Source organism: Talpa occidentalis, unplaced genomic scaffold (genome assembly GCF_014898055.3).
Source record: "Talpa occidentalis isolate TD23 unplaced genomic scaffold, MPIMG_talOcc4v2.1, whole genome shotgun sequence".
In the NCBI taxonomy this organism is placed as follows: domain Eukaryota; kingdom Metazoa; phylum Chordata; class Mammalia; order Eulipotyphla; family Talpidae; genus Talpa; species Talpa occidentalis.
The window spans coordinates 48,149,589-48,221,677 of NW_026555331.1; positions in this window are offsets into that span (position 1 = coordinate 48,149,589).

Here is a 72,089-nt window from a genome sequence, read left to right on the forward strand (position 1 = left end):
TTTCCAGACTCTCTATTTTATAATGAGTAGTAGACAGAGAGAGATGGATTAATAGACACTCTCCATGTTGTGGATTACAGTCAGAAAAGGAAGAGCAGAAAGCTACTTTTAATAGCTCATGAATTCTGAATAATTTATGTTTCTAAAAATATTCCATTACTAGATTATCTTGATTTTAGAAAACTAGAATTCTCAAAAATAACCCCAACAGTAATGCTCTTCTACATGTGATGAAATAACTGCAAGAAGTCAGTGAACATGAACAGCGTTAGCAACATTTTTTCCATGACTTTCCCCATGTTTTTGAAAGTAACTTAAAAATGTGTAAAAGTGAAGATCAATTCTCTTGGACAATGTTTTTCACCTTTGTCAAATAAGTAATAGCACAAGAGGAATTTTTGCTCACAATATTTCAATACTTGTGATCCCGGTAATGCACCAGAGGAAAATATAACTATAAAAATGTCAAAGCAACTTTAACAAAGTACATGAAAAAAATTTTTTTAAAAAAGACTTAGTTTTCGAGTGATTTGTTTTAACTAACTGAGTCTTTACTAAAAATCGATTTAAGAATTCAAAATTAAATCTTGCATCTTATGAACATGGTAGAAACTAAACTAAGAATTAATGAAAAATTAAGCAAATTATAACTTAGAAACCTTGAATAATTTCTTTGTAATGTACTTTTCATTAGATCCTAAATTTTGATAGGGTATAATTTATAATAGCCTTTCAATTAAGCGACATAATGAAATAATGTCTTAATAGTGAGCAACAGAAAAAATAAATTTTTCATAGAGGATGTAATTAAACATTTAAAAAAATCTTGTATTTCAGCTATTTATTTGCTAATAATATCTTGTTCTATTGTTACTCAATTTGTTATTCACAATAAGTTTAATTGACATGAAATTCAAAACATGAAAATGATTTAAATAACCTCTCAAAGAATATAGGCAAGATATAATTGGAAGTGAAGATACCTAGAAAGAAGGATGCATGTTTAGAGGGAAGATAAAAATTAGGTGCAGTGACATAATAACGTTAGCAAGCTGGAGGTATAAGAGGTTGAATCCAGAAATGAGGAATTTGGATGAAAAGTATCAGAGCTATTTTGTGGTCCTAAGGTAACCACAGTATTGAGTAATTGCATCACCCAGGAGATAAGGGTCATGAAATTTGGATGCTAGCATGTTGTACAGTGACTTACAAATATGATGATTTTGCCAACGGGTGGCAACATTGGAATGGACTGGAAAATCTGCTCAATCCCCATAGTCCAGTGAGTGAGATGGATGCCAGAATATGAGAGTTGGTGTAGCCTAATGCCATGGGTAAGTAGAAGAGTAACATAGGTTGTACATTTTCAAGGCCACCCAGCATCTCAATTTGGAGCAGGCAGGCAGGCAGGCAGGAAGGAAGGAAGGGGAGGAAATGATAAGTAAGTAAGCAAGTATTAGCCCAACTAAGACTTTTTCTAAAATGATGTCTCACCTATCCTAAACTTAAGACTGTAAAACATGTGTAAGCAGTATACTACAATCTTTTTACTCAAGGATTCTGCTCCCTGAGCATATCCATTTATTCGTGACTGCTGTTCTTTAAAATGAAGGGAAAATCCTTTTCTGGCTGTTAGACCTGACTCCCAGTGCCCACCCTCTTGTTTGATATGATGGTTTATCCTTCAAGATGCAAATAGAGAGACAGAATTAGAAATGACATGGATTTGTTGGTGGAGATTCTGGTGAAGAATAAAGAAGAGAGGGAACAGAATACAGTAGAAAGAGCTTTCAGACCTCAACATATGTCTGACATCTTTGAGAAGAGGGAGGGGCAAGCAAAAGGATTGGGTAGAATAAACTGCAATTTACATTGAGGCTCAGAAAAATCTTTACCAGGCCTATGGGATGCCTCAGAATTAAGGTTGCTCCTTTGAATCATCCTGTCTCAGGCAATCATGACTCATCCTAGGACTTCCATCTGTTATGCTCCACATGCCTGGGAGCAGATCAAGAGAAGCCATGGTCTATGGAGTGGAGGCAGCTGGCTGGAGATTGTCAGCTGACTCTGCCAGTGTAGTATGCTCCTTCAAAGACAGATCTAAGGCCACCACACTTTTAGTAACATACCTGCCTCCCTTCAAAAACCAATCCCGTCGGAACACTCTAGATGAATGTTGAACAAATTACACGGTGCCCTCAGAATCTGAGGAACAGAGTTGGAGATCATGTCTGGAATTTTGGTTCTGTGACTCATTCAACAAATGTTTATTGAGCATTTACTATATCATGGCATTGAGGATACAGTAGTGAACAATAAATCAGAACAAAAACCACAAGGACTGTAAATTTATCACACATCACTCTCTTTCCCTTCCTTAATGTCATTGTTTTATACTTCTATTTTTAAAATTAAAAATTTTATTTAAACTGTATTTAAAATTTAAACATTTAAAAAACTTGCTGTCATTTTGTATTTATTCAGGGTTACATTTAATATTTCCTCAGCATTGCTTCATGCATCCTACCTCCTTCTGTGTTCATGTTATTCCCTTAAATTAATGATGGACATATTTTAGGCATATTTTCAGTGATTATCTGTGTAGAAAATCATAGCCCTTTGTATGAAAATGTCTTTATTTTTGAATGGTAGTTTATATTAGTACACGTCTCTCATTTGATAGTTACTTGCTCTTGGCAGTTAGAAATTATTATTTCTGATATTGCCTCTGTTATTACAGATGAGAATCTGCTATGTCTATGAAATTGCTGTTCCTTTGTTGCACCTGGATTTTTATTCTCATTAATTTTAATATTTTTTGTCTTTTTTAGTCATCCATTTCACTGGATATACTGAGTGTGGATTATGTTTTTATTTATCCAATGTAGAGATAGGTGTATTTTTTTCTGAGCCTATTTCTTCAATTCTATGAATTTTTAATTTTTATTATTTCAATTTTCTCCATTTTCTATATTCACTCCTTTTCAGCCATCTATTAAGTATATATAGTATCTACATATTCTATCCTTCATATACCTCAGATTCTTTTATATTTTTGTCTCAGTCCACATGAGTATCTGAAACAAAATTTCTGACACTGATTTACTCTGCAGATTATATCATCCATCGAGATTCAAATTTTAGTGATTTTTTCCTAGAAATTCCAGTCTTCCCTGAGTATTCTGAACTTTCATTTAGGTTTCTAATTATCTTTTATATCTTTAATTAATGTTTATTCATTATTATTTTTTGCTATTTTACCTCTAATCCTGAGAGTATTAAACTTGCATATCATAAGCCTATTTTACTTTGTAGTTTGTAATTTTTTCCTGTGAACTCATTTTTTGTTGAAGTTGACTCACTTGTCCTCTCCTGCCCCAGATCCCTTGGGTTGAGACCTGGATGGTTAATACTAATGGCCCAGAGGTTTCACAATTGGAGGTTAGTTCACCTTAATTTCTCATTGGGAAACTTGTATTTTGAACAATATAAATTTAGATTACATATATACTTGTGTGGTATGGGCTTGGCATTTTCATTTATTTGGAGAATTTTTTTTCCCATCCAGAACCTAGGCAGAGATAAAAGTTCTGTTTCTACTTCCCTGAGATATGCATTTTTCTATAGCCTGTTGTGTATTCAGGCCAGGCCTCCAGGATTCTTATTGTGGTCCATGCCTCATTCAGACTGAAGATTTTTTATAATTTCTTGTCCTTAGATGACCATTAAAATACTGACTTCTGTGCTTTGGGCCTGTATCCAGTAGGATCCTTTTCAACCCCTACGATAACAGGTTTGTTATTTATACCCCTGGTTATAAATTCCTTCTTTATATTTCCTAGCATTGATGCTTCCTTTTTAGCTTACCTAATTTTTATTCTCAATATTATGTGTTTATGTTGGAGATGGATCTGTTCAGTCTTTGATGTGGTATTTATATGCTTCTTATTTTTTTTTAACCTTTGTTAATGACTTGGTAACCTTTTAAAATTCTTATTATAAAAGCTTATGGGCTCTAAATTTTAATGTTTTATACTAAGTCTCTAGTTTTTTCCAGACTAGTTGAAATTCTATTTTCATAATCAGAAAATTCCTTAAGTAAGTTTCTTAAAAATCATCATGCATTTCCAGAAGAGAGAATTTTATATAATGTCAAGAGGTAGGCAGCCCCATTAAAGAAATTGGTAGAAATTTGCCATCATTTTGAATTCTATCCTCTGAAAGATTTTAAAATATAAAAAATTATATAAACATTCTTGTATGCCTGTGTGGTAGAATTATAAAACAAACCAAAAATGAACTCTTAACAGCTAACTGCAAAACTGAGGCAACCTGAGGGGAATGTGGTGAGGTGGGAGTAGAGGAAGGAGAGGCCACTGGAGTATGGTGGAAAATTACTGGGCACTGATGGTGGACATAGTGTGGAGATAGGCATTTGGTGGTTTGTCCCTGTAATCCCCAAAGATGCAATCATGTAAGCCAACTTTACCTCAATAATCATAATTTAAAACATAGAGATTAGTAGTTCAGTTTTAATATCAGGACATCAAAATTGGCTTAAAATCTAACACTGGTTTCATTTTAATGCAGTGGTTAGGAACCTGACCTCTGGATGCCCTTCCTTCCCTGGTTTAATTCCAGTTCCCTCATAACGTGATTGCATGACTTTGAACATAGTTTTCAAACTTTTTCTGTTTTAGTTTCTTCATCTCTAGTAATTTCCTTAACTGTTACACAAAGTTATTAAATAGATCTAAAAATCTTAGAATAATCCTATATCTACAAGTAATATTTCAGTATTAGCTAGTACCTTTCTTATTAGTACTTCTACACCATCATTAACTTAGAGTGGTTCTCAACGTTGGTGTTCTGTAGAAAAATTTAAAAAAATAAAAAAAGCAGTTGATATAAAATACCCAACATTATCATGACAGTAGAACAGTAATTACTACCAAGTACTATCGAGTATATAAGATTGTTGTAAGACATTAAAAAGTGAACAAAGATGGTTTTATAAAAAACGTATTACAATGTATTTATTATTCTGTTTTACCATAGAGCAGTGGAGACTTCATTATGAAATAACACCCATCAGCGATTTGAGAATCATTGTTTTAAATGTCATTGACTGAAAGGCAGGGAGAATTGCACACCCAGGGTGTTTTTTACAATAGCATCCACGTAATAGAGAAATCACCCCTTGTATAGCAATCAAAGTATAGCAATCAAAGTGTCCTTGCTAAAAAAAAAAAGAAAGAAAGAAAAAAAAGGACTAAATTATTCTGCAAAGATTATATAAAAGACCACTTAAAAGAGAAGCAAATTGTTCAAGTATAATATGGAAAGTGACTATGGTTAGGTCTAAAGAATAATTAATTTGCTATTCTGTAAATAATTATTCTGAGAAGTATGTATATAGAACACGAAGAAGGAAATCATTCAGCTCTGGTCCGATTCAGTAGAATGTAGTACCCAACTCTGCACTTCACAGCTTAAGGAGAGTTTAAGAATTTGAGGTTTCATATGAGCAATGCAAGATGATTAAGGGTTTAAAAAATGAAATGGAAATCTTAAGTAAAAGACATGGAATGTAACTTATTTTTGACTGAGTATCAAATTAGGAACCATTTTTAACAATAAAGAGGGATTATGAAAAGCTAATTGGTATAGTTTCTTTTATGAGATCACAAATTGATGGAGTTTAATCTTACAAGGGTTGAATCATCTACTGCCATTCACTCCTATTTTACTGGCCTCTTGGATATGTTTTCTGTGTAAGATTCTAGGTCAGGTTGCAAGAACATGTGCAGTGATTAAAGAATGAATATGTGGATGAAGTGATTCTTCTTTCATGGTGCTTCTATTTATTTATCAGGGGCATTGATATGTATACACATTGTAATAATAGAAGATATTGTGAAACAAGCACTATACAAATGAAAGGAACTTTCAATTTAAAGCAGTTAGACCTCATGGGGACATTTCAGATCCATGAACAGTATAAACATGGGCATGAAGTTCTAATTCAAGGTTGAAATGAATGTTCAGGAACAAGGTAAGTTTACTGAACAATGGATAGGATTAATTTGTTTGTAATATAATGGTATTATAAGAAAACATTGAAATGAAAATTTGAAAAGATAGATTGCAGGCAGATTATATGTTGTATGACTTTTGATACCTTAAACTTGAGAGTATTTATTATTTTCTTGTCTTTTCTCAAAACTATTATTTAAAAATTCAATTGTATCAATAAAATAAAATTGAAAATTGAGTTAGAAGAGCAATATATTTAACATAAAGAATAATAGAAAATTGACTACTTAATATCATCAGAATTAAGAAAACTTTTCCCTTTTCAATAATTAGGGTTGCCAAATTTAGCAAACAAAAGTATTTTTATCTAGCCATTTTATCAACAGTATAGGTTCACTCTTTGTGATTGGCTTTAACAATTCCATCTGTACTAGATTAATGCAATCATGAATAGAAATATTTAAAAATAACCTTTGCCTGGTTTTATAGGATGCTACAAAACTAATGATGAAACTGATTCTTTATTGATTTATTCATTTAATTTTTGGGGTGGAGAGTGTATTAAGGACTTCTCTTATAAATAAATCACTTTTATTTTACATAAAAAAACAACTATTGGGCCTCCCCTGGCGGCGCTGCAGTTGAGTGCTGGGTTGCGAAGCTTTCCACAGCCTCTGCAGCACCAGTTCGTTCCCAGGCTGCCAGCAAGGGTCCCACATGGCACGCAGACCTCTCCTGCCGCCCGCTGCTCCCCTCAGCAGTGTATTTCGTCAGTCTGCCTGCTCTGCTCTCCCCTCTGACTCTGGTGAATTCTCTCACCCTCCTGCACTTCTGACTGTACCCAGGCTTATATAAATAAATAAATAAATCTTTAAAAAAAAAAAAAAAAAACTATTGATTTTCTAAAAGCCAAATTCAAATTATTTATTTATTTTTTTGACTTTTTCAAGGAAAACATAAACAGCTGGGATTACATCAAACTGAAAAGCTTCTGCACAGCACAAGAGTCATTAACCAAAACAAAGAAACACCCTGCTGATTGGGAAAAAATCTTTGCACTCCAGTCAACTGATAAGGGCCTGATCACAAAGATATTCAAAGAACTCACAGGGCTCAACAAAAACAAAATAAACAATCCAGTCAAGAAATGGGCAGAAGACTTAAAAGACATTTCTCCAAAGAGGAAATGCAAATGGCCAACAGGCAAATGAAAAAATGTTCAACATCCCTGATAATCAGAGAAATGCAAATTAAAACCACATTGAGATACCACCTTACACCAGTAAAAATGGCACATATCAAAGAAACAAGCAACAACAAATGTTGGCAAAGATGTGGTGAAAAAGGAACTCTCCTACATTGCTGGTGGGACTGCAAACTGGTCCAACCACTATGGAAAGCTATCTGGAGGTTCCTCAGTCTACTAAAAATGGAGCTACCATATGACCCAGCAATTCCACTACTAGGGATATACCCAAAGGACACAAAAATATTGATTCGAAAGAACACCTGTACCCCTATGTTTATTGCAGCACTATTTACAATAGGTAAAACCTGGAAACAACCCAAATGCCCGAAAATAGATGACTGGATCAAGAAGATGTGATATATATACACAATGGAATATTATTCAGCAATCAAAAAAGATAAACTCATGACATTTGCAGCAACGTGGATGGAACTAGAAGGAATTATGTTGAGTGAAATAGGCCAGAAGGAAAAATAAAAATATTGGATGGTGACACTTATAACAGGAATATAGGGGAACCCAATAAGACATCAGTGTAAAAAAAATAATAACAGTACAAAATACAACAAAGCAAAAACAGACAATTATAAATCAAAGCATACTGCAGGGGAGGAGGAGGAGAGGGATCAGAGGGAGGGAGGGAGGAGCACAGGAGACTGAGGTGATGGTGCACGGGTGCACTGGTGAAGGAAACTCTGTAGGGACTACACCTGAGGGGGTGGGGGGAAGCAAATATTGTTTAAAAATGAACAATGATACAAAAAATTAAAAAAAAAATTAAAAAGATGAAAAAATAATTAAATAAAGTCAAGCCAGAAGGGAAAAAAAAAAGAAAAAGAAAAAAATAAAGGTTATGTTTTGATTGTCAACATTGTAATACTGAACTAAGCCGGTGACTTCATAGAAAAAAAACAAATTTTTGACTTTTTTTACAACACTGTATATCATTTATAGCTATAGGTTGTAATTTAGTTTTAGGGTTAGACATAAGACCCTCCTCCTACGAGGAAACCAGAGTACCTTGATTTCCTACTATGTGCCAGTCCTTTTCTTGTGCCAAAATTTTTCATTATTTAGTGGATTAAACAGTGTTGGAGGCACAGTGATGTGGATTGTCCACTGGACTCTCAGCAACCTGAAATCATTGATTTATTTTCTTCAATAGAAATTTAGGAAGAATAAATCAACTTTCCACACTCAGGTGGCTTACAAACTTCAAAGATCAGGATCCAGATTATAGTTGATTGAAAACACACCCTCAGTGATAATAGGGAGTGTCTGAATTCAATATTAGAATGGGCTAAATTTTGCTATAAAGTAAAAAAAATATATATAGCTATGTAAATGAGGCTTCTTTATAAAAGGTCTCCTAATGTTAATAATTTGTTGTTTCTTAGCTGCAGAAACAAATGTTTTTTTTTTTTTATAGCGCTGGTAATTATGATCACAGTACTGTTTCTGCTTCAACACTTTCAATAATTGCAAGCAAAGAGAAAATTTCATTTTCTCCTTACCCAACACAGCTTTGATGTATTTCTTGTTAATATTTCAGAAATATTAACATTGTGTCTCATTGCATTTCCCTGATTATAAATGATGATGAACATTTTATCAAGTACCTGTTGGCACTTGTATGTCTTCTTTGGAGAAATATCTATTGAGTTTTTTTGTCCATTTTTTTTTTCATTAGGTTACTTGTTTTCTTGTTGCTGAGTATTTTTGAGTTCATTGTAAAATTTGGGTATCAGCCTCTTCTGGAATGTATGATGACCCCAAATTTTTCCCATTTGGTACAATGTCTTTTTGAGATTTGTCTACATAAAAAACAGCAGAAAAAAGCAAGTGTTGAAGAGGCTTTGAAGAAAAAAGAATAATTGTACACTGCTGGTGTGAATGAAGAGTAGTCCAAACTCCGTGGAAAACAGTATGAAGACTTCTTTAAATAATACAGATACACATACCATGTGATCCAACAATCCCCCTCCTTGCTATCTACGTGAAGAATTAAAAAAAAAAAAAACAACACTCATTCAAAGGGATATATGCACCCCTATGTTTGTTTCAACACTATTTACAATGATGTTGCTCAAGTTATGCTCAACAACACATGAGTGGATAAAGAAGGTGTGGGGTAGATGCACAATGGGCACTACTCAGCTATAAAAGTGATGAAATCTTGATATTTGCAACAATATGGATAGAACTGGAAGAAACCATGCTAAATTAAATAAGTCATAAGATATAAGACAAACAATGGATGATTTCATTCATATGTGGAATATAAAGCAATGAAGCAAAGGAACAGACAATGCTAAACCAAAACAAACCCTTGAAATCTGACTGCAGGACTGAAGTTTCCAGAAGAGGAAGGTAGAAGAATGGAGTAAAGGGGGTTGGGGGCATAGTGGACTATGGTAAGGGACAACTGGAGCTTTGGTGTTGGTCCTAGTATATCATATATTTGTAGAGGTATGAATATATACCCTATAACGTATATAGTGTTGTAGAACAGCATAGCCTCAATAAACATAATTAAAAATAAAACACTTTAAAAATAAATTTAAATTAAAAAACAGAACTGTCTTCATTCTTAATAAAAGCCTCACCTTTGACAGTAGAAAACTAATTCAGGATGGATTGCAAATTAATATTTAGGGAGGGAAATAAAACTCTACAAACTCCACCCCAAAATTGTAATATAATTTTATAAAACATTAATTTTTTTTTAATGTAAGAAACACAAAATGTTTGAGTAGATTTATAAACATCATACTTGCCAGGATTAAATGGCTATCAAAATAGATAGCTTCTATGAAATTTTCATGTATAAATTTGAGCAAGGAATTAGATTTAGAAGATTTCAGTGTACAGTATAAAGATAGGCCAGCATGAAAAGAGAACTTACAAATGAAGAAAATCCTGAGTGATAAAAGGGAGATACTGTTATTTCTATACCAAAATAATACAATATTAAGATTATATGTCCAACAGGAGACAGCACAGTAACTCCTCATTAAGTGGACAAGGGAACAAACATGTGATGATGTTAGTTTTTGGACTTACATAGCTAATTACTTAGCACCAAAGCTAGGATTCAGGCCTCATTTTTCCTAATGTCCCTGTTTCATATAAGAGCCTTGTTAGGTTTCAGGTATTCCATATTAAATATCTGCTCCCTGTATTCCTGTGCCCCCTCTGATTTTTTTTTTTTTTTTGGTTAATACACTACATATGACTTACTAGATCATAACACTGATTTGATATAATTGTTTTGAAGAATAGAATAACTGATGTGGATTCACCGAAATCTTTAGTCACTCTTTTGGCCAATATACTGACCAATTCAGTGATCAATTATTGTATCAGATAAAGAAAATTAACTAGATATGTTGAGGAGCATCACACCACTATTGTGCAATTATGCATTGTGATGAAACAGGTGTTAAACTGCATGTGTATGCCAGAAAGATTTGAAATGGGTATAAAATTTATAGATATATTTATAGTATTTTATAGGGTTTTAATAGAGAAATGCTAGCAAACTGATGGCACAGGACTTGTTCGCTATTTTTTTTTTAAAGATTTATGTATTTATGCATACAAGAGCTGGGGTACAGGCCAGAGATGCAGGGGTGAGAGGATTCACCAGATACAGAGCAGGAAACGGAACAGGCAGACTAACCAAAAATACACAGCTGAGGGGAGCAGTGGGTGAGACAGGAGAGGTCTGCTGTGCCATGTGGTTGCTCCTTGGCTGGCCAGGGACTGAAGTTGTGCTTCAGAGGCTTCAAATTGCTTCATAGTGCTGTGCTTAACCCCTTGTGCCACCAGGAAGGCCCTTGTTCACTATTCTTTAAACTGCAGAAGGCTTCGAGACAGTGATATTAAATAACTATAGTGAGGGTCTCCGCTGGTGGCACAGGCAGTTGAGCGCAGCGCTGTGAAACTGTCCGCAGCCTCTGCAGCATGGGTTCGATCCCGGCTGGCCAGCAAGGGTCCCACATGGTGAAGCAGACCTCTTCTGTCACGCCCGCTGCTCCCCTCATTGGTGTATTTCGTCAGTCTGCCTGTTCTGTTCCCCTCTCTGTCTCTGGTGAATCCTTTCACCCTCCCACACATCTGACCTGTACCCCAGTTCTTGTATAAAAAATAAATAAATAAATATTTAAATAAATAAATCAATAAATAACTAACTATAGTGAAATGAGAATACTGGACTTCAGAATACCTGGTTATAAATCTGGTTTCTGTCACTTACAGGTTTTGTGATCTTTGAAAATCGTTAAATGCAACTATGATTTTCTCTTTTAAGTATTAGTGATTGTTTAGCAACTATAAACCATAGCCACACTATGGGGGTGGGGAGGGGCAGGGAGAGGAAGGATTAAGGTCAAAATAAGGGGGGGGGTGCAATTGTATGGGGAATATAACCAAAATGAAAATGCATACATTGTGCAAAAAATGAAAAATGATGTAAGAATTATATAAAATAAAATATTAAAAATGTATTAGTGATTGTTTATTGACTTGTTGAAATAAATTAAACTAGACTATATAATTTGTACATTAGTATTTGCAGAGAAATTGAGAAATGGTGTTATTATGGTAGGTAATAATGCATCCTAGTTAATCCTTAGGTGATACTGAATATTAGAGAGTAATTTGTGAATATCTACAACTGTACCTTAGGTTCTTCAAGGTCAATGGGTTTAAGAGCATGCCTCCGTGTTTCTGGGAAATCCTGCAATATTTTCAGTGAGTCCTTGAAGTCCAAACTATTGCCATAATAGTGCTTTCATTATTTGATTATTTTCACTGGGCAGAAATCTACACAAAAAGCTGGAGACTTAACAGTTTTGGCTTCTTAATATGAATCAAGTAGTGCCAACCTGTATTGGAAGTCATCGTACTCTTCAGGGTGATACACTTCAACTAAAAAAAAAAGTCTTTTCTCTTTAATGAACCAGTTAATTTCATTCAATTTCCTCTTTTAGGTACATGTTTTATGAAATATTCTTTGTGACAAAATGGAAGTGTCCAAGAACTTCTGCTGCATACTGAAGTACACATTATAATGGTTATTTCAGGTAAACCACTTGCATAATTGAGTTTGAGTTTGAGTTAAAGTAGTCCACTTTTCATGATGTACAAAGTTTGATTTTTCAGACTTGGATATGTATACAATATCTACTTGAAAATAAACAATGTGTCAGAAACACCAAGAGAAACAAATTATAGTGTTTGTCATTGATAAAATTTTAGTTTTAAAGGAAAGTTAGAATTTTGTAATATTTGTATTTTCCAACATTAGCTTGGATTGACAGATTCCCAATACTTAACGAAATTCCTGATGAGTTCATGATGGTAATATTAATGGTTGTGCTTATTTTTTGACATTGTCAATGAAATGTGTCAACATTTGGAAGATCTGTATAACTCAGTGAACCAATATTTTATATCAGATCAATACATGACATAAAATCATACAAAGTCAAAGACCTATTAAGAATGCACTTTAAGGGCCTCCCTGGTGGTGCAAGGGGTTAAGACTCAACCTATGAAGCTGTCCGCAGCCACTGCAGCATGAGTTCATTCCCCAGCCAGGCAGCTACCCATATGGTGCATTAGACCTCTCCTGTCTCGCCCGCTGCTCCCCTCAGCAGTGTATTTCAGTCAATCTGCCTGTTCTGCTCCCCACTCTGACTCTGGTGAAGCCTCTCACCCCCCAAACCTCTGGCTTCTATCCCAGTTGTAGTAAATAAATAAATCTTTTAAAAAAAAGCACTTTAATAATAAAAAAGACTATAAAGTTCATTGATATGGTTTCAGATTCCACATTACAATGAACTTCTAGAAACTACTACTAGTCAACATTTGGTCTGTATTAAAGAAGGATATTCACACTTAGCTGCAAAGGCTACTAAACTTATTCTCTTTTCCAATTACATGTTTGTGTAAATACCATTGCAAGATTGAATATATAAGCTGATATGCAAATTCAGCATTTCTATTATTATTTTATTTTTTTAATTTATATTTTTGACATCATTGTGTATTCCCCATAAAATTCCCACCACCAGTTCACCCACGCACCATCACCATGGTCCCTTGTGCTCTTCTCTCCTTTTTGTTCCTTTTCCTCCCCATCCCTTGAAGAACGTCTCTTATTTACAGTTGCCTGAGAGCTTCCTATTAAATTATATATTTAAAAGTTTGTGAAAAGATAACACAATGCCACTTTCTCTGCTTTTGTTAGTTTTGGAAAATGATTATATAGTATAATATATTATTTATTTTAACATTTAATGTATTTGTGCTTGTCATTTTAAGGATTTAAATAATTTAGAAATTTGTTTTACATTCTAGTATAGTAAATATCAATAACTATAACATTCATAAGCCAAAGCTGTAGTAACTTTGGTAATTGCTAACAGTCTAATGTGATTCTGAAAATGAAATATTTGAGAACATCTGTTCTAAGCTGTCATTACTTAGGATGGTTGAGCCACCGTAGTATTACAAAGCCAAAATGGAATGGGAAGGTTATGAACTATCTAGGAAAAATTTCAAATTGTAATTTGAATCCCAAGGTCCCTTCATATATACTTAAGGATAGACAAAATGCCTAACTGCAAGTTTTTGTTTACCTTCCTGGACAGATTTGCCCATTGCTTGCTACTTTTAGAATTTGCGGACCTTATTGGTTTAATTTCATCTTTAGAACCATAAAGATTTGACAAAGCGCATGATACAAAACTGGGCTGCTCAATGATCTGTGTTGGTTGGAAGAATAACTGAATGAACATAAACATTCGTACAGAGGGTATTTTGAGAGAGAGAGAGATGTACATGTACATATGCAGATGGATATCACAGCCACCATAATGATATGGAAGATGTCAATGAATATATAACCAAGAACATATAATTCATGATTGCTTTAAATTTTGTTGTTAGAAAATAGAGGATATACTTTTACCTTATATCTACTTTATTACTGAAAGCATGGAAAAGGTGGCATTTTGAAAGTAATGTACTTTTAAATATCAATTGTAGTTAGAAGAACAGAGACTAAAGGATAGTATGAAATGATATTCAAAACAATCAATAGCACAGTGAAGGAAGAAGAAGGTAAATTCATTTGGGAAGAGGTCTAAGAAATAAAGAGCACAGCTATTAGTGAAAGATAATAAAAATTGAGTCAGTTAGAAAATTATTACTTGAACAAACCCTTAAAAAAAGTGTGAGTTGTCTGCATGATATTTTAAAACTTAGGGCATACACCTCTGAAATCATAACTGAATAACCTAGCCTACTATCTTGAAGGTTAATCAGAACAGGAAAATAAAGAAATTAATTTTTCTGAAAGGCAGTCAATCTTAAGTTGGTTCTAAAGTTGAAGTTTGCTTACTGATATCAGACATCAGGAGAGAAGCCAATTCATAATGATTTTTGGAAAGAAAGTTTTAACGGGATTGAGGTGATATTTTGCATGATGAGATGATGGAGAGATATTTAATCTTACACCTGAAATAGTTGTGGAAGAATATCTGTAGCCCAATTTGTAAATGATAATAATTCAGAAGTAAAAATAAAATTTTTAGCTGTTTCCTTATGGCTACCTACATAAATGTTATTCTGCTTAATATTTTTAATATTAATATTTTTAGTATTGTTTAAAAAATAGGGCTGTTATTCAAAAAATATTTGTATTACTGTTTAACATTTTTTACATTAACACTTGGTAACATAAAGCAGAAAATATTTGTGTAAAATCTCACTTCACTTATTGGTAAGTAACCACAGTATTAGATGGAACTTTCAAGGTGAGAAATAATGCATATTAATTCACCTATGCCATATTAATCACAAATAAATGTTTCACGATTACAAAAATATATATTCTTTCACAATCTCCCAAAAAATCTCAAAATTACTGAAATGCTAGTGGTGATTACTTAAAATTCATTCCTGGAATGACCTACTACAAATAATCTATAAAAGGTATAGGCAAAGTATTGAAAAAATAAAAATTAAACCTGAGTCTTTAAGTATAGATATTATCAAGTAATACCAGAAATGAGAATAATTTTTCACCAATCCTGCACATTTGGGTTGTTTTCTGTTTTCTTCTTTCTCTTCATGACATATATATATATATATATATATATATATATATTCATTATCCATTCTATCAAATATTTTTTGATGTGTATGTGTGAACAAATACTTGTTATTTTATGTGCACCAACATTTTTATTCTTAATTGAAAAAAAGTTTGGTTATGAACTGTTAATATTTCCTTAAAGAGCAATGAGCATATACTTTAGAATCAAAGAGAAAAAAAATATATATGATTATATGTCATATATACAGATGTGTATATATTTGGAGATCTTTGTATCCACACCTATACCTACATCTATCTATAATCCACCAACAGCTCTAGAAATTTCCCCTTCATTATTTGGCTAGAAGAAAGTAAGTCAAGACAGTACTGCTGATTTTTATCCCTTTACAGTGGACGGGGAACTTAACTGATTTTTAAAGGTCAAGTTGTGAGTACCCGCATACTCTGTGGTGTCGCCTATGGCGGCGTCTGCATTCCTCATAAATACGGCAAAGTCTTCAGCATCTTACTAAATGAAACCAATGAAATATATTGATTTTTAATTCAGTGAAGCCTAATTTCTCAGGGTAACACAGACAGGGCTTTGCTACTTTAATCCACACAGAACAGGGAGCAGCCTCCTGTAGCAGTTTCAGTCATGTCTTTTGGGCATTGTGCTAACAAACTTGCTAGTTAGTGTAACAGTGGTTATATAAGTTATGGTGGGGAGGAAAACCCGACAGTAATGTGAATTTTTAACAGGTAGTAAAAAAAATCCTCTTGTATAAACAGAAACCAAACATCAGGAAATTGCCCTGAGCACGTCATTTTGCTACTTTTCCATTGTGGGTGAAAAAAAAAAAAGCTTTTACAATCCTGTTTGCTCCCTTCTCAAACTCGAGTAAGGCGCTTCAACTTAAATATGTGTTTTTAGTTTGTTTTTGGCTTTAGTTTTGTTTTTATGGTTTAGAATACACATCGATTGTATTCCTACTGCAGAAGGAAGAGATTACAGCTAACAAATGTGACCCTTGTCTAAGAAACACCGAGGGGCCTGGCAAGAAATAGTACACGCTTTTCTGTGTGGTTGTGAAAAAATATAACTAATATAATTTTAGATAGAATTCTTATTCCTGCTGTTTAGAAAGCAAATGAGCTAATGCTATAATTTCTCTTCTTGATAAGATTCATCAGCAGTTGATTCCCAAAACTGCTTGGTAAGTACATGCACAAATGTAATCAACCAAATCATTAGCATTTATTTAAGAAGACAGTTTCAAATTGATGGGCAGTGTTGAGGAAAGGTATAAATATAAATTTCCTCCTTTCTAAATCCTATTTGAATATACAACCTAAGTGTCTTTTTTGAGTACAACAAAACATATTCTTACTTTTTCTCTGAAAAAGGGGTCAGGATAGAATACCCCCAGTCAGCATATTAAATAGAAGCCTGCTAAAATAAATTTCAAGTTCATTTAAAATGGCAAATGTTTTTTAAAAATGCATTGATGTCTGCATGACACGTATACACATTATTTCAAAATTATGTACCAGTGTCTAACTTTTGTTTGCATTTTGCAATAAACTTTACGATCGTATTTCATCATAAGATAGTATCATTAAGGACCTATAGGAAAAGAATAATATTTAAATGTTGTTTATCTCTGCATGCTGTAGATCAAGGCAACTTTATGAGTTACCATCCTCCATCTTTTCCACATCAAAGAGCACATATAAAAGTTAAGTTTTGCCTGTTAGTGATAAAGCTCTTCCTTTTTCAGTATACTTGTGATTAGTATCAAATTAGCTGATAGTCTATTTCCCTCAGAAATGATGAGATTGTGGAATGCAAACTTATATTCTCAAAAAGTTATGATTTACATTTTACATTCCAGATTTTAAAACCCAGTTATTAAGAGTATCTAATACCTACTTTAGAATATATAACATTCAAGAATCAATTAATTATATTAGTATATTTGTTTATAACAAGATTCTTATAAATATTTTTACAAGTTTATGGTAGTTAATGAAATATTATGCTTTAGTCTAAATATTTGCTATACACATTTCAAAAAAAAAGCCAGCATTTTTCATGAAAAAGTCTGTCATTTCTCCATACACAATTAAATCTTACCTCAAATCTAAATAGTTAAGAGTTACTAAAGTCATTTGCTTATAGTAGTTACTAAAAGTCCACATTCCTTACAATATACCAGAAAGAAAGGACTGCATAGTAGACAGTCTACATTTCATTATTTACAGTATTTAAATAAAAAACCCTAGTTTTGAAAAGGAAAGTTAATGTTAAAATGTTCATTGTAAGTTTATTCCAAGACTGATCTTCCATTATGTTTTAATTGCTTCCTGCTAGTGATGGGTTCTTGAAACGAAAAAAAAAAAAAAATGACAAGTGAGAGTTTTGATAATAGGTCATAGATTTAGACTCTGTTTACAAGATTCTGAAACAATGGGATAATACATGAAAAATTAAGTCATGCACAAATGTTTCCAATTACTCACTTGTTTGGCATCACATAAACTGGCCCAAACATGGAAATTAAAGTCTAGATTTTCCACCCCATTGTTTACTGTACTGTAAATATGACCTTAAAGGTATTTCTGGACTAACAGAGAAGTAAATATGACTATTCCTATATTATCATTTCACAATCCTTATAGCAAAGCTAAGGATTAGTCAATCCATAGCAATATTAAAATAAGGTATTTTAAGTATTTCAAGAATGGGAATGAGTAAACCAATAACAAGGATTCACAGTGGCATAATTGAATTATTTCATGAGGAAAAATCTAACTTGATCCTTCTATAACCTCTAAAAACTTAAAGTGCTTGTGAACTTTTATGAGATTAATGTATTTTGAATATACCAGAAAATTCAAACCTTAACCCACACGTAATAATTTTTCCACACAGTTCAGTTGTTTAAAGATGCCTCTTTCATGGTCTCTGGCCTCTAGAGTTAATGCTCCAGTCACATGTCATATTGTACCTTCGGCTAGAATACCTACTACTGGTTTTTCTCTCTTCTGCTTGAAACTGACATCACATACTGAAAGATGAAGGGACCAATGTGCTTCTTAAGAAGCAAGTAGTCATGAGACTTCACCTGCCACCACAGATAGAGAGAAAAAGAGGGAGGGTGGGGGGCTTAGCAATTTCAAGAGCCACAATTTACCATGGAAGCCTCTACTTAATATTCCGCTTGATCTGCCAAGTTTATAGCCTGGCAAATCTGAATACAAATGTCGATGCAAATGAGGATTCATTATTCTTACAAGGTCTTTGTGTTGAAGCTTAATGTAACTTGGTTCCTATGGTTGCTCAGGGAACGTAGATTGCAAGACAGCAAAAAATGATGAAAAGAAGAAAAATAATAAAAACAGAAGGAAATTTTAAAAATGCATTTCAGCCTGAAATGTGTGGATGCATAGGAACAAAGCATTGTCATTACAATCTCTCCTTCTTGCCAGTTATATTTACTTCTCATCAGCAACAGAGGAGTTAACCACTCAAGAACATTCTACCCAGAGAGAAAACATAACAACTCTCCTTTTACTGATTATAACACATTGTTCCCATTATAAAACCAATTCTTCAAATTGTCAAAAATTTTACCATTCTTTTATAATTATAGAGCTCATGGGCTGGTGGGACCTACACATTCCGATCTCTAAGAAGACTGCAAATGCATTTAAAACACCCCACCCAACAATTCCCTTCCTTTCCTTTTGGATTAATTGTCAAGTAATTCTGAATCAACATGTTAAGAAAGCTAAAATTAATAAACTACACATTGAAAAATCACAATAGTTTAACATCATTCATTTATTGTTTACCATAACCCATTGCACGCAAAGGTTGCAAAGCCCCCAAGTTAGGGGAAACCCTGAGAGGCTGCAAAATTATGATTATATCTCATATACCATGCTATATTGTTCCGATGAATCTTTTGCATGGTTAGCTGTTGTTTACATATAAATACCTTCTCCGGAAATAAAAATGTACTGAAGGTAACAGGAGCTGCAAAGCTTAGCAGATACGATGATCCCAAGATCATTGCAGTGAGGCTTGCTTCTTCATCCATAAATAAAGCACATTTGCATCCATTCAGTCAAATTAGCTCCATTAAAAAGGTGGTTATAATTAGCTCCTTTTTCTGGTTCACGGGTAAAATTCTTGCATGCCTGCTGTTTTGATTAAATCCACCATTGTCTTCCAATAGCTAGTGCTAATTCTTCCAAGGAAATCTTCAGTTGAGGTGTTATTTTATTCTGCGCTTCCGTTAGTTGTCTAATTTACGCCAAGTCCCTGCAGTGTTTCCTTAAGCCATCCTCTTTGTCTTGCCTTTGAAATTTACCAAATCTTACAAGAAATCAATACTTAATTGATTATTCACTTTTCTGCAGCTTCAAACAGCAAGCACGCATAAGATCCTGGAGTAGTCCCCCGATTTCCAATGCAGGAGGTTGCTTGGTGGCAGAGCTCTGCAAGTGTCCAACAGCAGGCATTCCATGGAGCCGAGCACTGGCGTGGAGTGCCAGCGTCTGATATAGAAAATGAAGATACTCTAACGAAGCAGGAAAAGTTACTGGATGAGGCAGATCCATCTCAAAGCTTTGGATAAAAGGCTGAAGCAGGAGCAATTGGATACGAGAACATTATAATTTTTTTTTTTTGCATGAATCCTTTTGCATTTTGCTTACCCATTTCTTCCCATGGCACTGAAGTGGAATATCCCAAGTGCCACTGAACTCAGAGAACTGCACGCCGGAATGGGGGTGAGACTGGTGTTGTACCTCTGGCATAGGATAAGGATGGCAGGCACGTAATATTACGAAATGTAGGACAAATTCAAGCGAAAGAGAGGGAGAGGGAGAGAGAGGGGGAGAGGGAGAGCTAGAGACAGATGGCGGATCTGGCGAGGAGCCAAAGCCAGTGAAATGAATTACATTGCTGAATAACTGTACACCATTGATTCTGCCACTTGTTGCTGCATGGCAAAAAGAAGGGGGGGGGGAAACCCCAGTGTATGCTGGAATGTCCTTATTTGTCATGAGTGCAGCAGACAACTTTCATATACAACTCAATCCTGACAATGATATGCTCTGGGGGTCTTGGTTGGGTATGTAGGTGCGTGAGAAGGTTGTGTGCATCTCTGTGAGCCGAGAAAGCAAATAGAAGTGTGTGTGCATATGCATGTGGGAGAAAGGAAAAACAATCCTTGCAATCCAGCCATTTTTGTTTAATGAAGAATGGAAGACTGGCATTCAGAGATGTGGTAATGTGCCGCATATTAATGTGCGTTCACCAGACATCCTCCCCCACTTTAAAAATGAGTGGCACAGGAGTGAAGCCCTCTATAGAACAACCACGTGGGAGAAGCAACTCATGAGGTAACATATCATCTCTAAACCTACAAATGGGGCACAAGGAATTCCGCAGAAGAACAAGGTGCTGTCTGACAAGAAGAAAAGCTGGTCCCAGGGATATGATGTTTGGGTGTTTTCAAAAAGACAGCCAGTCTCAGCAGATTGTTCAATATAAATGCTTCATACCCAGGATGAAGGGAGACATTATGGGATGCCCAGGGGGCTTTGGAAATCAAATACAATGTTTGAGTAGCACAATTTGAGGTACATTATAAAAAAGCAATTTGAATTGCCAATGAGGCAACACATATCTGCATGCTAATTAGAACTGTGTCAAGCTTAGTCTGCAGGCTTCTGTTGATGGGGAGGAATGTGCATGTAGCTCTGCTGAGAGATTGTTTCTGCATAAATTATTAGCTTTGTCCTACTGATCATTTTCCCAAACAAACATGAAATGCAAGATCAAAAGGCGATTCTAAAATTAAAATTATTGATTGACAAAGCCTAGATTTCAGAATCTAATTAGAGGAGGCACAAACAAAAGCTCATATTATTACTGACTATGCCTGAGCTAGCAGCCAGATTGTTCAGGGTTTGTAATTTATCTTAGTTTATGCGGCCAGGATATTAAAAATGTAATTAAAATGGTAAAATGATCTGATCAGAAATAGCCACCTAGTGGCAAGTATATTATTTTAAATGGATTATAAAGGCATTGGTCTGTGCAAATAAAAAGCTTTTTTTTTTCATGACAAACCTAGCATCTCATTGAAATCTTGCTAAGCAATTTATCTTTTGCTAATAAGTTGTCTTTGTGTTTTGTTCCATAGATAAGAAACATCATTTATAACTCTCATTTGTACACTAATAAACATTCTGTTATTACAGGTGGCATCCTGTTAATACAGATTATTTTTCATAAATTATGCTGTATTTTTGTCACAAATAGAAATAATTCAACACCTATTCTGTGATCTCATTATATATATTATGTGTAATAATTACATGCATTCACTAGCATCAGCAGGTAGAGTTCCTCCCCCTCTTTTGATCTCCCTCATTTGAAGAAGATCTGGATACTGATGGAACTTACTATTAATGGTCATCTTGAGCCCTGAAAAACGGGTTGCAAAGCAGATACACTTGCCTGTGGAGTACCTCCAACTTACTACTTCAGAACAGATAGCATTGCTTAAAAGCATGTAATAAGGTGATTCAAGTGATTTATAGGTAAAATTGTCTCTCATTTAGCAACATTTTGGAAGTGCCAATGAATTATTTTAGGAGAAAATTGACTAATATAAAATTTATTAACCAAAAGGCATCTGCTGTCATCTAATTGTGGATTTCGTAGCCAGCCACCAGAAACAGCCCTGTAATTCTCTAATAAAGCATCTAAAAATGCATGATAAATACTTTTAAGAAAAATGAAGCCCTGACTTGTAGGTCTACATAAAAAACATTGGAACCCATTTATTTCCCTTTTTCTTTTTTTTTAAGAAATCACTGTGGACCCGCTCAATTCCCTTTTAAGAAATTCACAATTTAGGGTTCTGTCAGCAGCTCTGGGGTCTTTTGTTAGGTGCACTTAAAATGCCAGATTAAATATTAATATGTGGTTAGAGTTGTGCTATTTTGCAAGCCCTGAAACCCTATTAGTAAATCATGATCTGGTGACTGATGCAAGAAATTTCAAGGCGCCAACAGCGCAGATTGCTTTATGCCCATCAATCTGATGGATCGCTAATTTTTAGTAAATTGGGCCTGTGGACTCATAGCTGTAAGCAGGTACACGTTTTTCATCAATCGAGAACATGGTCCACCTACTATAGCATTTTCTGAACAAAATAAGCATACTAACGAGAAGACTATTCTGTATAATTAATAATATTTGACTGAGCAATTCTCTACTTAAAATATACTCTTATTTTATTGCAAATGACACCGATAGAAATAGGTGCAGATTTCCTAGGCTTCCAGAAATGTTTTAAAGGTAAATACAGAAGAGAGGCTGATATGAGAAAAAGGTTATCAATCCCAGTAGTGTCCTTTTAAAATCAGAAACGAACTAACAATGTTATTGTCGAGAGTTTAAGCAGTACCTCTTTAACTATGGTGAGTTAGAAGACAGTGAGCAACCCATGTAAGATCAGTGAAGAGGCTGAAAATAAAATAGGAAATAATGAGGAGCTGCATGAAAGCATCCTCTTTAATCTTTTCAAAAATATGTCTACGTAACAAGTTACTGCCCTTGAGAAGTAAAAGACTTTCAACATATGGCTTGTTTCTGAAATGTGGTCAAAATCACTACTTGATCCAATGATAATCCAGGTGGGAAAACATCTTTATTGGTGATATTTGTTTCACACAGATGGGCTTTCACTCCTAAATCCCTGTAATATGAATTAACATATTTCATTATAGTATTTACCAATTATAAAACACGTTCCTCTCAGTGGATACTATCCAAGCTTATGTTCGATTCTGCTTTACCATCTGTCCTTTTGTTGTTCCATTTTTATAGCTCCTGGAGTACAGATATAGTAATGTATTTAAAGGAATGAGCATAAGGGTTTCTCCTTTTATTCTCATCTCTATTACTATTATTACTGTTATTATTATTAATTTAGGAATAATGAGAGTTCAAAACTTCAGAGTGATATTTAGGCAAAGCAATTATTTTATATTGAATTATTGGAATCAAGCTTCAATCTATAAAATTCATCACTATGAATCAGTATGCTATATCATGCAATATCCTCCATGAGATTAATTTGGATATCTACTTCATTTTTCCAATAACTCTGAAACTCAAAGTTTTGACAACCACACCTCAAAGCATAACATAATGATGATTATTTAATATAAGGTCCGGTTGGAAACCTGGCACTGTTCTCTCAGTACACAGTCTAAAAATATATTTTATGTGTGTTCCCTCTCAGTTCAGGTTTCAGCTTCAATTACTCTCTGCCTCCCCCATCCTACCCTACAAATAAAGTGTACATGAAATTCTATTGTTGTTTTTCCCCATGGCTTTGATATTTTTCACCACACCCTGGAAGATGGTATTTTGTTTTTACATTTCTCCCCATGCCTTCAAAATTTTTAATACATTTTTTTTGTATTAGTTGTATGAGTTTTTTGTAGATCTTTGGTTCTTTATCAGATATATGTGAAAATATTTTCTCCTATGCAGTATGGTGTCTTTGTTTTAGTGATGGCTTCCTTCAATGTGTAGAAGCTTTTAAGTTTTTTTTTTAATATTTATTTATTTATACAAGAGCTGGGGTACAGGCCAGATGCGTGGGAAGGTGAGAGTATTCACCAGAGACAGAGTGGGGAGCAGAACAGGCAGATGAACCAAAAACACTGCTGAGGGGAGCAGCGGATGAGACAGGAGAGGTCTGCTGTCCATGTGGGCATCTCCCTGACCAGCCAGGAATCGAACCTGTGCTGCAGAGGCTGCAAACAGCTACGCAGTGCTGCAATCAAGCTGCTGCACCACTGGGGAGGCCCGAAGCTTTTAAGTTTTATGTAGTACCAATTATTTTTAATCCCTTTTCCCCCCTTATTATTAGCGATAAATCTACAAAGACATTGCTGAAACCTATGCCATTGAGTGTTTTACCTGTTTTTTTCTCTATATTTTATGGTTTATTTGCCTTAAGTTGATTTTTTTGTATATGCTATGAAATAGTGGTCTAGTTCCATTCTTTTGCAATGAGGCTGTCCAATTTTCCCAACACTACTTATTAATGAGGCTTTCCTTATGGCAGTGTATATTCTTGGCTCCCAAAAAGAAAACAAATAACACAAATTAAAAAAATATATATAGGCAGAAGAGCTAAATAGGCACCTCTGTAAAGAAGACATATAAATGACCCATAGGAACATGAAAACTGTTTATCATCACTTACTAATCAAACCATAATGAGATACCATCTGACAACTGTGAATATGGCCTATATCAAAAAGTCCAAATAAAAGTGCTGGACAGGCTGTGGAGAGAATACAGACCATTGGTGGGATGTAGACTGGTCTAGTCCCTATGGAGACCAGTAAAGAGACGTCTCAAAAGACTGAAAATGGATTTGCAAGTTAATCAGCATTTTCACTCATAGGTATCTACCTAAAGAATACAAAAACTTTCATTCAGAGGGAAACATGCACTCCCATGTTCATTGCAGCACTCTTTACAATAGGTACCAAGTACAGATGAGTGAATCAGGACAATGTAGTGTATATATACATGTTCATATGTACACACACACACATAGACACACACACACACACGATGAAATATTACTCAGTTATCAAAAAAAATAAACTCCTGCCATTTGTGGGAGCATGATTAGAGCTGGAGGGGATTATGGTAAGTGAAATAAGCCAGGAGGAGAAAGATAAATATTGGATGGCGTCACTTATATGAAGCATGCAGAGAAACCAGACAAGGTGTCAGGTAAGGTCAAACTAAGAGTAAACCCTGGAAAGCTGACCTTGAACTGAGGCTATAAAGGGGTAAGGGCAAGAACAAGTTGGGGCAGGAGCACAATGGACTATGATGGTGGACTATGAGCGTGTTGTTGGCGGGTATGGTGTGGTATTAACACCTGAATGGAGAAGTCCTATTCCTCTGATACACAGATACTGATGTAAACTAATGTTACCTCAATTAAAAAAATTAATTGCCTTACCAAGATATAAGGAAAATATGAAAATTTTACTCACTACAGTTTCTGTACTTAACCAACTTCAAAATAAAATGTTTGATACTCTTTAGAGTAGACAGGGGACCAGACTAAATCTTCCTGTTTCATACTTCAATGCCACACTATGCTTCCTCTTAATATAGGACCTGATTTGTTACTCTAATTATTGCTAACAACTGTTGTTTATGTTCTTTTTTTTTTGGTCAAACATGAGGATGGGAGCATTATCTATCTCATTCACTAAGCACAATTGCTATTATGTAGCAGTTATTCATTAATTAGTTGTGAAACATGGTTTAAATGAATGAATGCTCTGAGAACAAAATTAATAAGCTAATTTTGGGAGAAAAATTATATATGCTTCAGAGAAACAGCTGGGAGTGTCAAAGCATACATTTCTCTAACTGACATTTAAGTTTGTGGCTTTCATTGGCATACATTTTTAATGTGATGTTTTCAGTGGAGGAAAACATGACAACTCAACTTTAAGATAAGCAGTTGATAAGATATTCTTTTGAATGTAAAGTGTAAGTTCTCAAGGATACCCTTTGCCTAACTGCATGTCTATCAACCAGTGCATAACTAGCTCCCTGGCTGAGGATCCAACTCATGCTGCAGTGGCTGTGGGTAGCTTATAGTGGAGTGTCTTAACCCCTTGCACCACTGGGAGGTCCCACATTTAGATTTAAGAACCTAAATTTTGGCAAAGATATTTGGAAAGGAAAAAGTGAGATAATTAAGCATCATCCATTATAACATTGGTATCCATCAGATGACAGAGAAGTAACACCTAAAAATAGAATATAAGCCTGGAGGATATAATCATTCATTTATTCACCAATTTATTCAATAAAGAATGATGGAATGCCTATGGAAAAGGAGTAGAGGATATTAAGGAAGGAATATGTTTAAATGGAAAAATCCTAAAAAGTTGTGAAGTAGAGTAAGATTTGGGAAAGGGTAGATATTGTACTAAGTAACAGTTCTCTACTTTTAAATTAGGTATTCTGGTCAACAGAAGGTATAAAAGTGAATTAGCGATGAGATAAAAAGAGGGAACAACCAGGAAGATTAATGCAATAAAATACTTTTCTCATAAATTTCATGCAGAATCTAAGGAACTTTCATTTCCAGGTTAAAAAAACTAGTTATGACTTAGGGGAAATGGAAAATAGCTTGAGTGGGTCAACAGGGTAGTTTAGTGTTCAGATTTCAGGGGGATATTTCATATGTGAGAAATATATCTTAGTTTTCAAATATCAGTTTTATGAAGCCCATCTTCATAATCTTGGAAGTTACTTTCTGTATCTAGTCTTTCTGTACTTACTTTCTGTAAGTAATCATACTATAAGATGCCTTGACTATATTAAGAGGATGTTCATGAGTCAAATGAATGCTTATCTCTTGAGGTTATAATCTGGCCTATAGCCTCAAGGTTTCAGGATTTCTAGTCAAATTCTATCTTTAGATCCTTTATAAAAAGTAAAATATACTGAGAAATCTTTGGGATAGTAAGATTCATGCCAGCATTAAAGAAAATAATTATGAGTTTTATTGGGTTGCAACTAGTTTCTTCTAATCTGAAAAGTCACCTAACACCTATTTAAAGAGGATTACTTATGTAATAACCTGCACATATGTCCCCATCAACCACTATATATAATCATTTCAAGGCATTCAAATTCAGCACAATAACATCAAGACCTAAGTACAAATATTATTACTATAATGGGTTTTCATTTCTAGAGGTCATCAGGGGAAGGGATTAATTTTGCTGCTTTATTGTAAACACAGCACAGCGCAGAGTCATGTTACCATGCCTCTATCTTGAAAACTGCATTTATATGTAATAAGAAAGGCACTTTTTAAAACAATTTTACAATTTTAGATACATTAACTTCATTTCACTCCATCTTGCTCTTCTAAGAGGTTTGAAGCCTTTCATTTGGATAACATTGATTCTTGTCCATTTTAGAAGGAAAATGTTTCAAATGTTTTCTTTATTTTCCACCTTTTAAATTCGTTGGTTCGCCCATCTAGGCTGTTGTTCAAATGCTCTGTCATGGCACATCTGAAGAGAAAATTTTAATTTAACAACATGGAGATTTGGTCATGACCGAGGCATGAATTATTGCTTAAAAAGTTGCAGTTTTTCATCAACATGATTTCTTAAAACTTAGTTAATAGTTAAAGTTTAGTGCCAATCTCTAATTAGTTTCAGCCCATGGAGTTCAGGGTTTTAATTTAAAGGTGATTTAATTACAATGTCAATTTGATCTTGCAACTCAAGAAAATGTCTATTTGACATATGTGAATCATAATATTTACTCCATGATGCATTAAGCTTGGAAAAGATGTCTTAAAGAGATTGTCTAGTAAAGCTGCTGGTCTCTATGAATTCATATGTCATGGTGGTAAAGCAACTTGTAGTTTGATATATTATTCAATATTAAGAAAGATAAGCATTAGCAACTATAAATTTATGTTAACTGAAATAACTATGTGCATATACTTTTCTATTTAAATGAAACCTTTTATGTCAAGTTGAAAATTTTTAACTTACTGTGCTAACAAATTTAAATAACAGAAAATTTTAAATAGATATTAAATTTGCTAAATCATAACATTGGAAGACTTTTTGGAGACCACCCAGTTCACACTGCTGAAGAACTGGAGGCCCAGGGAAGATTTTATTAGAGGTAGAACTGGACTACTGAATATTGAATTCCTAATCCAGAGTTGTTTCCACATAGCATCTTGGTGGTATGTGATTCTTAAGTGGAAGAGCAGCTAGAGAACTGGTATAAGTCTACACTGCAGGCAAAGAGAAAGCCTGGACTCAGACAGGTTTGGCATTTTCTCCCTTGAAAATATTGGGAGTTAAGAGTGAGGAAATTGTATTTAAAAAAAATAAAGTGAGGATTGTCATAAACTGTGAAATCTGTGTTAGATAAGAAATTTAGTGATACCTGAGAGTTGTTGAAAGATAATGAGAAGTTGATATATAGTCAATGGATAAAAATCTCAGTGTAGTCAAAGACTGAATTAATGGGCATAGATTTAGGATGACTTAATCAGATATTGGTCAACACCAGGATCTGATTCTAGCTATTTTATTCTAGGGAAAAGTAATTATCTAGTTAATGCTTTTCAAAGACTTATTTACGATATGTAAATACACAATCACTGGTTACTAGTATAACAATGATGATAAAAGGCCTGGCTGAGGCTTTGAAATATAAATAGTCCCATATGTGAAGGATGCATGTACCTAAACACAGTACCTATCATAAGCATGATTTATCCTTTTTTGGCTATTTTTCTCACATCATACATTGCACAATAAGGGAGTTTGAGGCCTTTATCAAATGATTCCCAAAGAAAGGCATTATATGCCTGCTTAATAACTGATTTGGTTGATGAGGATGACATACATGATGGTGTCCTGTTTTTTAAGTAGCATTAAAGTAAATATTAGTTTTCTCTGAATGGAAGGAAACAGACTCTTCATTAATATTTATGTGTAAGGTTCAAAGTCATGAATGTAATATGATATGTTTTCCCCTGTTATACAAATTAGTGTGCCATGATATGACATGACTTTAGAAAAAACATTGATATATAAAACATTGAATTATATGCTGATGGCTTCATAACTTAAAATCCTTTTAATAATTCCTCTAAAAGATTTGAAAATAATTGTTTAAATATAATAGAATACTAATGTAATTTGATATTTGTATTTAAATACTACTGATACTCTGTCATTTTACCTTTGAAGTATTACTAAGTCTTATGGTTTTTTTTAGGAATATCTGGAAAATAGCATTGTATTGCAAGTGTTATTTTATTTTTCTTAACTAGGCATATTTGAGCATATTTAAACTTTCAAATAATATCTAATCTTTGTCATTGCTATTTCCAAACACAAGACTGTGGGGAAACATTTATCTCAACAGGTTAAAAAAAACTTGCAGCAGTAATATTCTCAGTAAAAAAATAATTAACATCAAATTACAATAAATATTGCTTTTCTCTTTTGGAGATATCTAGGAAATATGGTTTAATAGTAAAGATGACATTCAAGAATGGAACACTTGTGTAATAATAAAGTTTGGGAGTTAATTTATTTAACACTGATTACAATGAAGAACTTAGAAAAAAAAGCTCTTCACATATTAGAACTTCAACAATACAGAGCATGGAAGCCAGAAGATTGTCAATGAAAGCGAAGACTATTAGAAGAAAGGGACTTGAAAGGCATTTATCATTTAGAAATGTTGAATGAAAATTGTATACTGGACAAAACTAGATCACTGAACATCAATCTTCAATGATATATTGGTGGTAAGAATATTAAGGATTAATATTTATGTGGATGGTGAAGCATCAGCCAGATATCCCTTTGAGGACTGAGGTGCTCATTATCTCAGCTGCCTGGAGTTTTGGATGATGCCCGAGGTTGAAAGGAATTACCTTTCCAAAGGTTGTATCCATTTCCATAACTGATCGAGGGAGGGATACAAAGACTCCATTACCTAACCCCAATTACGGACAACCTTGAAGGTCATACTCCAGAACTCCCTATGGGATAAGTTGGGTTATTTGCACAGAAGTTGACTTTTTCTCCCAACCCAATCCTGTTGCCCTCACTCCCGCATAGGTGTTATGTTTGAGAGCACTCCTGAATAATCGTCCTTCATGTGGATCTGGAGTGCAGCACCTGCTTGGTGAGCAAATTGACTTAATTAGGGTTCTTTCCACGTGACTATATTAATGCGATTTAGGAAGTTCTAATAGCTGAGATTCTTTCTAGGCAATCTCTATTCCTGAGGAATACCCTTTCAACTTGTAAATTGAAACTTAGCTCTGTTGCTTTCTACAAACTCACTGTTGTCCATAACTGTGTTGATGTATCTGATCATTCAAGATTTAAAATGTGTACAAAACTTTAACTAAAATAATGTTAATAATAGCACTATTTATAACAGAAAAAAGCCAAGATAAAATAAAAACATTTTGAAATATGGGAGGTATGTGAAATAAAGTCAATAAATGATGAGAAATAGAAACAATATATGTGGATAGCATACTCAAAAGTATTAATATTACTATTTACTCAATTATCATTGATTTGTTGCTGCATTTATCTCTCTCTTCCTCAAATTCTCCATATTCTGATACTTTCTCCAGGATAAGAAGCTACAATAACATAAATATAAAAATAAAACATCCCACTCTTCTGCTGTAGTGATTTATATTGCTCTAACATTATGATAATTTCTTTGGATTAAATATTTCCTCTGATTCTCTTTCCCAAAATGTAGGTGGAAATTTATCTTTATTTTTAGCTTTGTTTTTTCTTTTATCTACAATAGCCTTTCAATATTTTCTAAATCATGCTGGATTATTCTATGTGAACTCCATGGAATGGGCTAAATAAATTAAAGTCTTCCTTGTCAACTACATTTCCAAGTATCCTCCTAAAGGTGGCAGTAATCTAAATGGTACTCAAACACTTCCAAATCTGTCTAAAGTGTGGGTTTATTGCTCTAATTATTTTCTGTGAAAGCAGTTCTACTTTATTACCCAAATGAGAGTTATTATTGTCTTTCTTTCTGATAATTGCATTTGTGGTATTTATTTCAGGGTTTTTAAGATCCTTTAAAGCCATTTAGGTTTTCTTTTTTATGAATTTAGTGCTAATTAAAATAATGGATTAGTAGGCTTGGAAAATCAAATCACTATTCAGTCAGAACAATGGAAGGGCTTATTTAATTGACCACCTCAAATCATATTAAACCAATCCTGGAAGAATCATCACAAAGATTCAAATGTTGCAGATACTGTCATACTTTCTATAGGATACTAAACATTTTTTTCTAGATGTTTTAAAAATATAAAGTAAAAGACTGATTAAATTAGTAAATGATTAAGCTCTGAATTTTATATAGTATACAGCTGGACACTTTTTCAATTTACCCTATCATGATTCTTCTATTAATTTCTATAGACATAGTAATTTCAACTGATAGTATGGAAGTCAAGAAAGATTCAGAGTAGGGCTTACCAACACCATTAATGTCTGTGTGCTGTCACAGGTGGCTATACTGAAAGCAAATCACAGCCATCATTCAGTTCACAGTCAGGGTGTCAATATGTTTTGCTAGGATTAAAATTATAGAAGGGCAACAATTTTTTTTTTTTAGGGAATAAGTGATATTAATGATAAAATGGCATTTGCCATGGTTTGTAAGAATTTATGTTTGAAACTTACAATTTTACTAATAGTTTATTATATCATTAAATGTGTTTTTATGTAATAAATAAATAATAAATTTGATATGTTTAATGACTTTTATAAACTGACTAAATGTTTTGATGTTGGAAAGATTCAGAGAGAGCAAAACAAATCAGGTTGGGTTCAACAAATTCTTAATTTATCAGGTTTATTTGGAGACTGGCTTTTATTAGATAGACACTACCCAGAATATGCTGTACCCCGATAAGGTTTAGAAAAATAGGCACTCATATGATATGTCTATAACATATATTAATAAAATTTTTTGAGGGCAATTTTAAACTACACTAAAGTCTTTAAAATATGCTTAATATTTGTCTAGTTTCACTTGCAGAACCTCATCTTAGGAGTTAAAGAACAATGTGTGAAAGGTTTAATTATAGAATTGCTTATCATGGTGTTTCTATAATAACCCAAATGTCCAACGGATAGGCAATTAATCAAATAAAGTACATTACCACTTTGGAGTTTTGTGACTATGTTTAGGAGAATATTGACAAAGTATTAATGTATATTAGACTTGGTTACAAAACTATGTCTATTAAACATTATGTACATTCATATAAAGTTATGGGAGAGTACAGTGACAACTCTGAGTAGAATTAAAAGTTCTTAAATTGGTTTTTTTCTTTGCTTCATTTTCTGAAAATAGTAACATTTCCATTCATGTAACAGGAACAAACAGAAGTGATTTCACTACCAGTAAACCTTTCCTAATATTCTCAGGCAAAACCAATCTTTCCCTCTATTGTACAGTGACATTTAGCTTATATTTCTATTTTAGTATTTCATTTTACTTATATGAACATTGGAGCCATACAAACTTGCCACCTCCACTAGTCTATAAATGTTCGCAGGGCAAGAACCATATCAAATTAATCTTTATACTACAGAAGCCTCATTAACTAAATAATTGATACAGTGGGATATCCTTTATTACAAGCTTATATTTTGGGACAGTTTAGTAAGTTAATCTCTTACATACTATATAGCCTAAATGTTTGTGTCCCTCCAAAATTCATATGTTGAAGTCTTGACTGCCACCACGATGTATCTGGAGTTGTGACTTCGGAGAGGTAATGAAAGTAAGATGGGATCATGTGGGCTGGGCTGTGGTCTGATGGTATTACTTATAAGAAGAGCCTTATAAGAAGAGCCAGCAGATGGGAATGTAAACTGGTCTAGCCTTATGAAAAGCAATTTAGAGGTGTCCCATAGCATTAAAAGTGGATTTGCTATTTGTCCCTAATAATTTGACCCTAGTTCTACTCCTAAGTATCTACCCCAAAATTTCAAAAACACTAATTTGAAAAGCAACGTGCATCCTATGTTTATTTACTTTAATTATTTTTTTATTTTTTTACATCATTGTTCATTTTTATTTTATTTTTTTTAAAGATGACACTTAAAAAAAAAAGATTTATTTATTCATGCATGTAAGAACCAGGGTACAGGCCAGATGTGTGGGAGGGTGAGAGGATTCACCAGAGACAGAGTGTGGAACAGAACAGGCAGAAGAACCAGAAACACTGCTGAGGGGACCTGGGGGCGGGGAGACAGGAGAGGTCTGCTTGTCATGTGGGATTCTCACCCACCAGCCAGGATGGAAGCAGCGCTGTAGAGGCAGTAGACAGCTTCACAGTGCTGCACTCAACTGCCTTTGCCACCAGGGGAGGCCCCATTGTTCATTTTTAAACAATATTTGCTTCCCCTCATCCCTTCAGGTATAGTCCCCATAGAGTTTCCTTCACCAATGCACTTGTGCACCATCACCACAGTCCCCAGTGCTCCTCCCTCCCTCCCTCCCTCTGATCCTCTCCCACATCCTCCCCTGCAGTATGTCTCTGATTTATAATTGTCTGTTTTTGCTTTGTTGTTTTTTGTACTGTTATTATGTTTTTTACACTGATGTCTTATTTGGTTCCCCTATATTCCTGCTATAAGTGAAACTATCCAATATTTTTATTTTTCCTTCTGGCTTATTTCACTGAGCATAATTCCTTCTAGCTCCATCCATGTTGCTGTGAATGGCATGAGTTAATCTTTTTTTTTTTTACTCCCATGTTTATTACAGCACTATATACTATAGCTTAATTGTGGAAACAGCTGAAATACCCTGTAACAGTTGAGTGAATCAAGAAGATGTGGTTTATATACACAATGGAATATTATTCAATGATCAAAAAAAAAGTCATGCCATCTGTAGCAATATGGATGAAGCTTGAAGGGCTAATGATAAGTTAAATAAATCAGGAGCAAGATAAATATCAGATAATGTCACTATAAAGTAACTAAACAAATAGACAAGCTGAAAAACTAATCCTTGATAGCTGACTACAGAACTGACACACCAAGGTGGGGAGGGGTAAGAACAAAGAGGTAAGTGGGCACAAAGTCTGTGCTGGTGGACTATGGATGATTTGGTGGTGGATGCACTATGGTGATAATAACTGATGGGGGTATCTGAATATTACCCCAATTAAAAAAACACATACACACAAAAAATGAGACACCAGAGAGCAATCTCTCTCCTTGCACACATGTAAAGGTCTCTTGACAACATGGAGAGATGGTGGCAGTGTAGAAGCTTAAAGAAGAGGCTTTGGAATGAAACCTAACTTCCCAGAACTTGGATGTTGGATTTCTAACTTTCCAGAACTGTGAGAAATAAATTTCAGTTGTTTAAGTACCCAGCCTATGGTATTTTACTATGACGGTGCAAAAAGACTAATACATAACATTTGTTGTATTTTATTATCCTAACCATTATTTCACATGCCAGTTCTGTTTCTACAAAGCTTTAAACATATCTGATATTAACAGGAAGGAAATTAACCATATTTTGTCTTAAATGATCATTAAAATGAAAATAAAACCAAACCATGCTCATCTACATCCAAGACTTTTGTCAATCTTATTTAATATGATAAATGCATAACTTATAGTCCTAATATAACTTGTAGCATAGTATTCAAAAACATATATATTCTGTTTAATTAAAAGTCATAATCAAATAAATTTTAAATTAACTCTATTAATATTAGACAATTTTTACAATAATCTCTTAGCTTCTTTTACCTGATGTGTTGTTTTAATACTTGTTTCATATCTTAATTTAAATGACCTTGGGACTGCCAGGTTACTGGAATATTTATGGGTTTCATTTCATATGTGACCAGATCTATTCTAGCCACATCAATTAAAATATAAATGTTTCGATGAAATAAAAATAGAATTAGAAAAGAAACAATGTTCTTTAAATGCTTAGAGTACTCCTACCTTGTCTTGAATACAAAACTGCTATACTATATTGTCTGCATAGAGATGCCAAATAGGTGTAATGCAAATCAGGAGCAAGACATTGACAGATAAATTAAATAGTCATGATCTGAATATTGAGTTTAAGCAAGCATCACAGTCTATTGGAGCCAAGCTAGATTTCTTGTCCTGTACAAAAATGTTATGTTGTTCTCGTTAAGCAGTCATCCATCTAAGTGACTTCAAGGCCCTTAAGACCCAAATAGGCAAAGCTCATCTATCAGCCTCTTGACTTCAGTCAGAGCCACAGCAGGTACCATAATAAGCTGAATCTATGTATTCTGATTGTTTGGTACAGAAGCACATTTAAAAATCTCAGTTTATTGTAATTTTATACTGAGATACTAGATAGTCATCTTCTGATGTGTTAAATACTAGTTTAGATTCTGATACAAAGATCAGCGGAATATGTTAAATTTTCTAAGAAAGATTTCTCATGATTTACGCTTGATCTTTTTTTTTTATTTCAGTGGAAATCTGAGGAAAAATATTTTTTAATAACTAAGTGCAGTGATGCTTATCATCCACCCACAATATGTTTCCAAAGCAGGCTAAAATGACAGGGTCTATAAAATGGCAAAAAATAGCAGGAGCATTTTAAATTTAAAACAGGTGATTCAGACATCGCAGGTATAGATCAGAAAGTTCCATTTAACTTGATGTTGTCCTAGTTGTTTATTTTTGCAGGTGTATATCAGTGGTCAATCAGTTCTGATCTAGCGTTGAAGGAGGTACCCCATGAAACTTAGGTTCAGCCAAATGTCACCCACATATAAAGAAAATAGATATATAAAAATATGGGAAAATAGTCAGAAAATAGAGGACCCATTAATCCTTCTGGAAAAATCCTGCTCAATAAGGTAATCCAGCCAGCCAAGACTTGCTGCCTAATAAGGCACTCTGAAATGGGGCCCTAAAATAGCAAAGACTAGTGGGGAGGGTGCTACTAGAAATTATTGAATGGATAATGGAATCTTGGTAACAGGTAACTCCTACCTGAAATCAATTGCCTGTGTGATATATAATTGAAAAATGGAGTGATATAATAAAGAAAATTATTTAACTACAAGTAACTAAGAGGAAAACCTCATTTCAAAATAAGAGACTTGAAGAGGTAGCATGAGAACATGGGAGGAAATTTAAATCGGCCAGTATGTTTTTTTAAAATATTGCATACAAGGAACCTCCTTGGTGGCACAGGGGTTAACATCTCAGTGCTATCAACTATCTGTGGTGTGAGTTCAATCCCTGGCCTGTCTTGTCCACTGTTCCCCTTAGCAGAGTATTTCAGTCGATCTGCCTGTTCTGCTCCCCATACTCTCTCTGGTGAATCCTCTCATGCCCCATACCTCTGGCCCACACCCCAGTTCTTGTATGCATAAAGAAATAAAAATAAAATCTTTTAAATATTGCAGATAATAAGGAAGCAGAAAAATATACCTAATAATCTGGTATTTACAGTAAGACAATGGTAATCCTACATATATGGTAAGACAAAATATTAAAATGGAATAGAAATAAATGATTAACTTAAATAATTGTTTGGATAAAAACAAAATAAAGGATATACATTAAGGATTTTAATGTAAAAAGATGTTTAAAAATATAAGGTACATATAACCAATAAAAAGTTGGAATATCACTATTGACAGTGAACAAGATTGACTTAATATCCTGAAACACTAAATGAGACACAAGGCATGTAATACCCAAGAAGCAGAGTTTCAAAAATATACCAAATATAGGACCTCCCTGGTAGCACAAGAGATTAAGACACAACCTATGAAGCTTTCTGAGGTCACTGCAGCACGAGTTAGATCCCTGGCCAGGGAGACATGCATATGGCGTAGCAAAACTCTCCTGACCCACCTGCTGCTCCCCTTAGCAGTGTATTTCAGTCAATCTGCCTGTTCTGTTCCCTGCTCTGTCTCTGGTGAATCCCCTCACCCTCCCACACCTCTGGCCTGTATCCCATTTCTTGCATACATAAATAAATAAATCTTTTAAAAAAACAAATATAATAAGGTAAAAAGCAAAAACTTCAAGAAATATGAGAACTTGACATAAGTCTCTTTAAACTCTTTTGGCACATCACAGGTAAAACAAATGAAAAATAGAATTTGAGGGACATAATAATATTTCGTAACAATATTTACTTTAATATGTGTTATACTGTCTACCCTAAGCAATAGATAAAAAATGCCAATAAATTCCAAAAATTAAAAGTAGTAGTTCATAAATCATCAAAAGATTTAAGATTTTAAATAAACAACACCTCGATAAGGGAAAAAAATAGACTTATGTTATTGCTTTGAAATTCTAAAATACTATGCATGTTATTTTTTAAAAACTAGGTCATAGAAAGTTATCCCCAATCTAGTAATATCCTGTGCCAGAAACAGTCATTATGAAAAAACAGTTGATAATTACATAAAGTTTTCATCCCAAACACAACCATAACGACAAATGTTAAATCTTAGGTTTCATTTTGTAACCAGGATTTTTCACACCAAATTTATCATGACCTTGCTTCTTTATTATGCATAGAGGACCATCATATTATTTTAATTACTACAAAACATTAAGTTTTATGGGTATATAGAGTATATACACAGACCCTGACTGAAGAAAATGTAAATTGTTTCCAAATTTAAAAAAAAAAAAACACTATAGTGAATCATTATATGTACAATACACACTATGACATATTTCCATGGGATAAAGTTCTTTAGGTGAAATTGCTGAATAAAATGCTATACCATTTTAAAAATTTGATACATATTGGCGGTTGACATCTAAATAGGTCTATTCTTTTTTTTTAAAGATTTATTTATTTATGCATATGAGAACTGGGGCACAGGCCAGAGGTGTGGGGGGTGAGAGGATTCACCACAGGCAGAGTGGAGAGCAGAACAGGCAGATTGGATGGACTGAAATACACTGCTGAGGAGAGCAGCAGGCAAGACAGAAGAGGTCTGCTGTACCACGTGGGTCACCTGCCTGGCTCATGCTGCAGTGGCTGCAAATAGCTTCATAGTGCTGCATCTTAACCTCTTCCGCCACCAGGGAGGCACCTAGGCTTCTATTCTTTAGGACTGAGCATTACCAATCATATTAATCATTGTCCATATCATTGGAAATTTATGATATTTAACTGGTTTTTGATTTAGTAATATTTATCAGCATTTTTGGTTTTGATATTCAAATGAAATGTCAGCTTTTCAAAGCTTACTAGATAGATACTGATAAAGATAATGCCAATATATATGTAATAACTCACTAACAGCTACATAGCACTTTCTTCTTTTTGTTTAAAAATTAAAAACAGAAACATAACAAAGAAAAAAAGGTGGACATTTTCTGCTTCCCTCCTTTTCTACCTTTTTCACTCCTCAGGGTTAGACACTAAGAATATTTTGTTACATGTCCTTCCAGATTTTTTTTTTAATAAATAAAATGTGATCTTTGTAGATAGTCTCTTATCTCTTGCTTTTAAATTCCAACATACACATTTCATTTCAGAATTGGAGATATGACTAGATGCTTTCCATGTCTGCATATTGTTTATTAATATATTTTAATAGTCAGTATTTTAATAGTCTTCCAGTGACTGAAGTGTGTATATCTCAAGTTCTTCACTCTCACAATGCTACAGAACCTATGGGTCATCCTTGCAGTATCTTGGCTTGACCCATGGTTTCCTCTTGACAATGGTTCACTCTCTCCTCATTACAGACCTCAATATCATCAGCTTTACAAAGAAACAAAATCAGAGCATTTAATAATTTTTTGAACATATTACTCTGGTAATGGGTGAGGGTGATCTTGAAGACAGGTCTAGATCCCAAATCTAGTTTTTTTCCTCCACACAAATCATGCCTTGTGTTACATTAGCAACACCACAGTGATAAATAAAAGAAACAGGAGTTGTGGAGCAGGCTGTAGGATGCAAGATGCTGCTAGATGCAGGATTCCGGCCTTTTTATTTACAGAGGAAGGTGGGTCAAACTGAGCACTGGATTTTAGGCTTTAGGGAGGGTGCCACCCATGGCTCCAATCTTATCAACAAGGCATTCCACTGATCAGTCCCTGGGGCGCAAAGCACATCAATATTGCCCCAGGGTGATCAAGTGTCCTGCTCTTGTCTAACTTGAAAGGACCCCTGTACAATACACCCACACCTTTGGCTACTTCCTGCAATATAAAATATTTACATTTTAAACACTCTAACTCAACAATAACAGATTGCTCAGAGCCATGGTAAGAAAATCCCACCCTTAAATTTTTCTTCTAGCTATTCTCAGACTCCACAAGCATGATGCTTCTCATTTCACGTTTCGATATTGTCCATTTTTAACCAAGCTCAGTACACTTTTCCTTAGCATTTTTCAGTTTCTAGCTATTTCATTTTCATGGCACGTGTTGCTTGATCTTTCTGCACTTCAATCATCCTCATCCTTGCGTACCAGGTCTCCCCACCTTAGTTCAAAGCAGCAGCCTGCTCTAGTCTTGGTTCAGCTTTAAAGCCTGCTTTTCATACAGAGCTCAGCATTGGCATCTTTCTAAAACACACCTGTTTTACAAAATTATACACCAATAATTGTTCACATGCATAGATAGAACATGACAAACTGACAAAATCAGCAAAATAATAATAACTAGCATTGAGCCAAATTTTTCACATACATTTACTCAATGCTCCCAATATTATTGTGGGGTCATCTATTATTGCACCCATTTTTATAGGTAAGAAACTGTAGTTTAGAGAGGTTAGCTAATTTGGAAAATATATTTATTTTTAAGAAAATCTACGGGGATTTCAGTTTAGGTCTATCTGGCTCCAGAACCCCACTATACTAGAATTCTTCCATTAGGTAAATAAGCAGATGCTTCAGTGTGATTTCTAAATCATCTGGACGGGACAACTTATCATTTTATAAATGCAAACTTTGAAATATTAATGGAAACAAGTGTGGAATTAGATTCCAATGCATATATTCAACTTTTCAGGAAATTATCCAATGTTTGGAAGAGGACATACTGTGCACAAAACTATTATTGTCTGTTGCCTTAACCTATCATAAGTACAGTTTTAACTTACGGCTTTTATAATAAATACATAACTGCTAACATACCTGACTGACCTATCTAGGGTGGTTTTACTGTAAGTATAATAAATAAACATTTGGGAGTTATACATCAGGGGTCAAATATCTGGTATATATATTGTGATAGAATACTAAGCATACGTAGCTATGTGATAGCATATTGTGATATTTGTATATACCATACAAATATCTGGTATATATACTGTGATAACATACTAAGTCTCATATAAGTCACATATACTAAGTCTCTGATTTAATATGAGAAATAAAGGTAAGTGAGGAAAATTCAAGACTGAGTGGGGTTACACAAACCTACTTCTTATAGTAAAATTAATAATAAAATCCCACCTGTAGGCCAAATCATTCTGATAGGAATATGTTACATGTGAATCTCAATCTCACAGAGAAATCTCTTAATATCTAATGTTGCTTTTGATAACATTATCATTATTGTTTTAATAATATTTTATCAAGCTAATATTTGTAGCTAATATTAATTTATTTTCATCAGCAAATTATGAAATTGTTTCCAATAAACAGAAAAGAAGTCTTATGAAAAAGAGAGAAAACACCATCACCATGGATAGGAAAAAAAGGCAGAATATGGTAGGATAAGAGAAGGCATAATTGCATGCTTTGATATTTATGATGAAAGACCAGAGCTGAAAGAAAAATGACAAAAATGCTATCTTAGCCCTTTATGAAACAAAGAAAACCTGAAGGTCGTGCAATAGTAATTTTCATCATTCCTTCCAAAGCTTTGGCAAGCTTTGAAAATTCATATGTAATAGCAGCTAGCTTTTCTAAGTGAAAATACTTTGAAATCATCGTGGCATACATAGTCTATTAAAGGAAAAGCTTCATTTTCTTCCATAAAGAAAATAAAATTCTATTTCAGAGCTTGATAGTGACTCCATTTAAATTAGTGGGGTATTTTTAGTGGATACAATATTGCATTATACGTTTAGTTTTTCCTTTTCTTTCCTTTAATTTTAAAAATGAAGCATATTTAAAAATCAAGGATCACATATGAAGCATTTTCAATAAGCACCTGATTTTTTTGTTGCTAAAAAATGATATTCTGCTAGAGTAGGATGAGAAATCTAAAATGCCATTTTATTTTTATAATTCCATTGTGTATACTATAAAATTGCACAAATACTGCTTATAAAACTACTCTTTTTACAACAGGTGAACATATGATACTAGAAGTTTTGCCTTATAATTTATGTGCATTCACATATTCATTCACTAAGGTTTTATTATTCCACTACTGAGAAATATACAATATTTTTAAATCATTCTAGAACTTGTTCTCTTTAATGAGCAAGTTTCAAAGAATAATTAAGTGGGTTAGCCTAGTCCCAAAATTTTTCTCTTAAATAGTAAATGCAGAAAAATATTTGTTATTTTAATGCTGTCTCATTTTCAGTAAAGTTTATTTTTTTAAATATTTATTTCTATGTATGATTATCTATTTTCCATCTGGAATTTACTACACAATTGTCAAAAGGCATGAGGGAGAGTAAATTAGTTCTTTGTGTCATTGTTTTTGTTTTTCCAGGTCATTCTCTTACCAGCACTGCTTATTTTAAAATATTTTTTAAACAGAAGAAGCATAATGATTATTGGAAAAAGGAAAATATGACACTCAGTCATCCAATTACTATTATGTGAATGTGCCAAACATCTGGGCTTTATATTGCCTTGTTTGCAACATCTGTTACCTTTCGTTCTTTCATGTCTATCATTCTTATGACTTCTGCACATAAGGTCTTAGTGATTCTTTTTACATCCCCTCATTTAGATGTGCTTTAAATATAGAGTATTATTAACAGTTACTTTCAGAGTCTTCCTTATTGAAAAAGTAAAACAACAAAAGCAAAAAACCAAGAAATTAAATAAAACACAAGAACAAAGCCTTAAACAAAATGAAAGCAGATACTTCACCTAGATGAAAAGAATTGATTATTGCTAAAGTAAGGTAGAAAGATATTTAAAGTCACATTTTTAGTGATAAACAGTTTCTTCCAGTTTAGGAAAGTTAAAATATATAGGGATATGTGTGTCCCAATTCCAAAGAAGAGTCTGTCCTACCATTGCAAGAATCAAGGACTAAGCCAAGTTGTTCATTTCTTTTCAATTACAATGCAATTGTAAACTAATATGAAATATTACTGAGGTAATTCTTGCATACCAAAGCAGAAATTTGATTTGAATAAATTTCCAAGTAACAAAGTTGTCAATTCAATATTTTCCAATTGAAATATGTTTTGGAATCTCTTTGGGCTGTTATGTGTTGAATTTCAAAAGTATATTTGAACTTAGCATTTAGTCCTCTTTCACGTGCACAGTCTAAAACAATTTTCTTGTGAAACTGATTGTCCTGCTAACCCACTGATAAGAAAAACCAGGAGCAAATGGTATTCTTTTAAATTGCCTGCGTTTTGTTTTTGTTTTCAAGAAATCCAAGTTTTTATCATCAAATAAATTACATTTCAAGCAGCATATAATACTTTATTTCTTAGTTTTGGTATATTTTGTTTACACTAACCGCACTGTTAAATGAATTATTCTTTCCACATTTAAAAGATGAGTTGCAGCTATAACATGAAAGAATATACAAAGCCCAGGTTCACATCTGAGACATCCATGTCCCAGTAAGTGTGAGAAATGAATAGAGATGGCACAATTTTCAGAGGCAGAGAAGTTCCTGTTTTTTGACTTACATAATTGAATTTGTAAAAGATTTGGAGAGGGTCTAAGAGATGAGATTATTTTAAAACTGTACTTTTAATGAGTATAAATGGTAATCTTTAAATTGCTATTTAATTAAGCAAAGTATGCAGTTATCTTGATACAATAGGCAATTAAGGCAATGTGTTTTTTCAACAGTTTGAAATCATGAATTCCAGAGAGATTGATACCATAGTAGTAAAGAAAAAAAAAAGACTATTTATAGTGAGGAACATTTAACTGAGAGAATTTCAGAAAGCATTTTATGGAGTGGGATAGAAAATAACTGCTTCTTTAGATGGGCATGTACCTATTGAGGACTGACCCTAAAATTTTTCTGTGAAAAATATTTTTATCGCTGATATTTCTTAATTACTAAATATCATGGAGCAAGTTTGGCAGAAATCATGGTCTATTTGAGAAACCCTGACAGAGTGAAAACTACTTATATTAAAGAATGATGCCAAAATATATACCTAATTAAAGTGAAGGACCACGATGAGACTGTGCTCGGTAAGTACCATAAGAGAAAATTTAAAGAATTTTGAAGAGAGGATTCAAGAGAGCATGAAGTCATTAGCTATTTCCATGGATAGATTTTGTAATTTGATATGTGGTTGATATTTCTGAATTCTCCAAACTAGGAAAGCAGGTGGATGGTTTATGCTCATGAATGCCAGAGTGCCATCTAGTGGCAGTAATGGTGAACTGAAGGCACCGAACCCTCATCATGTAAAGAACTTAACAATAGCAAGCAAATTTGAAAAAGATTTTTATTCTTTTTTTTTTTTTTAAACATTTTTTTTTCCCATAGAGGCATGTTTTATTTATTTATTTGTTTGTTTTTGTTTATACATGCACTGGGTACAGTCAGAAGCGCAGGAGGGTGAGAGAATTCACCAGAGCCAGAGCTGGGAGCAGAGCAGGCAGAAGGACCGAAGTACACTGCTGAGGGGAGCAGCGGGCGGCAGGAGAGGTCTGCGCGCCATGTGGGACCCTCCTCTGGTGGCCGGGGAGCAGCCGGGGATCGAACCGGTACCGCGGAGGCCGCGGGCAGCTTCACAACCCAGTGCTCAACCACTGCGCCACCAGGGAGGCCCAAGATTTTTATTCTTTTGGCATCCCTTCACTTAATTAATTTTATTAATAATTTGGAAATATTAAATATGAATTGAAATTAAATGACTATAACATATTACACCATTTGATTCTTTCCACTGCCATGGAATTCAGATTTTCTTGGATTTCTCAGATCCTCATTTTTAATTTTTTCATATTTAAAAACTGGAATTTTTATGTACTCTTTTATGGCTTTTGATTTTTAGAGATAACATTGGCTCACAACACTGCATATAATTTAGGGGATTCACACCTCCCCTAAGTAGATTCACACCTCCTCAGATGTAAGTCATTACACACACCCACCTCCATAGCACCTAGAGTCCTTTACCATAGACATACCATTGGGGCCACAAACCCTTTGTTCCAATTCCTATCCTCCCTCCTCCACCAATATTCTCAATTCTGCAGTCATACTTTACAGTTAGTTTTGGTTTGATTTGTCAATTTCTTTGTTTTGTTTCTCTACATTCCACATGTAAGTGAAATAATCCGGAATTTGTCTCTCTCTTGACTTATGTCACTTAGCATAATCCACTGCAGTTCCATCCATGTTTTCACGAATGGCAAGTGTTCAGTTTTTTTTTTTTAAGAGATGAATAGTATGCCATCATATATATATAGAGAGAGAGAGAGAAAGAGAGAGAGAGAGAGATAAATGTAGGTATGTATTCATGTATTTATGTGTGCATGTATTCTTAATCCATTCCTCTGTCATTGGGTACTCAGGTTGTGTCCATAACTTGGCTTTTAAAATTTCTGATTTTGCATTCTGGTAGAGATGTCTATGAGTGTAATTGCTGGGTCATATTCTATATGTATCTTAAATATTTTTAGGAAGTTCCATATAGTTTTCTAAAGGAACTAGAACAGTCTGTGTTCACACCAATGTTGTACGAGGGTTCCTTTTTCCCCACACTCTCACCAACATTTGTTGTTTCTTATGTTTTAGTCATGGGCCATTCTCAAAGGATTGAGGTGGTATTTCATTGTAGTAATGATTTGTATTTCTCTGATGACAATGGATCCTGAATATTTTTATCATGTGCCTGTTGGACAGCCTATGTCTCTTTTAGAGAAGTGTCTGTTTAGCTCTTCTGCCCATTTTTTTTTAAGTTCTTTGCTTTCTTTGAGGTTTATGAGTTCTCTGTAGATCTTGAGTATCAGTATTTTGTCAGATTTATGATAGCCAAGTTTTTTGTTTTGTTTTAAATTTATTTATTTATGTATACAAGAACTGTGGTACAGGACAGAGGTATGAAGGGTGAGAGGATTCACCAGAGACAGAGTGGGGAATAGAACAGGCAGATTGACTGAAGTACACTGCTAAGGGGAGCAGTGGGCAAGTCCGGAGAGGTCTGTTGCGCCATGTGGGTTGCATCCTGGCCGGCCGGGAATTGAACTCATGCTGCAGTGGTTGCAGAGTACTTCATAAGTTGTGTCTTAATCCCTTGCGCCACCAGGGAGGCCCTGATAGCCAAGTGTTTTTATCCTACTAAGTAGCATGACTTTTTGTTTTAATGACAGTTTTCTTCACTGTACAGAAGCATTTCAGTTTAATACAATCCTACTTTTTTTTTGCTTTTATTTTCCTTGCTATTGGAGTTGACTCCTGAAAAATATCACTGAATCAATGTCAAGGTCTGTTTTGCTTATGTTTTCCTCTACATGTTTCCAAGTTTTTAATCCATTCTGAATTAACCATGTGAGCACATGGACTAATTTCATTTTACAGTATGTGTTTCTCTAGTTTCCCCAGCATCATTTTTGAAGAGACTTTTTTTCTTTAATCCTTTCACTTGACAACTTTGTCATAACTTAATGTCCATATGAATGTGGCCTTATTTCTGGCCTTTTCAATTCTATTTCATTGGTCTGTATGTCTCTTTCGTTCCAATACCATACCTGCTTGATTACTATGGCCTTGTAGCATAGTTTGAAGTCAGCAAGATACTGCCATTCCTCTTCTTTATGCTTTGGTTATTCAGTGTGTTTCTGTGATTCCATATAAATTTCAATAATATCTGCTCTAATTCTTTTGAGAATTTCAGTTAAACTTTTATAGGGTTTGCATTGACTATGTGCTTTTTGTAATATGACCATTTTAACAATGTAATATTTTCCAATCTATGAGCATAGAATATCATTTCATTTCCATGGTTTTCTATTACTTTTATTGATGATTTCTTTAGAATATTTTCATTGAACAGGGTTTCACTTCCTTCATTAGGTGTATTCATAGATATTTAATGCTTTTTCAGGTGATAGTAGATTGTTTTCTCAACTTATTTTTATTCTAGTTCATTATTACCATAAAGTAATGCAATATACTTTTGGTTAATGACTTTGTACCCTGAAAATTTTATATTATGAACTGACTTATTTTTTCTAAATTTTGTAATGAAAACGTCCAAAAGATTAATGAAGCCAAAAGCTGTTTCTTTGAAAATGTAAACAAAATAAACAAACCTATAGCTCAATTTACTAAGAAAAAATAGGAGAAACTAAGAAATAGAATCAGAAATGAAAGAAAATCTACAACAGACACCTCAGATAAATGGAGGATCTTAAGAGACTACTGGGTTCTTTATGCCAACAAATGGGAGAATCTGGATGAAATGGAAAAATATTTAGAAGCTTACAACCTTCCAAGAGTGAATTAGGGATAAGTATAAAGCCTGAACAGATCAATTACATACAAGGAAATAAAAATAGTAATCAAAAGTTTCTGGAAAAACTCAAGTCCACACCAGATGGTTATACTAGTGAGTTCTCTCAATCCTCAAAAGTGGAACTAATAACTACCCCTCTCAAATGCTTCCAAAACATTGAAGAAGAGGGAATACTCCCACATTTAATGAGACCAACATTAATAATCTTATGACACCAACACTAATCTAATACCAAAAGCAGAAAAGGATATCACACACACAAAAAGAAAACTACAGACCCAAATTCCTGATGAACACAGATGCATAAAACCCCAACGAAATCTCAATAAATGGAATTCAACAATAGATTCAAAATATCCCAGGGATGCAAGGATGATGCAACATGTGCAAATCATCAATGTTACTCATCATGTCAACAAAAGGAAACACAGCAATCACATGTTCATATCAATATATACAATAGATAAGGTATTTGACAAGATGCAGCATCCATTTATAATTTAAAAATCTTAATAAAATAGGGATAGAAGGATATATTTGCCATACAGGCCATACCCACAGCTAGCATCATACTTAATGGTGAGAAAATGAAAGCTTTACCTCTAAGGTTAAGTACAGAACAAGTATGGCCACTCTTGTCCCTACTTTTCAACATAGTATTGGAAGCTCTGGGTAGTGTAATTAGGCATACGGAATCCAAATTGGGAAAAAAGAAGCAAAACTATCACAATATCATGTAGTTGTAATATGATAATACATATTGAAATATATGTATCATGTTGTTCAACATATATTATTGTTCTCAATAATATATATATATTATTGTTCTTAATAATACATATTGAAAGTGCTGTAACCATATTCTTATTTTTAAATCATATTTGTACAAATGTCAAATACAGTAATGCTATTTATACATCCACTATTTTGTTTTTCTCTCAGTCTGATTCACTTTAATCACATAAACACTTCATTTATCACCTCATCTTGTCATTTAACAATCTCTAAAGATATTTATTTTAGGCTAACATTCTAATAAATTTCCCCTCAAAGCATTTTCTCTTGAAAAAATCAAAATGTTTCCAAATGCATGAAAAACACTTGATACTTAGTACTTTTTACTCTATAGCTACATAGAAATGAGGATCTGTTTAAAAATATATTAGCCTTCCATTACTATAAATATATATATATTTTTTAAATTTAAATTTTTTTTTTTAATTTATACAAGAGCCAGGGTACAGGCCAGATACGTGGGAGGGTGAAGGAATTCACCAGAGATAGAGTGGGGAACAGAACAAGCAGACTGACCAAATACACTGCTGAGGGGAGCAGCGGGCAAGACAGGAGAGGTCTGCTTGCCTAAAAATAAATTTTAAAAAGAGTTAAGTTTTGTGATTCCAGATAGACTTCTTATTCTCACAACTTTTTTTGAATTCTGTTATTATTATAAGGTTAAAAAAATAACTCCAATTATAGACTTAGAGACCTATGTGTTCAATTTGTTGTTATTGCAGGAAAAACACTGAATTAAAGTCAGAAGATTCATCATAGTTTTGGTTAGCTTCTGACTTTGTCACCATAATAACCCAGTTTCTCCTTTTATATCTTGTTCATCTCTAAAGTGAGGTAACTGGTTCTCAGAAGAATTATCTGGGGTCCCTGCTCAGAAACTACTACACCTAAGAGGACAAAGTATGTCATAAATTTTTTGACTAAATTCTCTTTTAAAATCACTACATTGAAGAATAATTTACATGCAACAATATTAACCCATGTTAGATGCTCCTGATGAAGTTATCAAAGCATATATCCATGCAACTACCGCCACAATCAACATAGAGAACTTTTTATTCTCTCAAAACTTCTTTTATGTTCCTTATAGTCAGTCTGTCCCTAAACCCAAGTTCCTAGTGAATTTTTATTCATGTATTCTCTGCTCTAGCTTTCTACCTATTCTTTATAGCTATTCACTGATTATTTGAACTTGAGACTTTTTAAACCATATTTGCTTTTAGGTGATTTCTAATAAAAAAGCTATGATTTACTGATGTTTGTATGATGAGTTTGATAAATTCATGGACCCCTTGCTTAATTCTACTCCATGACTATAGACCTCAGCAATAGTAAAGATCAGTTATGTTAGTCAAATATAACATAAGTCACACACACACACACACACACCAGGAAATTGGCTGTGTGTTTGGTAATAAGATGATTTCATTTTATATTAATGATAGCAGTGAAATATTTTTCATGTAAATCAAAGAAAAAATTAGCCTATGAATCAAAGAAAAATTTTGTTTGTCTTAAATTTCTAATTTTTAATAACTTGTGATTCTTTTTACTAAAAAGAGTATTTCCTAGTGCTAACACTTCTTGAGTTACTATTTCTCACTGAAAGTAACCTGAGATTCTTCATAAATGGCTAGTTCCAGATATACTGTAGGAAACACAGATGAAATTGGGGTATCTTGCTTTCCTGAAAAGAAAAAAACTACAAATGTTAATTGGTTTATGGCAAAATAAATGAGTAGTTTAATGACCTTATATAGCCTAACCTTTGACAATTTGAGTTTCTTAAAAACATTATTGAGTTTAATGGATGGAAATACATCAAATGTATTTTGCACATGTGAACATATAAATACTGGATTTAAAAGTATCATTGTGACTGTATATATTACTAGTATACAGTTAATTATTCTGAACATTTATAAATAATAGAAGATTAGTATGCATTTATTTTGCTCTTCTTGAAAGACAAATATTTTAGGGTAATAATATAATTGATGAATATATTAATCTGCCAATAGGATAAGCTGGGTAGTTTCAATAACAGATTTTTTTTTTTGCTCATATTTTGGAGATTTGTAAATCTAAGATCAAGATGTTAGTTGATTTGGTTTTTGGTGAATTCCCTCTTCCTAGCTTTTAGATGGTGGCCTTATTGCTATGTCCTCACTTGAACAGTGCTTAGTGTGGAGAGAAAGGCAGAGCAAGGGTTCTGGTCTTTTCGTGTAAAAGCACTATTCAACCTCATCATATCATTACCTTAATTATCTTCAAAGACCCCAACTCCAAATACCATCACACTGGAGGCGTGGGGGGTGGATATGGCTTTAATGTATGATTTGGGATGGGATATATGCAAACATTCAACCCATAATGAGGGAAAGTTTTATCTTTAAATTCTATTTGCTAAATGTAAAAGGAATGGTAAAACGGAAATAACATATCTCAACTTTCTGAAAAATTCAAAGTTGAAAACATCATTTAAATAACAATCATCCATGGATCATAAATCCATGGATAAAAAACTTATGGACACATTATTAGAGGAAAAGCCTAATACCACAGGCACCCAAAGATCCATCTTAATATTACTCAAAATTTATGGTATATTGAGCTAATGGTCCCAATTCTTCAATCTTTTTTGTACCCACTTTTATAGCCTACTTTTATTTGGCAACAATTAAAAAATTATATGATCTACAGTGTTCTTTTTGCAGCACTATTTACAATAGTTAGAACATGGAAACAACCTAAGTGCCCACTCAAAGAGGATTAGATTGAGAAGGCTTGGTATAGCCACACAATGCAATACTATTCAGTCATAATGGAAGAAGAAATGTCATTTTCAGAAAAATGGAAGGTGTTTGAGGGAATTATGTGTAGTAAAGCAAATCAGAATGACAAAGACATTTACATACTGGATGATTTTACAAAACAAAATACTTAGAAAACTAGCAGACACCAATAAAGAAAACAGGGTTTCTGAGATTAAGAGGAAAAGGGTAAACAGCAAGGATCAAAGATACCTAACGGGGGCCTCCCCTGGTGGCACAGGCTGTTGAGCACTAAGCTGTGAAGCTGTGCCGGCCGGCGGCGGGTGAGGGTCCCACATGGCAGGGCAGACCTCTCCTGTCGCGCCCACTGCTCCCCTCAGCAGTGTATTTCGTCAAACCTGTTCTGTTCCCCACTCTGTCTCTGGTGAATCCTCTCACCCTCTCGTGCATCTGGCCTATACCCTGGTTCTTGTATAAAATAAATAAATAAATCTTAAAAAAAAAAAGATACCTAAAGGATGGTAGGGGGCAGTGGAAAAAAATAAATAAATAATAAATAAAAATAATGAAAACATTTTTAAATGGAATGAGCTGTAATTAGTTCCCCATTTACAGACGTTGGTCTTCTAGGTGAGAATAAATTGATAGGATTCACCTGCAAACTTGGTATTCTTTTAGTTAACCAAAGGGATAAATACTCAAATACCCCTCATAGCCCAATAAATAAATACATACATAAATAAATAAATAATTTTTAAAATTCACAGAAAAATAGAGTTTGAGGGAATTATGTGTAGTAAGGTAAGTCAGAATGACTAAGACATTTACATACAAAACAAAAAATTGTGTGGACAAAAATGTTTTCTCTTACTAAGGAAGTAAATATTCTGAAATTTATACAAGTTTTAGACTTTTTTGAGCAAAATTAAATTAAAAATATAGTTAGATAAAAGATCATTTGTGTATACACACAATATAATAGAAAATATGCATATACAGTGCATTATATTTTGTTTTGCTTGATATTAGTAAAATTTTTATATAACTGAACAATAAATTAAAAATCCACCATTTGTTACATCTTATGTAATTTTTTACATGTTCATGTTTTAGTTTTAGAAATTTCAATATGGATGTTTTATAAATATATCCAACATCTTATGTATAATTTTGTATTTTGGGCATTTAGAAAAATGATTATTCAGTGATGGTACAGAAATTGATATTAGAGAATTTTGAAAAGCTTTAATTAGATTTTATTTTTTTTTTTTTAAAGATTTATTTATTTATTTATACAAACACTGGGTACAGTCAGAAGCGCGGGAGGGTGAGAGAATTCACCAGAGCCAGAGCGGGGAGCAGAGCAGGCAGAAGGACCAAAGTACACTGCTGAGGGGAGCAGCGGGCGGCAGGAGAGGTCTGTGCGCCATGTGGGACCCTCCTCTGGTGGCCGGGGAGCAACCGGGGATTGAACCAGCGCTGCAGAGGCTGCGGGCAGCTTCGCAACCCAGTGCTCAACTGCTGCGCCACTGGGGAGGCCCTAATTAGATTTTAAAGGCAAATATAAAATTGCATTATGGCAAGAATCAAAATATATTCAAAATTTTGCTTTATTAGCAATTCCATTAAGATCTGGAACAAGACAAGGATGCCCACTCTCAGCACTGCTTTTCAATATAATACTGGAAGTCCTAGCCAGAGCAATAAGACAAGAGAAAGACATCCAAGGAATCCAAATAGGAAAAGAAGAAGTCAAACTATCACTATTTGCAAATGATATGATAATATACATAGAGAACCCCAAAAACTCCACAGAAAAACTAATTCAACTCATCAATCAGTTCAGTAAAGTGGCAGGATACAAAATCAACACACAAAAGTCAGTAGCCTTCCTATACACAAACAATAAATCTGAAGAAGAAATCAAAAAAAAATCCCTTTTATTATTGAAACAAAAAAAATCAAATATTTGGGAATAAATCTAACAAAAGAGGTAAAGGAACTATACAAAGAAAACTATAAAACACTGTTAAAAGAAATAGAAGAAGACACAAAGAAATGGAAAGACATCCCCTGCTCATGGATTGGAAGAATAAACATTATTAAAATGGCCATCCTACCAAAAGCAATATACAGATTCAATGCTATTCCAATCAAAATTTCAATGTCATTCTTCAAAGAAATAGAACAATTATTGATGAAATTCATATGGAATCACAAAAAACCCTGAATTGCCAAAGCTCTCCTGAAAAAGAAAGAAGGGAATGGAGGCATCACACGCCCAGACTTCAAACTATACTACAAAGCCATAATCATCAAAACTGCATGGTATTGGAACAAGAACACACATACAGACCAATGGAATCAAATAGAAAATCCAGAAATAAACCCACAGATTTATGGTCAACTAATCTTTGACAAAGGAGCAAAGACTATTCATTGGAGCAAAGAAAGTTTGTTCAATAAATGGTGCTGGGAAAACTGGGTTGCTACATGCAAAAGAATGAAGCTTGACCACTACCTCACACCATACACAAAAATCAACTCAAAATGGATTAAAGAACTAGACATAGACCTGAAACCATAAAATATATAGAAGGAAATATAGGCGAAACACCACGTGATTTGCACATCAAAGACATCTTTACAGATACATCACCCAAAGCAGTGATAGTGAAGGCAAAGATCAACAGCTGGGACTACATCAAATTAAAGAGCTTCTGCACAGCAATAGAGACAATAACAAAAACAAAGAGAAACCCCACTGACTGGGAGAACATTTTTGCACCCAACACTAATGATAAAGGACTGATCACAAAAATCTGCAAAGAGCTGATGAGACTCAACAACAACAAAGAAAATAACCCAGTCAAAAAATGGGCAAAAGAGCTAAAAAGAAACTTCTCTGAAGAGGAAATGCAAATGGCCAACAGGCATATGAAAAAATGTTCAACATCACTTGTAATCAGGGAAATGCAAATCAAAACTACCATGAGATATCATCTTACACCAGTGAGAATGGCACATATTAAAAAAACTAGCAACAACAAATGTTGGCGAGGGTGTGGAGAAAAAGGAACTCTCCTGCACTGTTGGTGGGAGTGCAAACTGGTTCAACCACTATGGAGAGCTGTGTGGAGATTTCTGGACCTACTAAACATAGAGCTTCCATATGATCCAGCAATTCCACTCCTAGGTATTTACCCAAAGGACACAGAAACATCAATTCCAAAGAACACCTGCACCCCTATGTTTATAGCAGCACTGTTTACAATAGCTAAGCTTTGGAAACAGCCCAAATGCCCAAAAATAGATGACTGGATCAAGAAGATGTGGTACATATATACCATGGGATATTACTCAGCATTCAAAAAAGATAAACACATGCAATTTGCAGCAACATGGATGGCACTGGAAGGGATCATGCTCAGCGAAATAAGCCAAAAAGAAAAAGAAAAATACCGGATGGTCTCACTCATAGCAGGAATCTAGAAAACTTAAATAAGGGACCAGGAAAATGAATAACTATAAGAAAGTGAAAATCAAAATCAACAAAAAACTATGAAACAGAGACACTTTTTGGGGAGTGGCGGGCGGGAGGGGAGGGATTTGGGTCAGAATGGGGGGGTTGCAATTGTATGGGGAATATAAAAATAAAATTTATTATAAAAAAAATTTTGCTTTATTTATTGTTATTTTTTTCATTATGCCAAATAGTCCTAAACTAACTATGCCACAAATTATGTCCTCAATTATTTTCCTCAGTATAAAAGTGTTACCAAAAAATGGTGTGTAATCCTTTTTTTGGGGAGGGGTAGGGGGGATTGGAGTGAGTGTAATATATAAAGTAATAGAATGGAAGAGACATATCACTGAATGGCATTTTGTAACCATTTGGAAGCTCCAGAATCATTTTTATAATTAGAGTAACTACAATAAATAAACTGTCTTGAAAAATGTGCTTTTAATATCGGATATTGTTGAATTAGGAGCAGTTATATAATAGTATCTATAGTTGTTACAGTGAAATTTTTCTCTATTATGGTATGAATTTATTCTTACTACTAACTTTCATTAAGTAGTAGTTTATTTAATTGTATACAACACAGTATTCTGAAAAGTAATTCCAAGTAATCATGAAAGAAACAGCACATATTTCTTATTTAAAATATCATTTATAAAATTATTATTTATGTATGTTTACCATTCTGTTGTAGTGTCTAGGGCAAAACTAAAAATTGCTACACATTTTCCTCCACTTATATCTTTGAAATAAAAGATGGGGGCAGGGTCTCCTTGGTGATGCAAGGGGTTAAGTGTCAGCACTATCAAGCTATGCACAGCCACTGCAGCATGAGTTCGATGCCCAGTCAGGTTGCTGACACACATGGCGCAGCAAATCTGTCCTGTCTTGCCCGCTGCTCCCTTCAGCAGTGTACTTCAGTCAATTCACCTGAGGAGTAGGGAGAGAGTGCTCCCTACATACCTCCCCCCATACCTCCCCCCATACCTCTGGACTACACCCCAGCTCTTGTATGCATAAATAAATAAAATAAATCTTAAAAAAAAAGATGACAGCAAAAGATAATGCTATTGTTCAATAAGATATGTGTACAACTTACTTTAAAAGAGAGCATTCCAGCCATCCTTTAGAGACAGAGTAATCTCTCCATAGAATCTTCAGAAATAGAAGAAGATTGATTGATGGGAATGAGGAGTAATGGACAAAATTCCACCAGAAGTTTGAAAAGGTAGAAGTTCTGTATTTTAGATTACTAAATAACACAGGCATGCTGCAATTCAATATTCCAGCAAGGACTCTGCTTACAAGAGCTACCTGTTTGTTCTCACAAAGTCCTAAGTTTACAAAGGGGACACACACACAGAGCATAAGATTCCATTTGAAACATCAAAAAAAGAGGGGGGGCAATACATCTGAGAATTCTTGGTTGTTTACAAACTCAACATTCTAATGTTTTCATCAAAAGCTTATTCTGGGAAGTAAATGAAGTAATCTTTTTGGAAAGTAATAGGATTTTATTCTCATGAGAGTCCCCCACAGAGAGGTGACCACTTCCTTAAATCAACCAGTCAGGTGTGATGATACCTCAAGTCCCAACTGCTTGAAGCAAATAAATAATAAATGAAGATGGTATTTGAGTCTGAAAAAAATCATCTTTGAGGTCAAGAACCTCCTTTTTGTGAACTCTGTAAGATGTGTCATGCAGAAACAAGAGTTAAAGGTTGGGAGCTTGACCACACACTCCACTTTGGCTTGTAAACTGAAAGTGGCCACTAACCCAGCATCAAGCGCATGACTGAAGTGTTTTTTTTTTTTTTTCTTTGTTTCCTTTTTTAATGGTATGAGTTCTGCTTTCACTCCAGGATAGCTGAGAGTCAGAAATACTGGAAAGAAAAGTTAGCATTCTTACTGAGCACAAACCTGCTGCTAAGATGGTATTTTGTATCGATTTTTCCTGAAGCCTGTAATCTTGAAAGCTTGTAACAGAGGATGAGGTAAATATCATTTTATTTGCTCAAATAGGTTTAGATTAGATTGAGATGAAAAAGTAAGGACAGGCCAAATTAGGACTGAAAGCAGCAATTACAGATTATTGTTTCCAGCAGTAACTAGAATAGGTTATTCCGCTGATAAAAAGACTTATTGAAAGAGAGAAATGGTGATTTTCTTTTTTTCTAAAATAAATAAGTAAAAGGAAAATATAAAATTAAAACTATTTTTAACTGTAGAAATGTTTCCTATCAAATCACAGCAGAACTTGGGCGACGGAAGTTTATCAAATGTGAGTTCTTAATGCAAAGAACAAAAATCAGTAAAATACATTTTTGATTATGCAAGCATTTACATGTGATATTCTTATTTATATTAAAAATCTCTGAAGTCTGAAACATAAAACCATAAAATAGGCTCTAAAGTAATTCCTTTAATCACATGATTTCAGAGAAAAATGTGTACAAACCATTCAAATGATACTGACAATACGGCATGGAATTTAAAAGGTTTAACCATGTCTTATCTCAGAGTCTGTTTTATTTCTTCATCTTCTGAGCACTTCAAACATATAAGCTGTTATTCTGTCTTTAGATCAGTAACTTTGAATTGTTCTACCTGTCATTCTGCAGTGACTAGCACAGCTAGATGTCATACTATGATTGTTTGCACTTTCTTTCTTTCACATTAAATGGCAATCATTCGGTCCTTTTGATTTGTTTCTTTTATTTATCCCTGAAGTTTTTACACTAGAATCTCATTAAAGCGGAACTAGTGTACTCCTGTCAAAAAACTAATGGAAAAAAGTTTAAAAGTGAAATGTGTCCCCTATTTTGTCACTATTGGAGAAGTTGCATCTATCAAGATTTCCCAAGTTTAGCACTTTGATTTATGTTTTATTGAGTCTGCTTGTCTCTTACTTTCTCTCTTCCTTTTTATCTAGAAAATGAAGAAATCCAAAGAAACCAAGTTCATTTATGTAAAAGGGGGGATATAAATATCAATCACCACTGATTATTTTCTACAACTCTGGAAATATTAATCCACCACTGAAATTACATATATATCCATGAAAGATAACATTAATGTATACCTAGACATCTAAATAGATTCTGAGTAGCCATGTAGTTTGCAGTTGTAGTCTAGGTTCAAAAATTAATGAAACCAAGTAGATAATAATGCTTATTATATAAATGCTTAAAGGGAGCCCAACTCTTTCTGTCATAATGAAGAAAATAGTCTTTTTGAATATTAGCTCAAATAACTTATGATCAAAGTAAGAATATCAATTATAAGTAAAATTGGAATTAGTAGGATAGTTCTCAATTGCAAAGAATTTATTTATGCATAAGTATGTTCCATTGTGTTCAGAAAAAAATCACCTGGGTCAGAGTCATATAATCTAGGCACCACGGACAATGACAAATATATTCATTCAACATGAATCTCCTTTCATCATGTGCTGCTGTTCTGAAAGATAAGTGAAATAGATTGTGTGGAGGCTGATCCCTTTCTGAATTCCAGAAAATAAGATAAGTGGCTTCAGAATGCTGGCAAATTAATCCCAGTGAAATTATGAGCCACTGACTAAAGATCTAGCCAGAAAGGGATAGAAATGGCAGGGTGATTACTATAATTTTAAAGGTACCTTTTTTGTTCGTGCTGCATTTGTTAGCTGATACTGTAGAATGTTTTGCTCTTAAATTCTTCATCCAGAAATAAGATCTTCAATATAATTCACTTGGATTCCTAGATTAAATATATAACATTTGTGACTGCTAATGTTGATAATCATTTTTTCTCAATATATGGATAAGATTTAAGGTTTGGAACTGCAATACAATTTCACTGTCAATCTCAAATATCCTTATGTGCTAATTAAGTATTTGTAAATAATTTTAATTGCCTACCAGTGAAGATAAGGTTTGTAAATATACTTCTTGATGAAAAAAATTTAGAAAATATTATTCCCTCACTTTTCTCAAATATTTTCAGCACCATTTCATGCAGATGAATATTTTTCAATAATTTATATAAGGAAATAGCCAGATTACATAAAATTAAATTATTTACTAAGAAAATTATAATGCCTTCCAAGGATAAATTTAAAATACAATCTTAAATAATTCCATGAGAAAAGAAATAAGGAAATTTAAAATAAAGAAAATGTACTATATGGCTTATAGTGGACCTATGATTAGATATATCACACACGTGATGTTTATAAATACATACATTTGAAAAAATAAAATACCAAAGAAGTCATACATATTACATGACTAACAAGACAAACAAAATTTATTGAATCTATATGTATCTTTATTTTGTTTTGTGGAAATAGTGTTCCACGCTGAGGGAATAGCACATGTAGAAATCATGTGAAAGGAGAGAAGGTAGCAAGAACTAAGACAAGTCAAAGTGGCTATATATTTATACATTTGGCTCCAAATTTTATCTTCCATATGCATATGTGAACATTATCATCTTTCTGAGATTAGAAGCAAATATTTGAGTATGATTGCATGTATAATTTCACTTGTTATGTTGACCAGATTATGTTTTTTAAAGAAAGACTTTATTAAGTATACAAAATCCCTAATGGGGCCAGCTCACTCTTGCACTGTTTCTCAGTGAGACATCACTCTAGTTAGCTGCTTCCTCCTGTGCTGGATGGAGCCTGAGGGAGTGGTCAGCTGTTTCTCAGGGTAAGACCTGAGAACTTGCACCTGCAGATCTGGGGTCTCTCCACTCACGTGGTCATGTTGCTGACCACAGAGCAAAACCAGGCCCACGGGTGACCTGGGACTTGTTTGTACTTTCAGGGTCTGTACTAATGAAAAGAAAGCTGCTTTTTATCCTCTTCAGAGCATCCTTGCTTGAAAAATCAACATTGTTACCACAACACAATTTGGATGAAATTCTGTAGAAATTGAGCATGCTGTGCCATACACTTTGAAAAACCGGAGAAAATAAATTTTTGTTTGAATTAAGAAAATGCAAACAAATTGCTTTTCTGTAGTTGGAGGCCTGCTTGATTTCGAGTATCTCTGCAGGTGCCTTAGTTTGTTGCTATATATGAAACAATAAGAAATACAGTAACAAAATCAGCAGGCAAATAATATAAACAGAACTGGTGAATGCTGTGCCAATTTATCCAAACAATTCTCCCAATATGCCATGGTGATTATTTGAAATATCCCTGTTGTTTTCCACAGTTTGCTTATTTCAATGCAGCATATGTCACTGACAAGCTGGACGTAATGGTTCTAGTTGTGGAAACCAGGCAGAAATACCAAGATAACAGATTCTATGGTAGTGGTAAAATTACAATCCAGAGAAAATATTGAAACAATTTAAAAAACAAAACAAAAACCTTTCCTAATGTTACATAAGAAACTCAATATTTGAATACAGGTGTTTTTCTTTTTTTCTGACCTGGGCTGGTTCACCCCTCCTTAGGCAATCTGGTGGTCCCCCACTCCGGGGAGGTCACCATATTGATGCCGAACTTGGTGCGGACACGCGATCACCATAGCGCACTACAGCCCAGAACTCCTGGGCTCAAGCGATCCTCCAGCCTCTGCCTCCGGAGTACCTGGGACTACAGGCGCGAGCCACCATGCCCGGCATGGTCTTTCTTTCTTTGATAAGCTGTTGTTGAAATCCACTTTTATAAATGTATTTGTAATTTCCTTATAGTCCTTTCTAATTTGAAAAATTAAAATGCTTTTTTTTTTGGACTAAATGTTCAGATTTGATATAACGAACAGTCCTCCTTACAAGAAGCTATCAAAGAAAAAGTAACCCATTGGTAATGGATGGATCAGAATTGACTGACCAGGTTTTGTATGAAATTATCAATTATCCTAGAGATGTGAACAAGAATTAAATACTGCAGTTTCATAAACAGATTTTGATATACATAAACAGATTCCATGTAAAGCAAAAAAAAAAATAATAATAATAGGCTGAGGACAGATTTTTAACTCGTCCTCTGAGGACAATGATTTACATTTTTCAAATGTAATAAACCAATAAACATTTCATAGTATATACCTCCTATACATTAGGTTACAATTAACACTTTCTAACCTCACACAAAATTGACAACTCTAATTTTCACTGCCAATGGTTAGAAATTGATAATTTTTTCACAGTACCTTTCTCTACACTTTGAACTCCTTTACAAACCAAATTTAAATTTGGCTCCTTCTTATTAGCCCACCATGTTTAGGAAAGGAAAAACTGATTATTCAATATTGTCAGTTCGCATTTTACACAAAGGTTGTGATTGGCTTAGGATACCTTTTTGCACTGGACAGTAGGAAGCTGGGGGTACTAGTGTCATCTAAATGTGCTTGTAGGTAGCAGAGTAAATTAGCTCTCCTCACTACAGATTTCAATAACATATATTTTGAAACTAACACATGCAATAAAATACTGCATTTATAAATGAGGGGATGTTATTTTTGTCTGGAATGGAATTTCAAGAAATGCTTTTTTTGCTTTTATCTTACAGAAGATAAAATATTTGATTGCTAGAGTTTGACGATATAGCATTAAGGACAAAAAAGACCCACAAACATTCTGGGGAGATGGTATAATGAACTATTTATTTAGGAGAAAATCCCCCAAAAGAATATATCATAATTCACGTAATTTCAGAGTTGTAGATAAGGTTAGCAGCTCTTCCATTTGCATTTATAATTGACAGAGGTAAACTTTCATCATCTTGCCTCTCCACACTTTTGTATTAACTTGGAAAGCCAAAAACTGTATTAATAATATTACTATGTTAGGAGTAATTGCTAGTAGGTTTTAGATGGCAACTATGTGCTTTTATTTTTCTTAATCAAACTTCCTAATACAACAAAAAACATTAATGACCAGTATCACTGCAAACTGATCTTTTGAATCTCAGTTATACCATCATCTTTTCAGGCTAACATTTTGTAGTAATTTTGATCAACTCAAGTACTTCAAATCTTTATTATGCTTCAAGATGTCACAATTCAATATTGATCTCCTTCATTTTCTACTTACCTTCTACTATATCAAAAAAGGAAGGGTTATCAGTATTAGGAGGATGAGGGGTCTGTCCCTATCCCTACATAAACCCAAACTCCCTCATTGATGTTTTTCTTTATAACTGCGAAACCTAGGTCTAATTTTCTATATAAATATTATTTCTCATCTTGTTTTCAGTTAATATACTTATTTGACTCACTCAAGATGAGAAAAAAATAAAACTGCTAAGATTGGTTAATGATGTTGCCTTCTCTGAAAAACCAGTTTATATGATGGTTTTATACATTTATCCAGTTTATATGATGGTCTGTACTCCTGCAGTGTCCGCACTATTTTTTTTTTAAAGATTTATTTATTTATTTACACAAGCACTGTATACAGTCAGAAGTGTGGGAGGGTGAGAGAATTCGCCAGAGCCAGAGTGGGGAACAGAACAGCAGACTGACAAAGAAATACACTGCTGAGGGGAGCAGCAGGAGGCAGGAGAGGTCTGTCACGCCATGTGGAACTCTTGCTGGTGGCCGGGGATCAAACCGACGCTGCAGAGGCTGCGGGCAGCTTCTCAGCCCAGCGCTCAACCGCTGTGTCACCAGGGGAGGCCCCAATATCCGTACTATTTTGCTGTGAAATGCCAGTTTGCATGTTCATCTCCTGTGCTAGACTGTCAATGTCTTGAGATCAGCTATGGAATTTGAATCATGGTTGAATTGCCAATGATGGGTATTGCATTGGCTAATTATGCAAGAAATGAATCTGTGAACTACAGGTTTTGATTGTGCACTTTTCATTTCTTTGCATGTTTTTCAAATATGAACATGTATATTTCAAACACAAGACAAATGAAAGTAAAAAATATAAACAAGAAAATTAAGATTATTTGCCATTTAAGATGATAGTTGAATGAATTTATAGACAAACTGCTAGCAGTCAAAGCAGTTGTTTAAATTTTGTTTTTTTAGAGGAAAAGCAATACTGATACTTCTGGATTTAAAGAGAAAAAAAGAGGATAATTTTTATAATAAAATGTAGACTATTAAAGCTTTCTTTTAGGAACAACTGAGTATAGATATAACAAATAAATCTTATTAGGTCTACTTTTTATATTTTATTCATTCGCACTTAAATGGGTATCTTATTATATTATTTTCATACTTTGAGGTTTTCTAATGGCTTAACAATTTAGTATTAATATTTATTTTATTTGTGAAACAAGAAAATTAACTTGAGAATACTTATTTCTAAATGTAATAATTAATTTTAGATAGCAGATTTTGGATAACAAAATAGCACCATCAAGTGGAAGCAAACTCAAATTCCAGTGATAACTACCTCATAGTAGTTCCACAGTTCTGGTACGTGGCAAAGGAGTTCACGTTACATTGTCAGTGATGTGACTGTCAGGTTAGCATTGAGATGCTCCCTACATCAGCTGACCTCCTCTCACTATGGGGAAAATGTCTGTTCCTCTTCCTTCTTTCTTCAGTTTTCTTGCATCTTTAACTCTGGGCAAGTTGCCTCTGTTTTTATTGTAGTCTTAATTTCAAAGTTTATATCACCTTTCTTCACAAAAATGTAATTTTCAGTAATAAATTATTTGGAATTTTCTCCATTTATCTATCACATTTTATTCCTATATTCCAAAAAGTAGCTGGTTAACAACTGAAATTATTATATGTGTGTCTTGTAGCATAGTTATTGACATATACTAAGTGCTCAATAAATTTGAATTGATTTATTGACTGAAACAACAGATTGCATTTTCTTTTACATTTTATAGTAATATTAAAAAGAAAATCAAATTGTGTTTCTCTTAGCCAAGATCTCACCATTTTTTGAAAGTTAATGTAACAAACTATAAGACTATTAGGTTAAGGATGAATGTTTTATCTGCAGTAAATTTAAGACAAAGCTGGACATAATTATACAACAGAGACTGCTACAACTATCAAAGCTATGTACTTGCTATCTTAGCAAACAGAAACAAAATTACACCTATATTTCAGATATAAAGAAAGAAGAATTAAGAGAGAAGCTTGAGAAACAAATTAAATGAGACCTAAAGCAAAGGCTTAATTGGCTTTGGATTTATTCTGGTAACTTTAAAAATCAGAGGTAATTCCAATAAATAAGTTATAATTAGTGTAACAGGTAGATTGAAATATCATGATCTGTTGTAGAATAACGTTATCCACATGAAACCCTAATGTATATTACTGGTTTTGTGAGCATCTTTCACATTACAGTAACTGTAGGATATTTTAAGAAACTCCAGAAAACTGTTTGAGGGATACTCTAGGACCAGAGGGAAAGAAGAGAGCCTCATTTATCAAACTCCATTCAATATTGATTTAGTATCATCTGTCTGTATCTTTCACATTAGGATTACCTTAAACAGAGAATGGTAAATAGGTAACACACATGTAAAATTTGAGAAACCCATAAATACAGCCAAAATATTTTTGTCATCTGAAGTCAGTTTGATTCTTTTGCTTCATTATCCTCCTTAAGCATCTAGAAAATATCTTAAACTTACATAGGACACTAAATTTCTGTCTTCTAAAAACTGAGAATCTTTATGTAATACCCTGATTAAAAGGTGTCCTTATACTTTTTGCTTAAGGCATAAGGAATTTGAATAATCCTGTTTACAATGCAAGGCAATTGTTGTTTCCTCTCCCTACAGTCCTAGTAAAAATCGTGATTTAACTTCCTTTTTTTTTCTGTGACACTGTAAAACACAATGGCCCTTGTAAAAAGCCTTAGAGATGCCTCTAGAAATATTACCTCATCTATATGCCCTAGACCATCTAATTAAATAGAAATTGTATGTCTTCAGTACAAAATTCCCTTTGATTAAAGTTAGTCTGGGAATAAGGCTGAGAAGATAATGAATTCCAGTTACCCTATCTACAAATGTAGTGGTGAAATGGACCTTTAAAAATAAAATTCCTTAAAACTTGGATACAAATAATTTAATGAAGAGAGCTTGCATTTTTCAAAATATTACTGAATTCAGCCTCTAACTCCCAGTTTATTAATAAAACCATGTTTCCTAAAACAATGAAGGCTTTCTTAGCCTTGCAGTAGCATTTCTGGAAAAACAAAACAAAACAAAACAAAAACACATTTCTATTTAATGCTACATTCCATTGCCCCTTCTTCCTCCCAGTAACTGTCACTGACTGTCAGTTCCTGTGTTGGTGGTGTTGCCTATGCTGTCAGATCAATTTTTAGAGATAGGGCAAAGTCACAGTAAAATTCAGTAGTGTAGAAAATCCATTAATGTTGAAGGGCTACATATGTTATATTCTCCAATGAAGCAAAACTAGCAGGGATTTTAATAATGAGAAATTCAAACATACAAATAGGCAAAACAAACATCTTCAACAAACTCTTCTGTGTCTCAGTGAAAGACTGAACTACAACAAAAAACAAACATGATCTCTGAAACTTTGGAAAGCAACACAGGAAAAGAGACGTACACAGCTGCAAAAAGTTAAGAGGTTAGACTCCTGTTAGGCCTTTTATGATTGATGTAGTCAGGTTTGTAAGTCTCCAGATTTTTTTTGGAGTCCCTTCAAAATTTTGCCGTGTACAAGTATCACCAGGATTATATGAATAAAATGTTCAATAATTTTATTTGGATTTACTCACTTTTTAACCTTAAGTAAATTTCTCCTCACCTTAAATACTAATTTTTAGAAAATTAGGAATTTGACGTGTGAGCTCTTCATACGTTGTGTGTATAGCTTTAAAGATAAAAATATATTCTATCTGCCCAAATGATCTCATGTGCCATTAGCTTTACTTATACCATGGCTTGAGGAAGTGAACTTCAATTATCTGTATTTCTGTAAAGAAAGAAAGAGGTTTTCTTCTAAAGCAGAGATAATAGTACCAAAGTGTCAAATCAACTTATTCTGGAAGTAGTCTGTTCTGTATAGAAACCTCTCTACTAAAGATATGGCACACGCAGGATCATTGAACACTAGAATAGGAAGACCTTGTGATCATTTACTCTAAATTTGTGATTCACCTGAAAGGAACTAGACACTGAAGAGAGGTAAATGACTATTCCCAAACACTCAGCTGAGGGGAGGAGCACCTGAGAACTTAGTTCTGCTGGTTCCCACTGTAGTGACTTTTATATACCCTATTGAATATGGATTACCGTTTTCTATGTAGCAAACACAGTACTATCAATTCAAGATATAACATTGAATAAAACAAGAAAAGTCCTTGTCTTCATGATACATATGTCATTGTTGTAGTCAAAATGCTCCTTAAAAATAATGGACCTGAATGGGATAATGTTAAATGAAGTAAGTCAGAAGGACAAATGCCAGATAGTTTCACTCATATGTGGAATATGGAGAAACAAAGAAAGGAGGAGACAAAACTAAACCAAAATAACCCCTAGAGATTGCAGAATTGAGACTACTGGATGGAAAGGTAGGGGTAAGGAATAAAGTGGAGAGGGGGTTCCAATGTACTATGGTGAACGATTATGCATGCTCTCATGATGTGATAACATACATTTTGAAGTGGTGTGAATCTCTTCCCATAAATCATATACAGTATTGTAAACCAATGTTACCTCAATAAAAATATAATAAAATCTCTAAAATGTATAACATTAAAAATTATAAAAGCAAAAATATCCCATTGATCACCACCAAATATATATTGATATTAATGCAGTGATGAGTACATCAGAGGATTATATTGGTGTTATGAAATAATATGGAATTAATTTAAATTACAGTTAGTTAAAGAAATTGAATAGATTCTGATGAACTGTATTTATATATGAGACCAAAGAAATGAGATCTGACTAGAGAAAAGAGATGGAGAGTAGCAAGTGAGAAATCAGGGAGCTGATGTAAGATCATTCCACTGGAGCATGTCTCATTACAAACATTGTCCTATTTATTGTTTCTTGTTTATATGAGAATGAAAAGGTTTTAAATCTTCCACATAATAGCCACAATGTTGAATTTTATCAGTACTTTCTTTGTCATCAGGTGGTTCAGAGCTTTGATAGTTGAGTAATGCATGCAGTGAATATTTATTGAATACAATTGATAACAATTTGAAAATTTTTTATTATCCATCTTGACTTGGGAAAACCCAAGCTGACCCTCATAGCTCATTTTATTCCTTTCTCTTTCTTTTCTTGCTTGCCCCCTCTTTCCTTTATCTCACTCTCTCTTTTTTTAAGATTTATTTATACAAGAACTGGGGTATAGGCCAGAGGTGCTGGAGGGTGAGAGGATTCACCAGAGACAGAGCAGGGAGCAGAACAGGCAGATGAACCAAAAGCACTGCTGAGGGGAGCAGCAGGCGAGAAAGAAGAGGTCTGCTGCGCCACATGGGTATCTCCCTGCCTGGCCGGGAATTGAACCCACACTGAGAAGGAAGGAGCTCATAAATTGTATTTAACTTTAAAATTCTATCTTTTTGAATAACAAAGTGCTTGAAATAGATATGTATTATTAATATTTTGAAGATCAATTCTCAATATATTCGTGAATGAAAATAAAGTCTCTGTAGGAAGACCCTAAAATGACTTCTGATGACCCCTTACGAGCCCTTGAATAAGTCCCCCCCCTTGAGGATGGACTGGAGTTATTGACTTGCTTTTAGTAAATAAAATATGGCAGATGTAATGGAATGTTACCTGCAATATTAGACCTTAAAAATATTGGGCTTACAGGGCCTCCCTAGAGGTGCAGCGGGTTGAGCGCAGCGCTGTGAAGCTGTCTGTAGCCTCTGCAGTGTGGGTTAGATTCCCGGCCGGCCAGGGAGATACCCACATGGCATGACAGACCTCTCTTGTCTCGCCTACTGCTCCCCTCATCAGTGCTTTTTGTCCGCCTGCCTGTTCTGCTCCCTGCTCTGTCTCTGGTGAATTCTCACACCCTCCCATGCTTCTGGGCTATACCCCAGTTCTTGTATAAATAAATCTTTAAAAAAATATATTTGGCTTACATCTGGAGTACTCTAAGTTCTCCTCCAATGATTTAGCACTCACTCACTGAAGAGGAAACCTATCTGTTCTGAAATAACATTGTGGAGAGAACTTTGTTGCCAATAACCATAACAGTGAGCTTGGAAGTAACTCTCCATGCCCATCCCACATGACAAGAAATCTTGAGCCAGAGGCAACTGGTAAAGCTATGGAAATGGTGAGATATTTGTTGTATTCAAATACTAATTTCTCAGCCCAAATAAAGTGACAGATAACTAATAGTCTCCTTTATGTGCCCTGAACCATGATAATTCTTTTAGCACAAATATTTAAGATTTTATTTTTCAATGAGAAAAATGTATTGATATTATATCTTTACCTTTTTCTCTAATAAATTTTTTAAATTTTCTTTCTCAAATATATTTTCCTTAGTTCTTATGTTTAATATCTATTTATTTTCTCTTCATCTTTAATTTTTCTTTCCAATCAGAAAAGACTCAAATTTGCTTCTCATTTCATTGATTTTATTTTGTTTTTTGGAATTCAGATGTGCATATTTGAATTAATCATATTTCTAGCTTATGACACATAATTTGTTAATCCAATGCCCCTTTAAAAATCTATTTTATTATATTTCCTTTGTTCTCCTATTTCCACTCCCTTTTGACATAGCCCTTGGACAAATACTCAAGCATTTACTTAGATCTATATATTCTTATAAAGTATAATATTGTTTTGCCAAGCATTTAATATATATAGAAGTGGGATATTGGTATAATTTTGATTCCGTGTTTCCCCATTCAACACTATGCTACTAAGAGGCATCCATGTCACTATATGAGAACAGAATTGTTTATTATCTCTGATTGCTAAAAAACATTTCATTGTTTGGTACTCACTGGTGGCACAAGGGGTTAAACACAGCACTGTGAGGCTGTCTGCAGCCTCTATAGCACTAGTTTGATGTCTGGCCAGCCAGGCTGCTACCCACATGGCGCAGCACACCTCTCCTGTCTTGCATGCTGCTTCCCTCAGCAGTGTATTTCATCAGTCTGCCTGTTCTGTTCCCCGCTCTATCTCTGGTAAACCCCCTCGCTCTCTGCACCTCTGGCCTATACCCCAGTTTTTGTATGCATAAATAAATAAATCTTAAAAAAAAACATTTAATTGTTTGTACATACCAGGCATATTCTGCATTTTATTTAGCCATTTAAGCTATCTCTAAATCCTTACTATCAATTTTAGTACTACCATGCATGTCTATATGTGGGTTTATGTGAACATTTCTGTAGGACATATACTAGGTTAGATTGAGCTAGGCTTAAGATATAAATGGCACTGTTTTATTAAGTACTACAGACTACTTCCAAAATGCACCAATTCATACTCCCACTACCAGATTATGAGAACTCTAGCGCCCCCAGATTCTCAATAGTTCTTCATAAGATTCATCTTTGTCTCTTTAAGCCTGATTGATAAAGAGTGACTTTTCTGGTTTCCCCTTCCATTCTCTGGTTATTAGTAGAATTGTTCACTTTTTATTTATAAGAGAATTATCCACTTGAATTGCACCTATGTATATTATCTGATCATATTTTTCATTGACATTCTTGTATTTGTCTTGTTGAAATGAAGGGATTCCTTTGATATTTTAGACATTAATTCTTGTAAAATTCAAGCATTGCAAAAAACTTTCTTTTTTTTCATTCTTTAGATTTATCTATGAACCAAGTTTTTGAACTAAGATATTGCATTTTTAGAAGGGATAATAAATTTACTTTGTTGGTTTATGATTTTTGCATCTTAAGAAATTGATTTTATGATCAAAATACATTTTCTCCATTTATTTTTGATATAGAAGTCCTTAATTCTCATGAGAACAATTTTTTTCACCTTATAAAAGTATAGATCATGTTTATTTTTCTATGAGTCAGTTATACCATTATATCATTTAAAAAAATCATAAAATTACTCTTAATTAGTCAAGTAATACCTATCCATTCTTTTTTCAGATACAAATAACCCACTCAATTTTTATTATTTTAACCTTTTCATATAACTTAATATCCAATGGGGCAAACTATCTTTAATTTTTTAAAATTGCCTCATTTAATGATGAAACTATTCTTCCACGTAAATTTTAGAATCACTTTGTCAAGTAATGCCAACAATCCTGCTGGGGTTTTGTTATAATTTAGTTGAGTTTATGTATTAATTGGGGCAAATTGACATATATATCATGTTATGTTTTGCCATCCATGAACATCATGTCTCTTTTCATTTACTTAAATTCTTCTCTAATGTTTTTTAATAGTCTTAGAATATTCCTCATAAAAGATGCATTTGTGTTTAAGTTAGTTTCTAAGAATCCCATAATCTTTTATAATATCTAGCTGGTTAATTTTTGTAGTTTGATCTTATATCTGACAACCTTATTGAATATTTGTTTTATTAGTTCACTGATGCTCATGGATTTTCTAAGTAGACAGTCATATCATATGCAAACAACTCTTTAGGGCCTCCCTGGTGGCTTAGTAAGTCTCAGTGCCATCACAGCTACCACCTGAGTTCATTCCCTGGGCAAGGAGCTAATCCACAGCAGACCTCTCCTGTCTTGCCTGCTGCTCCATTTAACAGTACATTTCAGTAAATCCACCTGTTCTGCTCCCCACTCTCTCTCTGGTGAATCTTCACACCCACCAACACCACTGGCCTACACCCTAGTTCTTCTATGCAAAAAAAAAAAAAAAATCAACTATGTAAATCTTTATACCAGCTGCTTAATACCTCATATTTAATTTTCATAACTAATGGTTTAAATTTATTTTTATGGATTATTTTGCTAATATTTTTCTATCTATTTTAGTAAATTATTGAATTTATTTTATATTCTAGGTCCATCTGTTGCAATACTTTTGCTTCAGAAGATATTTTTTGCTCTATTTGTGTCTCATTATGACACAATTTTCATATTATGTTGTGAAAAGCATTTTGGGGGAACTATAAACTTCAGTGTCATAGAATACATTTGGAAGAGTTAAAGACCACACCCTAGTCTGGTGAATACAGAAGAAAAGAGTTGATCTCTAGGGTAGACATGTTCAAATACATCAGAATTCTAGTTCATCATTCTTGTTATTCACATTCAGATCTCCAAGGAGAAGCAGACTCCAAAGAAACAATTGCCGGAGTCCAGCTCCGACCGGGGCTGGGTTTCCGTAAGGACCAGACAGCGTAGGCGAAGTGGAGGGAAGAGGGGAGGAGGAGATGAGGTAGATGAGGTAGTGAGGAGACACTGACACTTGATCAGGGTGCAGACATCTCTTGCTAATAGCCTCAGCAGGGCTTTATTTATACATCAGAAATTGTTATTTGATCATTACATCATGCAATCATGATTGATTTTACTTTTACTTTGTTTCAGAAATTATTAATGATCATTAACAGTGCACAGACCTTTTTTTTTTTTAATTTTCCTACTCTATGATTAACTCGGTCACTTGGTTACATTAACTTGGTTACATATTTTCCTAGGTGATGTATGCTATTCAGAAAATAGAAACAGGTACTAATAGGTGCTATACACAATGTGATTTATACGTTCAAGCTAGGTAACTAAAACAAAGCTAAGCAGGCATTGTAAGATCGAGGGCAGCTTCCCATTTTTTATATAGAACCAAGGGGTCCCAGTACCATGGGAACAGTGTGTGGTGTGTTTCTCTCAGACCATTTTGCCTCCCAGGGCAACTCAGGGCCTTCTCTAGTGGGGATTTTTACTGGGCTCAGTTTTATCAAGCGTGGTTTGTTAGAAAACTCAATGTTACTTATGGTAACTGAATTACAAATTGGAGGACATGGAGAATTATTGGAAACCATTTCATTATCAATCATGTTGCAAGGTACATTTTTTCAAACTACTGAGGTGTGCATTACCGAAACTGGCATTGATGCCAACACTCATTGTGTTAGTCTAAAACTTACAGAAAATTTCCATGGTTTCAATAACTGCCACAAACAAATGAAAGGAAGTAGCAGGAGCCAGCTATGGAGAATTCTGACTTTTCAGAAATTTCCCCCATGCCCGGACCTTGTCAGACAGCATGGATAGCATGGCCCACGCCAAACAATCACTTTCTACCAGCCTTGACATTTTTTGAGGTGAAATGAGGAGGGAATAAATGTGGAGAAATACATTTATTTTGGCAAATTTCTTGTCCTGGTACCATTTTTATGCTGCCTTAATGTTCTATCTCTAGATGCACAAAAAATGTAGGCCATCACACCATATTGCCACAAATGGAGCAAAAAAATTTTTCACGTAGTAATGAGATATGAAAGAAAGAGTTAAAAATTAAACTGCCTTTCTCTACTTCATACCCTCAGAGATTTGTCTTCTAATCTGTGCTCCATGTTACAACTACATATTTTACAGAGTTTAGAGAAGGAACCAGCAGCCATACTAATTCAAAATATTGGCAGAGACTCAAAATAACTGGTCCTGATTTCTAAATGCCATTTTTTTTTTTACCTCTATCTCTGTCATTATCCCATTGGGAAAAATCACTTTTATGATAAAAGAGTTGTCATAATTTTTAATCATTGTCTTCATCTTCATCTTAAAGAGAATTCAACTAAAATTTCTTAAGTATATTTGCTGCAAGTTTTGCAAAAATTATGTTGAAGAAATTCCTTGCAATGTTTGCATTATTCATGTGCTATGATATTTTGAAATTATAAGTAGGTTTTAAAATTCATAAAAATTTATAATTTTTAACTAATGTGGGCTTTATATTTAAAATCTACTTAATGTTTCATTTATATAGCATTTATAGTAAAAATAGTATTTTGCTAAGGTAGAATTTTGTTCTTTAATCATTATAGTGATGACATGCTATGATAGATTTCTGATGTTTAGCTTCTAGCTAATATATTTGTTAATATCTATTTCTGGTTTTTATAACAATTTATAAAATAGGAATTATTTTATGACAATTTGTGGCAATGTTAACTTATTATTTAAAACAATGTTAACCTTTAAACAATGTTAACTTATTATTTCTTTATTGTAGTATCTTTGTTGTGATCAATTTATTCATGTTTCTATTTATTTTTGCCACTTTATATGTTTTAAAATATTTGAGACAGGATTTTCAAATTTATTTTAACTTGTTTACATATGATGTTTTATTTATTTTTTATTATTATTTTATATATCTACTTCATTCTTCATTGCCTCAAATTATGAGTTTAATTTTGCTTC